At 36.8% G+C, this 67,132-nt stretch overlaps 4 protein-coding genes and 1 long non-coding RNA gene across 6 annotated transcripts; 1 reads left to right on the top strand and 4 right to left on the bottom strand.

Moving 5' to 3' along the window:
* Positions 1–11,518: 11,518 nt before the first annotated feature.
* Positions 11,519–12,766, bottom strand: LOC127120586 (putative RING-H2 finger protein ATL21A). Its single transcript, XM_051051061.1, has 2 exons — positions 11,928–12,766; positions 11,519–11,830 (listed from the first exon to the last, which is right to left on the bottom strand). The coding sequence occupies exons 1-2, from the start codon at positions 12,508–12,510 to the stop codon at positions 11,715–11,717; spliced, it is 699 nt and encodes a 232-aa protein (XP_050907018.1). The 5' UTR covers positions 12,511–12,766; the 3' UTR covers positions 11,519–11,714.
* Positions 12,767–13,183: 417 nt separating this feature from the next.
* On the bottom strand, positions 13,184–16,811 carry LOC127120587 (deSI-like protein At4g17486). Of its 2 annotated transcripts, none has more exons than XM_051051062.1 (5): positions 16,595–16,811; positions 16,285–16,504; positions 14,402–14,689; positions 14,043–14,123; positions 13,184–13,606 (listed from the first exon to the last, which is right to left on the bottom strand). In XM_051051062.1, exons 2-5 carry the CDS (start codon positions 16,436–16,438, stop codon positions 13,458–13,460), a joined length of 672 nt encoding a protein of 223 aa, XP_050907019.1. In that variant the 5' UTR covers positions 16,439–16,504; positions 16,595–16,811; the 3' UTR covers positions 13,184–13,457. The 2 variants fall into 2 exon arrangements, with proteins under 2 accessions (XP_050907019.1, XP_050907020.1); XM_051051063.1 differs by having other exon boundaries at positions 16,650–16,796.
* A 6,784-nt stretch (positions 16,812–23,595) lies between these two features.
* Positions 23,596–25,422, bottom strand: LOC127121561 (uncharacterized). Its single transcript, XR_007803488.1, has 2 exons — positions 25,089–25,422; positions 23,596–24,638 (listed from the first exon to the last, which is right to left on the bottom strand). It is a non-coding gene; the product is annotated as an uncharacterized LOC127121561 (long non-coding RNA).
* Positions 25,423–34,144: 8,722 nt separating this feature from the next.
* LOC127120585 (ethylene-responsive transcription factor 1A) lies at positions 34,145–35,468 on the top strand. The gene has a single exon (XM_051051060.1). It carries the CDS (start codon positions 34,303–34,305, stop codon positions 35,053–35,055), a length of 753 nt encoding a protein of 250 aa, XP_050907017.1. The 5' UTR covers positions 34,145–34,302; the 3' UTR covers positions 35,056–35,468.
* Positions 35,469–45,999: 10,531 nt separating this feature from the next.
* LOC127123834 (uncharacterized) lies at positions 46,000–47,793 on the bottom strand. The gene is made up of 4 exons (XM_051054010.1): positions 47,592–47,793; positions 47,371–47,513; positions 46,777–47,268; positions 46,000–46,284 (listed from the first exon to the last, which is right to left on the bottom strand). The coding sequence occupies exons 1-4, from the start codon at positions 47,791–47,793 to the stop codon at positions 46,000–46,002; spliced, it is 1,122 nt and encodes a 373-aa protein (XP_050909967.1).
* Between the last annotated feature and the right edge of the window lie 19,339 nt (positions 47,794–67,132).

Raw genomic sequence — 67,132 nt, 5'->3', positions numbered from 1 at the left:
GACTTTCTAGACTTATTGTATTCAAGTCCTTGGCTTCTTGCATGGTTGTCACCTTTGGTGTGCATTTGACAGGATGACTCCTAATAATCTTCTTGACATGATCAGAAGTTGTATAGCTCTTGTTCAAAACTTAAATTCCATATACCAGAAAATGAAACCTTGAGAACATAGTTTCAATATCTCCATCTTCCTTCATTCTGAATAATTCATATTGTTGGACCAAAAGGTTAGTCGTTGCCTCTTTTACCCATTGATTGCCTTCATATGTAGCAACCAAGGATTCAAAGATGGTTTTTATAGTAGACTTGATTATTATCTTGAGATACTCAGAATGAGGTAGATCATCTACTAGAATGTCACACACTCTATGATGTTTTCTATAGCTATTCTTTTGAGCAGGAGTGAGACTCTTAATATCACAAACCATTCCTACTCCACCAACAGGAATATCAATACCATCTTCAAGAATATCCTACAACTCATCATCAATGTCTATTATGTGAGTGTATATCTTACTTTTCCACCATTCAAAGTTCGTGCAATCTCCATTGAAGGTTGGGGGTTTAGACATATAGTTGTTTCTTCTAGAATACTATAATCATAGTTTACATCATTATTTCTAGAACCACCAGAGGTTTCAAACACACCAGTCATGTTTTTCTCTCAGGATCTTTTGTGAACCATTGTTAAGTGTTAGAGCATATACCTTGTTTGATTCCAACTGAAGGTGAGAAAAACATGAGAAGGGGATGAATTGTGTTAGTTTTTTCTTTCTTTCTAAGGATCTCTTATTAGAATTTGAACACAAGGCCTAGAATTTGATATAGATTTAATAGTTTGAAGGGGATAAAGACAAGACCAAAGTTAGAGAGTGAAATAAAGAGATACACATATTATTTATTCTAGTTCCTCCAATAAAATGAGAGTAGTCCAGTCCCCTTGTACTTCCAAGGGATTTCACCATAATCACTACTGATTACACTTGCTCAAGCACACAAGCAAGAGACTTCCAATGTTAAAAAACACAAGTAAGAGACTTCAAATGCTCAAGCACACAAGAATGAGACTTTAGTTTCTCAAGCATACAAGCAAGAGACTTCTAACAATCTAACTTTCAAAGAAAATATTGTTTTTTTCTTACACTTGATATACAATCATATGTGTAAACAAAATACAACTCAATAAGACTCTTAAGACTTAATAATTTATAAGATATACAAGTGTCAAGAAATTCTAAGTTAAACTTGTTCTTTTACAGAATAACAACTCTTTTATTGTCAAGGGTCAGTTCTTATTTCTTCAAGTCTTCAGCTCCATATATAGAGAGACAAAAAAGAGTCGTTCAAGAGAATAGCTAGCACAAGTGAGTCTTGGGGAAACTTGATCATAGACCTTGTAATGTTACTTGATATGGTTAATCTCTTTGAAAAGATATTTGAAATCCCTTTGCTTCAAAAGGAATTATCCGTTACATCCCATCTGTCTATGAAATTTTTTGCTTAAATCTTCATGTGATTAGAAGAAGAAAAATTGCTCTCTAAGTCTGAAAGTGACATATCAGAGTCTTCTTTATCCTTGCGTTGACTGACCTCATAGTCTTCTTGATCCTTGTGTTGACCGACCTCAGAGTCTGATAGCTTCAGAGTCTAGTCTTCAGAAGTTGACCTTCTCCAGAGTCTAAGTCTTCAGAGTGTAGATCTCAGGTTCTGATACTTCAGAGTCCGAGTTTCTAAAGGTTGAATTTCTTCGGAGTTTGAGTATTTAGAGTCTAGTTATCATAGCTTCTCTTTAGATGTTCATCTTCAGAACTAGTATTAAGTTTACTCCAGAAATTGTAGTCTATGGTCCTGTGCATTTGAAAATAACTTAGTATACCCAATTGTTCTTTAAATACTTTGTTATCATCAAAACTTTAGAGGTATGGTACAAAACGATTTTATTCTAACACTTATATGATCGAGGTATCCAACAAACAATATTGAAGCCTCAGATAAATTGTGAAAGTTCGCAAGGTTGTGTCTGTCTATCTGAGTGACCCGAGTTTTGTAAAAGTAAAGAAGTAACTTTTAAGTACACACACACACACACACACACACTCATACACAGACACATAACACACACACACACACACACACACACACACACAACACACACACACACATACACACGCGCACACGCGCGTTCATGCGTACACACACATACACATACACATACACACATACACCACACACGCGCGCGCACACACACACACACACACAACACTTTAAAATATCTTTTTAAACGTTTTTATGTTGAAAATTATTCCAACACTTATATGATCGAGGTATCCAACAAACAATATTGAAGCCTCAGATAAAGTGTGAAAGCTCGCAAGGTTGTGTCTGTCTATCTGAGTGACCCGAGTTTTGTAAAAGTAAGGAAGTAACTTTTAAGTACACACACACATGCATGCACACACTCACACATACATACACACACACACACACACACACACACACACGCAGGCAGCACACACACACACACACATGCACTCACACACACGCGCACGCGCACGCCCACATGCACACACACACACACAAACACACACACACACACATACACACACACATACACACACACATACACACACATATTAAAATATTTTTCAAAGGTTTTTATGTTGAAAGTTATTTTCCAAGCCAAGTGATTAAGAAGTTGTCCAAACGATTGGAAAAGGGCTAAATGGTTAACCAAACGATTAAAATAGCACTTAAATGACTTGCAACAGATCTATATCTAATATTTCCTTTTTAGGCATGGTAATCGATTAAAAATGGCTTGGCATACTGATTGAAGCATTATGCCAATCGACTGGCTCATCATTTCTGCCCATGGATTATTTCCTTTTCTAATTTTTCCAACTCCTATATTAAGGAGGCTCCCATCCTCTTCATTTCACGCCACTTTCCAATTATTTACATTTTTTTTGGAATTTCTCTCTTTACGTCTCTCTATAAAATGTTTCTCACACTTAAAATTTCCTTAGCGCTTGTGAATGTGATTCTCTTGAGAAGATTGAGTTTGATTCTTGAGATAAACTAGTCATAAAATCTCTGTTTTTGTTTATTGAGCTTTTTCAGGAAAAAGTTATGCTTTTGGTTATTGAGATCAACATGAAATCTCTAAGAAGGTTCGCTAACTTAGTTTGTGGTAAAAGCTATCTTTGGTAGGGAATAAGCCTGTAAAAATTTCAAGATTATCTTGTATAAAGGTTCGTAGGCCTAACCTTTAAAAGCTCTAAGTTTATAGTCAAACTCTCAAGAAGACCTCTTAGGAAAAAGACTAAGCCAATGTTCAGTTAAACTTGTATAAATTTCTGGTGCAATCTCATTGGCCATATCCTTTTAATTCCTGCTATTTACTTTTACTATTTATTTTTGTTGCAATTTACTCATACGAAATTTTAAATACCACAATTCACCTCCCTTGTGCTTAAAGTTGCTTGTCTAACACATCTTCCACCCACTTCGTCCCCAATAGCACAAACTGTAGTATGAGCTTCTGGATCGATGGAGTGACAAGGCAAAACTTATTAACAAAAGGCAGTAAATCAGGAATAGGCCAAAAGCCGCACACTGCTAGCTCAAATGAAATTAAACGTTGTCCCCTCGTCTAGGCCACAAGACCACAATGACATTTAAAGAGATGAAAGAAAATGTTCACATAAGACTTTCCTTTCAGGTACTTGTGCAAATATTGGTAGAACTTCACACACGTCCAACTTGCGGAATCAACTTGTGAAGGAGCCATTGCCAGAGGCTTCATGACCTCTATCTTAAAGGTTGTAAAAGGTAGGAAAAATCTAGAATTGAAAAGGTACACTCATAAAAGGGAATTGTGCAATCTCCATATTTGTTGTATATCATATCATCTTCAACAGGTCTCAGAATACCCCAATCTGATGATGGACCAACTTCAAGAAAGGATCCATCGAGTCTACCGTTCTTGGAAAAAATAAACAGTGGAAGAGAAAACATAATACACCCAAGAAAATGGAGCATTCTTTTGGGATTTGTGAGCATTCTTCTTGGATTGTTTACTCATTATGCACTAACTTTTCAAATACAAGAAGGCAAAGTGTTAAAGGAAAAAAATAACCGCTACCCTGAGGAAATGACTATAGGAAAAAGAAATAATGACTACTCTTCAAAAAACTTCATCCTAGCGTGCCAGGGGACTAATCTCTACCAAACGTGTCAAATATCTCACACGTGACACTCAAGTGTTTAAGTTCCCAAGAATCACAATGATGACACTTCTAAAGATACATTTAGAGCATGGCGCATTTAATGCACGGATATCTAGGAAACTAAAACGATCGTTGTTGCAGGATTAAAATAGATAAAGAATATGATCGATATCTGAGGCTAGAAGTGTCGCCCTCACCTTGTTACGTATCGACAAGGGATTAGGGGGCAACTGTTATGAGCCGATCACAACAACCTTGGTCGACCACCCCGCACACATTGTGTTCCTTCCATAATCTTCTCAGCACTTGAGGACTTTAATCCTAATAATCATAAAGATTTCAACTTCAAGTACATCCAATGATCATCCACAATTCACTCTAACTAATAGAAAGTTAGTTATTCTTCATCTACCTTATATAGAAAATACGTCAAGTTAATGTAACAAGTTTCAAACACAATTTGAATTCACTTTTCTTCCTCACATACTGACTTGAGCGTGGAGTGAAAACCTTGCAGATCCCCCTCTCCACCGTGTCAGAAGCTCAAAACCACAACCATTTCCGATCATTTCATTTATGATTCCATAACAGAATAATTTCTATCTTTTAATCAAGTATTAAATGCAAAAGAAAAATCACTATTTATTATATTAATGTGTTCTTCAATTTTATTAGTTTTTGTATCACATTTTAAATTCAAGTTTTAAATTCCATTAAAAAATAATAAATTTTAAATTTATACAAATTTATGAAATAAAAATATAATATATTATTAATTAATTAGTTAATTATATAATAAATTTAATATAAACATAAACAAAAACTAATTATCTTATTTAAAGTGGAGAAGATGATTATTTCGAAGGAATACCACAAAAGTAAAACAAAACAAAAACTAACTTATATAAAACTGACACATATTTCTCTCTCTTTTTTAAATATCATTTTTGATGAGATATTAGATATAATCCAAGTTGAGTTATATGGTCCAAGCCCAAAGCTAATTAGGATTTATGGTGTGTTACTTAGTTTGTTATTTTACTTAGTATTCAGGCCGCTTAGGTGTATATAAATAGACACTTTGTAATTCGGTGTTATAATTCAATTCAATAATATAATATTATTTCCTTATTCTCTCTTTCTCTCATAATTAAAAGTGTCTCAAACACTAGCAAATTGGTATCTAGAGCTCCGGTTAGATTCTTGATCGTGTTTTCAAGAATCACACGTTAGAGATCATGTTTTCGGGATCGTGGGTTATTGTTGATCAATCCCTACATAGATGAATAGTAATGGAAATTTACCAAACTCCCTTCCAACTCTTTACGACAAGAATTACTTCGATGGAGAAAACATATGCAATCTCTATTTGGCTTTCATGAAACCCTAGAAGTGTTATTAATGGTGTTCATGTGGTAGGTGTAGATGCAAATGACGCATAGAGAACCGCTCACAAGGATGCCAAGAATCCAACAATCTTGAAGCCCTAAAATTGGAAGATTTAGTTGGTTCGTTGGAGGTGCATGAGATTAGTATTGTCGAAAGGAAAATATTTCAAGACTCGATACAAGCATTACAAACTCAGTCATAGAAGAAGAATGATGGTTGCAACAACTTCAAAGGCAAAACCAACAATACTCAGGGCAAGAACTCTCGGTCGAATCCTTACAAGAATTAGGTCGATGATAGAGATTCTGAATCCTCAAAAAGAGGAGAAGAAAATTTCTATCAGAAAGACAAAGAAAAGAAAAAAGGTGTGTAGTTCTATAACTGTAAAAAATGGGGTCACTTGGCCAAGCATTATTGGTGCAGGAAAGACAAAGGATCTACAAAAGGCAAGGACGAAGGAGCGAACCTTGCACGTCAAGATTCAGACAATTTTGATGATATGGTGGTTATGGCTGCAGTTGCAGATAACCATGTCGAATCAAAGATATGGTTCCTCAACTTAGGCTGCTTAAATCACATGACTGGTCGAAAAGTATGGTTAGTAGATTTCAATGAGTCTAAGAAGAGCAAGGTCAAACTTGATAAAAATAGCTCGTTGAAATTTGAAGGTATTGGCAACATAGTTATTCAAAGGAGTAATGGAGCGGAAGCCTTGATCAAAGATGTACTTTATGTCCCTAGAATGAAGTGCAATCTGCTAAGTGTTGGACAAATGGTCAAAAAGGGGTTCTCATTGGTTATGAAAGATGGAGCCTTAGAACTTTTTGACATCCAGGTTAACTTGGTATTGAAATCTCCTCTATCGAAGAATATAAAATTTAAGACCATGATCAGTTCGACTGAGGTACAATGTCTGAAAATAGTTGTCAACCATAAAAATAGTTGGTTGTGGCATATGAGGTTTGACCATCTGAATTTTAGGCCGCTCAATCAACTGATCACTCAAGATATGGTAATTGGTATACCAAGTCTTGAGATGCCCGACAAACTTTGTGAAGGTTGTCTAGTCGAAAATAAGTCCATGAAGTCTTTCGTTTCAACTATGCCAATGAGATCATCCTACATACTGAAAGTTATACATTCAGACATATGTGGTCCTTTTGACGAGCATACCATTGGTGGAAACATGCATTTTATTTCGTTTACTGATGAGTTTAGTTGAAAGATGTGGATCTATGTGATCAAGAAAAAGTATGGAGGATTTGAAATCTTTAAGAGATTTAAGATGCTTGTCGAAAACCAAAGTGAAAAGAAGATCAAGGTGTTGCGAACAGATGAAGGTGGTGAATACACATCCAAGATATTTGAAGTATTCTGTGCATAACATGATGCTGATCGTGAGGTAATTATTCCTTATACTCCTCAACATAATTGAATAGAAGAAAGAAGAAACATATACTTAATAGGTTCCATACTAAGAAGCTGAAGAACAAGGTTCCTGAAGAAGTTTAGAGTGGAAAACAACCATCAGTGAGTCATCTGAAGGTGTTTGGCTCTATGTGTTACAAGCATGTTACTGATGCAAGAAGAAGGAAGCTTGATGACAAGAGTGAACCTATGATTCTAGAAGAATATCATAAGACGGGAGCATACAGGTTGTTCAATCCAATTAATCAGAAGATTATGATTAGTCGAGATATTACGATTGATGAAAATTGCGTATGGGATTGGAATTCTAGTAATGCAATTGATGAGCTATGATTTCGACGAAGCAAGTAATGATGTCAAAGTAGAATATATTATCAATATTCCAAATGAATTTGAAGTTGATGCTGACATACCTATCATATTCGAAGTCAGAGAGGTTATGGCTAGCACAAGTCAGAGACCTCAAAGAACTAAAGCTCGTTCAGTTAGACTTCAAGACCATGAAGTGGTTTGTGATGATGAAGTCACAACAAATGGAGAACTAATTCATTTTACTTTACTTGAAGGTGTTGAATCAATCAACTATGGAGAGGCTTTAAATAATATGAAGTGGAAGTCTGTTATGGTCGAAGGGTTACAAGCAACCGGAAAAAAAACACATGGGAGTTGGTCGAATTTACAGCCCATACAAAAGCTATCAAAGTGAAGTGAGTGTTCAAGTTGAAACACAATGTTGATGGGTCGATAGCAAGACATAAGACGAGATTGGTAGCTTGAGGATTTCTTCGGTGAGCAAGACTCGACTACTCTGAAGTCTTTGAACCTGTCGTAAGATTAGAAACTGTTAGACTAGTGGTAGCCTTAGCATGTAAGTAAGGTTGGTCGATATTTCAGTTAGATGTGAAATCGACATCTTTGAATGAACCTTTATATGAAGAGGTGTATGTCACACAACCTCCTGGGTTTGTGATTTGGGAGGAAGCAATGAAAGTATACAAGTTGCACAAAGCACTCTATGATCTCAAGCAGACACTTAAGGCATGGAACAAGAAAACCGACTCATGCTTGGTCGAATTGGGATTCGTTAAATGCAAATCTTAGTATGGTGTCTATGTTTAGGTTGTGGCACAAGATATAATAATCATCTTCTTATATGTCGATGGCTTGCTAGTAATTGAAAATAGCTTGAAGAACTTGTCAAAGTTCAAAGAGCCGATGAAGAAGGAATTTGAAATTTCAGATCTGGGAAAGTTGTCTTACTTATTAGGCATGGAATTTTAAATATCGAAGCAAGGTATGGTGCTACATCAAAGAAAGTATTTCAAGGAGATACTCAAGAGATTCATGATGGATTATTTGAATCCTGATCTTCGCCTTTCATACAAAATTTGAAGTTGGAGAAGCATGGAAAAGAAGACAAAGTCGATGCAACTTTGTTTAAACAAATTTTCAGATCTCGGAGATATATGTGCAATAGTCAACCTGATATATGTTTCTCAGTCGGATTAGTGATAAGATATATGAGTGAACCAAGGGTGTCACACATGAAGGCTGCATGAAAAATCCTGAGATACTTAAAAGTATCGACAAACTATGGAATTTTATTTCGACGAGACTCTGAAAGTAAATAAGCTATGGTTACTTGTTATTCATATGGTAATTGGTATGGAGATAAGGAAGATCGAAGAAGCATTACTAGATATTTCTTTCAAGTATTTGGTGCCCCAATCTCATGGTGCTTGAGAAAGCAACCTATGGTGTTATTATCATCGTGTGATGCTGAATATATAGAAGGATCATATGTTGTGTATCAAGCAACTTGGATAAGATTTGTGCTGAAAGAGATCGAGGTCGAAGTGAAGAAACCTTTGGTATTGCAGATCGATAACAAGTCAACCATAAATCTTGCAAATAATCCAATTTTGCATGAAAGAAGTAAGCACATAGAAGCTAGATTTCACTTCTTAAGGGAGAAGGTAAATCGAGGTGAACTTAAAGTAAGACATTGCTCAAGTGAAGTACAATTCACTGACATTTTCACCAAAGGATTGAAGATCGACGGTGTCCTAACGTTGAGAAAGAAATTAGGAATATTTTAGATCGATAATGATTAGTGTGTTTCGACAACTTGGATTATAGGGGGTATGTTGAGATATTAGATATAATCCAAGTTGAGTTGTGTGGCCCAAGCCTAAAGCTAATTAAGGTTTAGGATTTGTTACTTAATTTGTTATTTTATTTAGTATTCAAGCCACCTAGGTGTATATAAATAGACATTTTGTAATTCAGTATTATAATTCAATTCAATAGTACAAATTCTTATTTCCTTATTCTCTCTTTCTCTCCTCACTAAAAGTGACTTAAGCACTAACAATTTTCTATTTTTTATTTCTTAACCATTGCATTAATTCAATAATTCAGAATCACACACGAGAGAGAGAGCCTGAGAGAAAAAGTTGGAGAGGATCCACCCTTTGAACTCAAGGAAATTTTACCATTGTTATTTCTTATGGTAAAATTTACTTTTTTCATAGTTTTAAGATTCATATTTTTCAATTATAATATTCTTAGTACATTTAATTTTCATGAAGTTTTCAACCTACATTGTGTTAAATGTAAAATTAGGAGATTACATTTCTTCTACAAAGTCACCTCATGCAATTGATCTTTCTTTCTTAGGTACGAATCGAAATAAACACATGGAATCATTTCCTTGTGTTAAGAGACATGTTAATGCGAAGATATACAAGTTTGTTGTGACTATGTGAATAATAAATGTGAACTATCAAAAGTAAGAGGTTGTTAGAGTAGCAAAGAAGAGGGGAAAAAAGTACATTCAACTCCTCTTTGCAATCTTTGATTCTCTAACACTGCTAGAAGCGATTGCATAAGTCAGTCACATGCTTGTGCGTTTGTCCTGCTCAAAGGGAATCAGTTGACTGAGCCCTTCAGAGTGTTTCTTGACCGTATTATAGTAGATGATATACACTTCAGGCCATACGAGGATCATCAGCAGACGTATCCCTTGGATGACATAGTATTCTACTATGGATGGTTAGCTTGTGAGACACGTCTGATGTATACACATCTGTCTGAGCAAGTTATGCACTAGTTCGAATTTATGCAAGTTATTCCAAGATAACCTTTCATGTATGTTCCCCCCACTATACCCCACGGAGATGTAGATGTGATGTATGATGATTTCTATAATCATCTAGTACTAGATGAAGCACAGAGTGTGCTAACTCCTCGCGAATGAAGTAATGTATTTGCCTACATCCAATGGTATTTTAGAGTGTCACATCCTTATATGACATCATATGCTCAAAAAGATCCACCTAGGGAAACTCATTAGGAGATATTAGATGAGGAGCATACTTGGGCAAATCATGTCGTTAATGTGTTACTTATATGTCGTCGTATAGAGGTCATTGCGGGAATAGTTATAGAGAGAAGAGACTTTCCGAAAGGCACTTCTGGAAGAGCCACCATAGATGTCATTCTATTTGAGGCACGAACGACATTACAATACATAAGGCAACAAAGGAACATGAGGTCGATATAAATAGTAGTATTTGGTAGTATTTGTATTATGGATTATGGATAGTATTATGATTTTGTAATTTGTCATTTTGATAGTATTATGGATTCTTGATTAATTTTAATATATGATATTTTAATCTTATTACATCAATGGATGGTTTAATTAATAATAATTTTTTATGATAGTATATTTATTATATATGGCCTATTACACAAGTGTATTTCTTTAAAAAATGTCAAACTTTAGTGTTTAAAGATGATTACGGAAGTAGACATCTGAAAATTTTATGAGATTCATCTTCAAACTCATTTTTAGCAAAATAATAGTATGACTCACTTAAGTATGAAATGATGTATTTGGGTGTCTTCAAAAATATACTTTCGAATTAATAAAAAACAAATTTAAATTTACATAGGGCCATTAAGAGTGGAAAAATAATCCTTAAAATAAATTGCAACCCACATATCCATCATTAATTAATTATGCGAAGCTTTTGAAGCTCCAAGCACACTAAATTCTACCCTAAAAAACCTAACATTTGTCACTTTTTTTCTCACAAGAAAATTCATCACAAAATCCACCAATCTCTTTTAACATTTTATTATAATAACCTCTTTAGAGTCAAGAACTATCTTTGTAACCTCAGTTTTACCATTGTTATTTCTTAATGTAAGATTCACTTTTTTCATAATTTTATGTTTCATCTTTTTCAATAATAAATATTCCTAACATTATTTATTTTTCTTGAAGATTCCAACCTATGTTGTGTCAAATATGAAATTAGGACATTCAATTTTTTCTACAAAGTCACCTCATGTAATTGACCTTTCTTTCTTAGGTAAGAATTGAAATACAACATGTGTTAAGAGACATGTTAATGCGAAGATATGCAAGTTTGTTGTGACTATGTGAATAATAACTGTGAGCTATTAAAAGTAAGAGGTTGTTATGGTAGACAAGAAGAGAGAAAAAAGTACATTCAGCTCCTCTTTGCATTCTTTGATTCTTTAACACCGCTCAAAGCGGTTGCATAGGGTTGCTACACATCATATCCTACAACATATTGTACAAAAATTGAAAAACACTAAATTTGATAATGGTGAAACTTGCATCTGAAAAGTAGTTCTAGAAATCTGGCAACAACTGTTCTTCTTTTTTATGTAAACTCCTCATGGACAGATGAACCTTGATGATGCCTACAACTGTTGCCATCACAACAAAACAGATGCTAAGGCCAAAAACTGCACACATGTAGAAATATTGTTAACAACAACACTAGTTCTTACAATTTTCTTAAAGGTAGTAATTAAAGAAAGAAAGAAAGTAAGTTAAATTTACCAGTATTGCGTGCTGTGTAAGAATCTCTAGTCTTGTTTCCTTGTTTGATTTCTTCAGATTCACGCAACTTCCATGTTAATCTAAGACCAAGACTGTTATCTGAAATATAAGGACTATATTTGAAAGGAATAGCAACAGTTTTGACTCTTTTACATGAACTAGGAATAGAGACTTTAGGGTCAACTGTGTAAACATGAGAGTTTGAATCGCTTAAACATGGAACCTCAATGAAATTTGTTGTGTGTAGAAGTGTGGTGGAGCAATTGAGATATGTATAGTTTTGAAGAACGTAGTAGTATTGAAACGGAGTGAGGGTGAGGTTGAGGTTGAGAAAGACTCTGGGGACACAGTTTTTTGGATCAAGAAGATCAATCCTTCTGCTGTCATAGGAGATGGACTTGACTGTTAGATCGCCGTAGGATGGAAAATGGATGGTGGTGATGTTGTCTTTGCGAAAAAGGTCGAAACCAGAAAGGGTGGTGAATGGATAGTGAATGTTAGCACCAGCAATATCATTGCAGGTAACAGAGGTTTGAAAGATGAAAACCAAGAAGATGGTGAGAAAGAAGAGTGAATTCATCATGATGTTATACAAAGAATGAATAACAAGTGAAAGAAATTTCAGATATAAGTACTTAGCATAAAGAAAGACTTTTCAGTTTCTTGCAGTGTTCACTACGGTTATAGGGTCAAGAAGACTTTGGGTGGTTTGGTGGCAAGATAACCAATTCTTTAAAGGAACAGCAAAAAATAAAAACTTGTTACTTAATTACAAGTTATGCCAAGTGTCTAAACTTCAAAGTTGGTGACTTAAATTTTGAGGTAGGGAACTTGCTACCATGTTTTCTTCCTTTCACTGTTCTAATTAATATTTCTGGCTTATATAATATGCTTGACTTTATCTAGTCCTCCTTGGCAACTTCTTCACATTTTCAGAGTTGATATTTGAACAACAAATATTTGTCATATTGTAGACTTAGTATTTTTCGTCGAAATTTGGCTACTGTAGATCCTAATAATAATAGTAAGAAACTAAAAAATATATAAAACTTAAAGAAATGAGAATGAAAGGAAAATTATGGACAAGGATCTTCCATAACTTCTATCAAGAGTTTATCTTTACAAAAGTTGCCAGTACAAAAGCAAACTAGAGCATCAACCTTTGCGTGAGACTTCAACTTGATGCTAAAGACCAATGAGCAAATGGAAGATTTACATGAATTTGTCACTTTATGTGACTTCAACATCGATGGCACTTGGTAGCAATAGTTAATAGATTGATAATTTTGTTTGTGCTTTTACACTTGGAGGAGGGCATGTACATATACATATTATACAACAGATTGTCCTCTTTGTTCTATGAGCTACACAGAGCATGCATTTTGAGGCTTACATAAATAATCTAGTTGTGAAACTTGTTACACCCAAATTTAAGAGCATAGGTGATCACTCAAATAACCTAGTTGTGAAACTTGGTAGAAGCAAAGAGAACAACGAAAGAACAGGAAACAGAAGATAAGCCAGTTAAACTCATAGGTGATCTCGCGCCAGCCTAACTGGTTTTTCCTTTAAAAATGCAACATCGCCATTCGATGTACTTAGCAGGCGGTGATTTGGCTCCTCCTCCTCTTCACTCTCGATGGACAGAGAAAGGTCGTCAGAATCTGATCTATCATCATCTGCAAAGATATAAACTTAGATCCTTCCTCTCATTGTTTTATTGATATCTAAATTGATAGAAATAGAGGCATGTTTTTAACTATTCTACGATCCAACAAAATACTACATCAACCCAATTTACATTTTACAGAACACTTTCAAAAATTATGCAGGAGATCTTTGACACATTGCAACAATTCAAAACAGATAGTTCAACAATTAACCAAGGATCTTTGAAATTGATATGTGCCCACCAGAAAGAAAGTGATTTCGAAGTGCATTTTTCGTCCGTATGCATGGTATTTTTGTTTATAAAAAACATAACAGGTTTATCATATTATATGAGGCCATTCATATTAGATATTGTTTTTCTTGGATAGCCAATGAAAATAATCGAAAATAAAACATGCAATATTGTGAACAAATTGGCAGATATTTTTAGTGTCTGTATCTTACCAGGAAATGAAAGACGTTCGGGGACATGTCCAACTGCAGAAACCTGGATGTTTTCTGGTAGTAGACAATTGCAAAAGGAACCTAGAAAGTCACCACACATGATCAGAAGATAACAAAATTTAGTATGTGCAATCACCGGATTCACAGAATGAAGCTCAACTGTAAGCATGTTTGCATTACTGGTCACATCAAACTCATGTATAATCTATTTCAATAGTAACCAGAAAATATATTTGATGCAAGTAGGACATCTTATGAAACCAAAAACTAGAGAAGAGACATACTAAATGACACACAATCATTAAAAATATCAAATTATGACTTATGCAACAAGAATTAGTGAGCAGAGTGATTCTCACCTACACGAGCAAGTCGATTAACCCATCCAGGAATAGGATTTCCAGTTAGTTGTTGGCAAACTTCATCCGTAAAATGGTTGCAATTTTTGGCAATCAGATGGTAAGTGTCTCCATGATATTTTGCAGAGAGACGCTCCATAAAAGAACGGAATTCTGCAAGAGACATATCAGTGCTTCCCAACAATAGCGATCGTCTGAAGATGAAGCCAGGGCAATTTTTAGGTTCCACCTGAAACACACCACTTGAAGGGTATTCGTGTGCTCCAAAGCCGTATTCCATACCATGCACTGTCGATTAAAAAGTAATAATTAAGCAAAAAGTTACTGCAAGATGTTATTAGTAAAACAGCATAAAAGTACATGCCAGCTCCTTGCCAAGAACTTGTTCAAAGGAAATAGTTATGTCTGTGTATTCATTATATTCAAAATAAAACTTGTAACAAGTAGGGTGTCCAAAAGATTGGTTTTCCTTAATTGACTCAGAACTGAGTTGTACCATTTTTAAAAGCCCGGGCCATATATGAAAAAAACAACTAAATTGGATCCAATTAAGCCCAAAAGCAATAAACCGGGTACCAATTTTGTGAACTGGTTTACAAACCGGTTTCTATCTCCTCCATTGAACCAACAACACAAGTGTTTCCTTTATCATTATTTTGGTGAATGGGCTTAGAAATCAGTTTCTCTCTGATACAGTCATCAAGCCTTTCTCAATCGTTTTGTAATGATTGCAACAATTATCTTCAAATCTCTGTAATTGATTTTTGTGCTTTTCAATTGTTTTTTGTGAATCAATTTCAATAAGTGTTTCTCAATCATTTTTGTGAATCTGTTGCACGAAACGTTGTTTCGGTGCCTCTGTAACTACTCTACTTAAAGAGATCCGAGTGGTTTAGCGTCACAAAACCAGCGAAAATCAATGACGGCACTCAAAGAAAATGTCGTTTAGCAGTGGTGTTCTCAGAACCGACAATATTGAATAGGGCAATGCATGGTAACCGGTCCATAAAAACCAAACCATATTTTTGGTTAAGGTTTAGAAACCAAACCAGTGTTTTAAAAAACCAATTCATATTTGTGAAATGGATTCAAACCAGTTTGGATCCGGTTCAAAACTGTTTTTGTCTTAAACCCAAATTTCAATCAGACTTGAATACCTCAAACAGGTTCTGCGAACACTGAGCCGCCACCGTAGTTTCTGTGAGCATCGTCGATTTCCATCGATTCCGAGAACAACAACACTGAACAACATAGTTCCTTCAATCACTATACTATAACAGCTACACATTTAAGAAACCAGCAACAGCTATATATACACATATGTAAAGCCTGTAGCAGGCAAACATGACGGAAGATGGAACATACATCCATACTCATTAAAATGCATATATTTCATTGTCCGAATATCTATTACTCTATTAGTAACCCTGTGAATCATGAATTTGGCACTGAAGGACATTATGAACATTAATAATCCCATAAATAGACAAAAGACATGACACATTTACTAAACTAACTTTGTTAACTATTGAGGTGTTTTCCACAATCATAAATCGATTTATGTTTAGATACTCTTAGAATTGTGGGTTGACCTAACTCAACCTTACAAAATCGGTTTGTATGTTGAGGATTGCCCCACTTACAAACATATTTTCAAGCCATATATATCGTCAGATGCGGGACTCTTAACAGATAGTTTACCAACAAAAAAAAAACATTGTCATGAGAACCAAACACACACATTTAACCTTCAACCTAGTTAATGTTCTCAATATCATATCAATTCATAACAAGTCCTTCAATAACCAGAGACAAGAAAACACAAAGAATCAAGTTCAAAATAAAATTGAAGCAAAGGAAGTATATAAAAGAAAAAGACAAACCTTCAATACCGGAGTGAAATATTCCAAGGCCAAATAGGTAAAGATAATTATTGATAGGAGTAAGATCATATACATTGAGATACACCATAGCACGAGATTTATTCCCACTGTTCCGGTCCCTTTCCGAGCTACTACTCAGTTGAAACCACCGCATTATGGTGGAAAGTTTCTGTCCAATTATGAATCACAGCCTCATCAACTTCACTCCCAATGCAGAAATCTGCAAATTTTTCAACATGAATAAGGAATTGGGAATCGAAAAGTGAGGTGGATCTGAGAAAGAAGACCTAGAAAAGGAAGATGAACTTACGAGAGAGAGAGAGAGAGAGAGAATTCAACGAGAATTAAATTAGAATTGAAATTACAGTGAGTTTGGATTTGGATTGGGATTTGAGTTGTGTTCTTTCGCCGTCATCAAGATTTACCAGCAAAGGCATATGTAACACTTTTTGTTTGATTCTAAAATGTGACTAAGATTTTATTACAATTACAACGTTCTCTTTGGTTAAGGTTTAAGATAATAAGACGATCGACTTCTCTATTGTTTTTTTACACTATTAGTGTGCCACAATTAAATTCTATTAAGTTTTCCCCAAATTCTAACTCAACCAAAAACCAATATTGATGATAGATTGAATTTTATAGTTGTCAATGTGAATTTCCAGAGATTATGACATTTCATTTTCATCTATAAAAAAACATTAATTTCAAATGAGGGAATGCATTTACATAAACACTTTGACGTTAAAGTCATTTAGAATTTGAGTAGATAGTGAATGAGTAAGTTGGAGATCAAATCTTCGTCATACTTGTGTGGTGAATCGATTAATTATAAATATTTGATGATCGCTTTTATTTGTTCGTGTTAATTGAGTAGCACGGCACCTAAGAGAGAGAGAGGGGGTTGAATTAGGATCTTTGATCTTTTCTTCCAATGAAAATAATTCACAACACACAAAGATATTAGATTGCTCAAGTATTTTCTGTTTTTAATGATATGAAAATATGCAGAAAATATCTTGAATGAAGGTTTAAAACAATAAGTGTGAATTCTGAAAATTCTAAGAGATTGATTGGAAGAGGTGAAGTTTGAATTTGAAAGATCATGAATTTATATGCACATAACACCTTAAATGAAACATGGTAATGTTCTGCAAGAATCATGAACAATTGTCAAAGATGAATTGAAAAGATTCCATGAAATGGTGCATGAGGAGGTGTTTGAAAAGCCACTGATTTTTCAGAAACGCACAGTGGTAAATCAATTTACATAATGGGTAAATTGATTTCCCTGTTGCAACGTTTAAAATTTTTTTAAAACTTTCAGTGGTAAATCGATTTCCCTAAGAGGTAATAAATCGATTTACCTAGTTAAAAAACTTAAAATTTTGCTTCTGGAAAAGTAATGCTTCAGCGGTAAATCGATTTCCCTAAGTGGTAAATCGATTTACCTAAGTGAAAAAATTATTCTTTGCATTTAAAAAGTATGAAAGCTTCAGTGGTAAATCGATTTCCCTTATAGGTAAATCGATTTACCCAGTTTGAAAATGAGAAATATGATTCTAAGACATTTTCCATGCACTATGAAAAGTTATGCAATAACCAGATGAATACTTGAGCATCTAAGACTTTAGTGAAGGTAAGTATTCTCATTATACCTTCTTGAAATGAAAATCTTAACTTCTTGAATCAAGATGCTTTATCATTGAGTAAAATATTTTCCTTCTTGTTGCTTGGAGTTTTGTCTTCATCAAAATGCATTCATCATAGAGAAGTTTGACTTCACATTCTCCCCATTTTTGATGATGACAAATAATTCTCTTTGATGCGCTGCAATTTCCGGAAAAGAAAATTTCTCCCCTTAAGATGTATAACTCCCCCTAAATTTAAGAAGCATATGATCATGTTGACTTGATCATCTTGAAAGAGATTTGTATCATTTGTACCTTAGGTAATTCACAAGCATACAAGCATAATTGATAACACTTTTCTCCCCCTTTGACATTATCAAAAAGAAGGGAAAGATGGGTGAAAGGTAATAACATGACCAATATAAAATAGAATATACAGCATAACTTGTAAAAATAGCCTCAAATGTATTCCAAAATTGAAATCATAAATAATGCAAACAAACAAAGTTGTGGTACCAAGTACCTTACACCAAAATAGGTTAAATATTAGGTATAATTAAAACATAATGAAACCAAATGTACTATTAGAAACCTATAACAAGAATAATACACACAAACAGAAAAAACACTAAGGTCGGTTCATGTCATTGTTGGTGTTGTTGTAGTTGTTGCCTTGGTATGGAAATTGTTGTTGAATGGGCGTAAAAATAGAAGCGGGGGCAGCCGGGTTATTTGGATCATATGGAGGGATATTGAGATGTGAGTAGAGATGTTTGGTTTTCTTCCTTTGAAGAGTTCATAAGGGGTCTTTTTCAAGATAGGTCTAATAATAATTCTATTACTTACATAGCATGTCGTGCTTACCGCATCCGCCCAAAAATACTTTGGATTTGAGTCGTTACGCATTATTCTTGCAAGTTCCACAAGTGACCCATTATTTCTCTCCACCACTCCATTTTGTTGAGGATTCCTTGGTGCCGAGAAATTATGAAATATTCCATGTTCTTCGCAAAACTCTTTGAAGGAGGCATTTTGAAATTCTCCACCATGGTCGCTTCTTATGGAGGCAATAGATAGAGATTTCTCGTTTTGAATTTGCTTTGTATATCTCTTGAACGCCTTGAATGCATCACTTTTCTTCATTAAGAAGAAAGTCCAAGTGTATCTAGAGAAATCATTAACAATAACTAAAGCATATACATTACCTTCGAAGCTTCTTGTTCTTGATGGACCAAATAAGTCCATATGTAACAATTGTAGTGGCCTTGTAGTGAACACCACATTCTTTGACGTGAAAGTTGATTTAGTTTGTTTTCGTTTTTGACATGCATCATAAAGCCTATCTTTGACGAATTTTATCTTGGGAAAACCAATAACAAGATCATGCTTTATAAGCTTATTCAAGTATTCCATATGAATATGTGTGAATCTTTTATGCCACAGCCATGACTCATTATTGCTCACCATAAGACATTTTACCTTCAAAGAAACATCATCAAGGGAAATCATAAATATGTTATTAATTCTTGTACCTTTGAATTTTACCTCATGAGAGACTTCATCTTCAATCAAGCATTCATCCTTGGTGAACTTGATTTTGAAGCCCTTGCCGCAAAGTTGGCTAATACTTAGAAGATTGTGCTTTAGTCCTTCGACATAAAGGACATCTTCAATGGATGTGAAAGGTGGTGCTCTAACTTTGCCCATGCCAAGAATTCTTCCTTTGTTGTTATCACCATATGTGACATAACCCTTGGCCTTCAATGCTAGATTTGAAAATTTGTTAATGTCTTCCGTCATATGCTTGGAACACCCACTATCAAGATACCAAAGATTTGATGTGGTTTTCAAGCATACCTACAAAACAAAATTACGTTTTATTAGGTACCCAAATTGCTTTGGGTCCTTCATAATTAGTGTCTTTCTTTACCCATATGTAATGCCCACTTGCTACGCTATAATTTCTAACATAGCATGCATTAGATGTATGGCCAATTATTCCGTAATAAAAACAAGTAGGTTCAAAATTGCTTTTATATCTAGGAACATAAGATTTTTTTTTAGAAAATCTTTTTCTTTTAGGATAGTGATGAACATTTTTTACCTTGTTCACTTTCTCTTTAGTTGGTTGGTCATTAGCTTTAACTAAGACAGTTTTGCTTGAACTTGGCTTGGAAAACTTTGAATAACCAAGTCCACTTTTGTCATTGGAATATCTTTGTTGGCTAAGGACACCTTCCAACCCAATTTGTCCTTTTTCATACCTTTCAAGAACTCTTTTTAATTGGACAATTTGGAAAGAAAGTGATTCACAATTTTTACATACAAAATTCTGTTTTTCACTAATCATCTTTTGTTTTTCATCGTTGACATCTTTTTCAATTGTCACGATTTTTTCTTCTAAAGATAACATTGTTTTCTTTTGAGATGATATAGTTTTATATAGAATTTTGCATTCTTCAAGAAGTCCATTTATAGCACCTTGTGCATCACTATCGAAAAGAGAAAAATCATTACTAACCTCATATTCTTCATCGTCGGAATGGTGTGAGGCCATTAATGCTAGATTTGCACATTCGTCGCTTTCTGATTCGGATGAAGAACTTATCTCATTATCTTCCCATGCAACATATTCCTTTTTATTCTTGAAATCCTTCTTGCCTTTAAAGCCAACTTTCTTTGAGAGTTTCGGACAATCCGGCTTTATATGACCTTGCTTTTCACATTCATAACATGTGACTTCTTGCGTAGATGTGGAAGCCTTCCTTTTCCTGAAATGTTTATTTCTTTTTGCATTAAAGGGTTTTTCATTTTTACTAAAAAACTTACCAAGCCTTTTAACAAGGAGCATGAAATTTTCATCTTCCTCCGATACGCCATCATTTCTATCTTCCTTTGAATCTACTTTTAAAGCAATTCCTTTGGATTTCTTCTCTTGACTTTCATGCTTTTCGAGTCTTCCAAGTTCAAGTTCATGTTGTTGGAGTTTTTCGAATAATGATGCGGACGTCATAGTGGAAAGACTTTTCTTCTCCGATATGGCCGTTACTTTTGGTTGTCATTCTCTAGTCAAGGATCTTAGCACTTTAAGATTGAGATCATCATTTGTAAATGTTTTTCCGAGAGCAATTAAATGGTTCGTAAAGTGAACAAATCTTTTATGTAATGCAACAATGGATTCTCTGAGCTGCATTCTGAAAATTTCATATTCTTGACTCAATGTGTTTAATCTGGATCTTTTAACTTCAGCGATTCCTTCGTGAGTCTCCACCAAAGTATCCCAAATTTCTTTTGCCAATTTACATTGAGATATGCGGAAGAACTCCTCCATACTTAATTCACTTTGAAGAATATTTATCACTTTCTTTTCATTAAGTATTCTTTTCTTATCGTCTTCATCATATAAACTTTTAACCTTCGGAGTACCAACACCATTGACCACACTCATAGGATTATGCAGACCATTTTCAACGGTTTCCCATATACCATCTCCTTGTGCTTCTAAGTGTGCTTTCATGCGGATTTTCCAAAAGTCAAAATATTCTCCAGAAAATAGAGGTGGTTTGTTGCTACTACCTCCATCTTTAAAAACCGGGTTTACGCTTGCGGAAGCCATCGTCTGGATCTGTGGAGCAAGTTACCAAAACCTGCTCTGATTCCAATTGTTAATTGAGTTGCGCCTAAGAGGGGGGGGGGGGTGAATTAGGATCTTTGAAAACTTTTTCCGGATTATGAAAAACTTTGTTCTTTTTTTTCTGGTTATGTTAAGCGATGAACGGTAAAGTGCGGAAAGGTAAAGAACACGAAGAGATATCCTAGTTCCCCTTACAGATCGAGAGTACTCCAGTCCCCTTTCAACATGAAAGAGATTTCACTATCTGTTATGACTTATACATAAGTTTTCCCATAAGTAGAAATAGGAATTAATACTTGTGATTGAAATTTTTTCCTCTGTTCTTCAGTAAAAGGTTCTGGAACATATTGTTGGTTACCCACGGTGTTCGGGCCCAAAATCCTGTCAGCAAGAGGAAGACCCTGAGATTTTTTAGAATCCTTTGTGTTTTTGGTGGATTCCTTGGTAGCTTTCGTAGATGACGCCATTGTTGCAGGAAGATGAAAGGAAGAAGTGAAATGGGTTTTTTTGGGTTTGAGAAAGATGAAGAGTAAAAGAAATAGTTGTTTGAGGAAGCTCAGAATATGAAAAGTTAGAAAAAGTGTTAAGTATGTCTATTTATAAGTTGCGGAAGTGGAAGCGGTTTTTGTTGAGCATTAATGGGAAAAAAGAAATTGGGACACGTGTCAGTTAAAATGACCATGATAAGCGGTAGCAGATAAAGGCTAAACACGATTTTCTAGGGGTTAGGAAACATGATGATCACCTAAAGATCCTCACGTGGGTTTTGAGGAGGCATTTTGCTAAAGTTGTCATCATGACTGTGATGTCATAGCAGATGAATAGTTTTGTGATGTTGAATTAAATTGTCAAAACAAAAAAAATACCATTTTCCTTTGGTATGTCGAGAAAGGCATTTTTTTGGGGGGCAATTTATTATGTGGGAATTTCGACATCAGACTAAAGTTGATAAACTAAGAAGAGAGAATGCTTTTGAAGATATTTATGATTTCGACACAAAGAAAACATGGTGTGAGGGAGTGTCGAAGTTTGCCTTCTGTAAGAGAGGACTAATGTGAGACTTAAAAATACTCCCAAGTTCAAAATGTTATTTCGACAAAAGAGTTCGTTCGACATCTATTTGAATTTAATGAAAGAGGGATAACCGTATTTCATTCTTATCCAATTTTGAATAAAAGACGTGTGAAGTGTTGTCCTGAATCGAAGACATATTGAGTGCAATGTGTCAGTGCTTAGGAGAGAAACCGTTGGTAACAGTTATTTCGATTTAGTATATATAGGTGTCTTAGTGTTAGGATTAGGGTTTTCAAATTGTTGTACAATCAACCAGATTTACTCAAAGTATCCAGCGTGTTGAGAAACGAGTACAATTGAGAATGTATGTTTGATAACACCACTATCTTTATATCAGTCAGAGTTTATTTATACTTTTTTGTCCAGAGATTATCTTTTAGTACAAGTCATTTATCAAGCATTGTTTTACACTTTCCTTACATTTCTGCAATTTATCCTTTTGAAAATGTTTTAAGCAAACATTCCTTATTCAAGAATACTGTCGAAGTGTTCATCCTTTTTTTTCAATATATAATTTTAAAACAATAGCACATGTCCTAGGATTAATCTGGTCGATCATGTGAGTAACCAAAGTATCCTTAATTTGGAAGACCAACGGTTGTTTACCAATTTTCACGATAAACACAAGGTCACAGATGATGGGACAACAACAAGGGGTCAATGGCCTCTTCCCAATGTATTAGGGTTTCATATGCATAGATGAAAGCTCACGAGGTTAAAGGGTAGTAAAGTCAGGAATTAGGGTTTGAATGCATAAGTCAGTGTCATGATGTGAACTCCATGAATTAAGATCCAAGAGAACATGAAGTTAGGGTTTGCATTCCATGTGATGAGCAATCATCCAATCCTTAGACAAAACCCTAGTTTAATCAACCACCAACTTTGAATCTATGACGCTTGTATTAATATGAATGCATGATGCATATGAACAAAGCACGAATGGGTACAAATGAATAAGTCCAAGGTTGGATGAAAGATGAAAAGTATTAACTAAAATATTAACTAAAATAGTACAAAATAAAAATAAAATGTATAAAATGAGAAATTGAGGATACCGTCCAATATACATTAACGCTAAAGTATCCTAGTTTTAACATCATGCAAAACACATCTAATGGAAAGTTACACTCACATAATTTCCTTTTGAACTGAGTGATAAGTATACTTTGAATTATATGGAGCATTCTCTAGTACAACTTTTGCAAGTTCGTCCTTGTATGATGCTAAGAGTTTTACCATTTCAAAAAAAGTTACCTCTATTTTTCGAACGAAGTGATTCATCATGGCCTCTAAAGGAACAAACTAGAAATACAAGCCAACAAATGGAATCAATAGAGCTCTTGAGACGAAGTCTTTTTTGGATGACTTGATCGACACATGCACATTAAGAAAATTTATGATGTGAGTTGATTGATTGAACAAGTCTTTTGAGAATATTTCAAAGCAATATTGTGAGGTGAACAAGAACTCCCTCCAATATTATTAAGAAAAACACATTTCTTTCTGACATTGACCTCTCTCCATACTTTAAATCCTTTTCAAATAAAGACGTCAGCTTCGGGATGTCCACTTGTTTTTTTATTAAACAAGTAACAAAGTAAACAATAAGCAACATCATTAGTTGGAGAATACTCTAGTCGTGAAAGGAAGATTTTAAACCAATATGCTTGAAAACGTCTTGAATATTTATCTCCATTAAGGGAAAAGTTTTCAACTTAGCATTGATAGGGACCCCAATTAAGATAAGCTCTTCGAACTTCATCTCTTTGATTTACTGGATATTCCCAAATTTGAAGACGTTTACCGGGATCACGTTCTAAACAATTGATATCAAATGCTTCCATTGTGACTTTTTGAATCTTGCGAAGTTGCTCATCTGATTGAACTTGAATGGTTTGATCACCGGAAACTTGCTCCTTAAGTATCGATGATGAAACTATACAATTTCATCTTTATTAAAAACTTTCCTTTTGAAAAATAAATCGATCTTCTTAAGTTTAACCATTATATAGCTCCTAAAAAATACGCAATAAATTATTATTAGAAAAAAATACACAAAATCAATTTACAAGGAAACAACTCTTCATACATATAACTTACAAGTAAACAACTTTGTATACAAATTCAACAGAACTTACTGATATAAAAAATTCAACTTTGTTTAATTTCGTAATTATCTTCTCTAAACTTGACTGATACATTACTGATATGAAAAATTAAACCTTGTGTCTTTGTTTACTTGTAAGTTGTCTTATCTAAACTTTGTTTACTTGTAAGTTGTCTTTGCATTGCATACAAATTCAACTTTGTTTACTTTTGTAATTATGTTCTCTAAACTTGACTGATACTATGTAAACTTACTGATATAAAAAATTAAAAAAAAGAAATAAATGTGTGTTTTCCTAATTCAACAGAAAATTACCAACCTAAAAGATTTCAAAGAACATAGATAATCACTTACACACCATTTTTTATTTATGCTTATGTAACCGTGGGAGAAGGAAACAACACTGTATTCGCCATCAAAACCGTGAACAAAGTTGTCGATGTCGTCGAACCCGTTGTTAAAGTTGTTGTCAAAGACGACGCGTCGTCGAAGCCGTGAACAAGAACAATGTCTTCACCGGCACGGCGTCGCCCCTGTTGATGCAGTGCCTTTGATTTTGATGTTGTGACAACTGACAAAAGAAGAAAAAAGAAGCTTTGATTTGTGTTGTGTAACTTGTGTTAGTGAGAGAAGAAGAAGAATAGGTAAGTTTTAATTAATATTTTATTTTTTTATTTATTTATGCGAAAGTGGTGTCGTTTTGATTATGAAAAAAAAATTAAAATGAGGGGCGCAGCTGCTCTGCCCGCCCCTCACAACATCCGCCACCGACTATAATGGAGTGGACGTGTAGGAAAGCTACCTGCTGAGTAACAAAATATGATTTCATGATTAACAAACAAAATTCACTTGTATTTTTCCATAAACACTAAACACCATGTATCCATGTGTCTTGAATAGGCGTGACAAATAGACATTTCCGCTCAGTAAAAGTTTACAAGAATAAGAGCAAACATAGTTAAGATTGTGTGTCTAAAATCTTATCACACACTACAAAAATATAAGGGTAGGATGGACTCGCAAACACTATACTTTTTTAACTTAAAAATACATAAATTTATTCTAATATTTATTGAAAATCCACCACAATCTATAAAGAATTTCAATCAATCTTGATGAATAAGATTGTTATCATCCACACAATGACAATAAAAGAAAAGAACAATAGAGAAAGAGAAAAAGTAAAGAACGATGAAGGAGAAGAAAAATTAAAATTCTGCAGAGTTTCTCTCTGCCCACAAACTGTGGAAAACTTCTTATTCACTTTGCAATTGCAAAATAATGTGAATACAATGTTATGAATGTTTTATTCACTTCATTACAAAAATAATGGTTACTCTCTCTATTTATAGATTTAGGTTAACTTGGACCTCAAGGCAAAACCCAAAACTATAAAAGCTCAAAATACCTAACACTACTAAAATAGGCATAAGTTGAAATCATGTGTGAAGCAACATGTTTCGACACTTCGACACACTAACATAACTCAACATACCAGATGGTTCGACACTTCCTTATTTTGTCCAGCAACTTGCTTCGACACAAGGAATTACAATTCAACGCACCACCTAATTCATTGTGTCTAAGCTATCTACATTCATCATAGCTATTAGTCTTCTGAACATTTCAACCAGCACTCCCTTCATCATGATGTCTACAATCTGATTCTCAGCTCTGCAGTGTTCCATATTTATCTTCCCATCTGCCACCTGCTCTCGAAGATAATGGAACCTCATCTCGATGTGCTTTCTTCGACCATGTGCTATCGGATTCTTCACCAGATTGACAGCTGACATATTGTCGATCTTCATGGTAATTGCTCCGCGACTCTTTACTGTTATTTCTTCGACCAGATTCACCATCCATGTTGCTTGACATGCACAAAAAGAAGCAGTTACATCGAGTCGATGTGGATTTTCGATCCTTGACATCACTACACCAACTTGAGTCGGTGTATCCTACTAATTTGCATTCTTTTCCTTCATCGACTGCAGGAAACATAATGCCATAGTCGATAGTTCCTTTCAAATACCTTAATATTCTCTTCGCCGCTGCTAGATGTGATACCTTTGGCTTCTGCGTGAATCTACTCACCATACCTACATTGTATGCTAAGTCAGGACTTGTGTGACAAAGGTATCGAAGTGACCCAATATGTTTTCTATATTGGGTTGGATCGACGTCATCTGAATCTGAATCTTTCGACAGTTGTAATCTGGGCTCAGCTGGAGTCGAAGTTGGGTTGCAATCTTGCATCTCAAATCTCTTGAGAATTTCACATGCATACCTTCTTTGATGCATCATCAAACCTTTACCACTATTGTAGAATTCGATGCCAAGGAAATATGAAATGTCACCCAGATCTGACATTTCGAATTTCTTGTTGAGATCACCTTTGAAGTCTTTGATCTCCTTTTTGAAGCTACCTGTTATCAACAAGTCATCGACATAGAGACATAGTATAAGCAATCCACTCTTGCTTCTTCTTACATATATTCCATGTTCAGGTTTGCACCTCACAAATTCTTTCTCCCTTAGAAAGCCATATATCCTCTTGTTCCAAGCTCTTGGAGCTTGTTTAAGTCCGTACAAGGATTTATGCAACCTGTACACCTTTCTTTCTTTGCCTTGTTTCACAAACCCAGTTGGTTGTGCAACATAAGGAATGCACATTTCACATCCATATGACACATCTGCTAGTTGTTCATGTTTGCTAGACCAACAACCAACCTGGTTGTTTCGATCCTAGCAACACGTGCAAAAATTCATCGAAGTCGATTCCTTCTTTCTGAAGAAACCCTTTCGCCACAAGTCTCACCTTATGTCGAGTCACTTCTCCTCTGGGATTCAACTTCACCTTGTATATCCATTTCACATCAATTGCCTTCTTATCTTGGGGAAATTCGACAAGTGACCAAGTGTTGTTTGTAACACCCGAGGTCGGAGAGACCGAAGAGTGGTTACATGTAACATCTAAGGGCGATGGGAGTGGTTGTCGAGGCATGAGGCATGACAATGAGACACTCCTAGCAACTTCTAGGGGGAAAACCGAATTCACATCGAAATGAGAGGGATCCTGAGGCTATGCAGGTATGGGATTGCATGGTTGAATGAAGGCTTTCAGGAACGGGTGTTGGTAGAGCTTTGAAGTCGCGTAAGTTGACGTCGCGTTTCATTGGTCCTTATCAGATTTCCGAGAGGGTAGGTGAAGTGGCATATCGGACTGCATTACCATCGTCACTTTCTAATCTTCATGATGTGTTCCATGTGTCTCAATTGAGGAAGTATATTGCGGATCCATCGCATGCTGTTCCAGTAGATGATGTTCAAGTGAGGGATAATTTGACGGTTGATACATCACCTATGCGAATTGAAGATCGAGAAGTGAAAAAGCTTCGTGGTAAGGAAATTGCTTTGGTGAAAGTGATATGGGGCGGAGCCGCCAATGGCAATATTACTTGGGAACTCGAGGATAAAATGAAGGAATCGTATCCGGAGTTGTTCGTTTGAGGTAAATTTTCGAGGCCGAAAATCTTTTAAGTGGGGGAGAGTTGTAACAACCCAATTTTAGTATTTGTTTCTTATATTATTATTATTTTATTTTATTTTATTTATTTGGAGTGTTAATTAACTAATTGGTTGTTAGGTAGTATAATAATTGATTATATTAATTAACTTGGTGTGTATACTGTGTTGGTTTAATTTATTTGAATTAAATAGAGATATTATAATACTATGTCTTATTGGGACTATTAATTAAATTAGAGGTATCATTCTTTAAGCCCAAACATAATACTAGAATAGTAAGAGGTAGGAGAGTGAGAAGTAGGATTTTTTTGATCATTTGACGGCAACAGAGAAAGAAAAGAGGAAAAGTAAGGAGAAGAGGGGAAGAACAAGAGAGAAGCTAAGGTTTCCAGAAAATTGAAGAGGTAAGGGGGAGAATCCTTATTATTATGGGTTAGTATGATTGGGTCAATGGGTAGAAATATGTTTACATTGAAATCCCTAAATTTCATGGTTTTGGAATTGTTAGGTTTTGATGAGTATTCTTGATTTGTGGTGATTAATTGTGTTTGGAATGGATATATGGATGAAAGTGAGTGATAGATTGAGAAAACCACTTATTTTATTAAACTCCATTAAAGTACAGGTAACGTTAAGAAAAATTCCAGTTTCGAATGCGTTAACCGGTTAACCAAAAGCGTTAACCGGTTACTTGTTAAAAATCTGCTCAGAAATTGCGTTCTGTTTTGTGTTAACCGGTTACCCAAAAGCGTTAACCGGTTACTTACTTAAGAATATGCCAAGAATTGCATTCTGTTTCGTGTTAACCAGTTACCTAAAAGCGTTAACCGGTTAACACTGTTGAAAAATGAAAAATGGAGACTTTAAAAGTTGTATTCATTTTGAAATGAAATTTAAGTGTGCGTATTTGATAATTAGCCTATATTTGTGAATGATATATTGTTATGAATGTGTATATGTACCATTGGTGGATAATTCATAGAGTTGAATTATGGTGATATGTGGAATGTTAAGATGGTAGAGATGATCTTAATTGCATATGTGTTGGTATTTGTACATTCATTCATGGCATGGTCGGCTTCATGGTGGAAGCGGTGAAACTGTGGGTTCACATGGTAATAGACGTTGATCCTTGAACGGAAATAGGCGTAGCAGACGTTGATCCTTAATTGGAAATAGACGTAGTGGCTTTGATCTTGTCTGGATCGGAAGCGTGGCTTGGATTCTAGATATTGAATCGAAAAGCGGTAAAACATTGGGTTCACATTGCGGTACCACATGCATAGAGTCACATGTCTTGCATTGAGTCACATTAGAGTTATGTGATAGTTGAATGTATGCATTGATGTGATTGTGAGGTGTGTATGAGATATGGTAATTGAATTTGGTGATGTTTGGATAAATAACTTGGCAAAATATGTGATTATGTGATAATTGTAGTTATGTGTATATTTGGGAATATGGTATTGGATTTTAATATTGTACTCCTTGAGTTTTGATGGATGTTTGAAACCTATGAAATAAATGTTGGTTAATATTATTGACATGGTTATACAAGGTGTGATGAATTCCGCTAATTATTGATTTAATCATTGTGTTTTATTATACTTCTTCATAATGATTTGAATTCTCACCCTTCTGGTTGAATGTTGCCTTTACATGGGCATCGTGCAGATACTCCAGAGTAGTATTGCTGAAGTAAGTGGACGGTAGCTCACTCGAGATTAGCTGGAGAGTTTCGGTGCTTTGTTTTAGAGACTAGATAGTGAGTCAATGCTCTGGTCATGTAACACGGGGTAGATTAGTAGTATTGAACTCATATCTGATTTGGATACGTATTATGTTATTACTTGTGAACATGTTTATTTGAGATTTGTTGTTTAAGAGGCCATAGTGCCAAATAGTCTGGATATGGTTTTATTTTATCTTGAGGAGATTATTGAGAGATGGTCATGGTATGGGACATGAATCATTTTATGAAATGCATGAATATTCATTATTTTCCGTTGCGAACGCATATACTTGTATATTCATGATATTTGAAATGTGTTATTTTAAATGACCAGGTGTATTGTATATTGATGATGAATGATGTTTGGTTTTTGAAAGTTGTTGGTTTTTGAAAACGTCGATGTAATGCCCTTTTGTTTATATGCGTGCTTATTCACTCTGATTAAATGTTAAGTATTTTGGGGTAGAAAAAGGGGTGTTACATTGTTGACATTGATTGACTTCAGCTCTTCGTCCATTGCTTTCATCCACTTCGAATATTTTAATGCCTCAGCTGCATTGACTGGCTTGACATCTACGTAGAAAGCATAATGTACCAACTCACCTTCTTCATTGACCACATCATCTGGTGTAATCACACATTCTTGCAACCTTGTAGGCATGTGTCTTGTTCATTGAGATCTGCTTGTGCTTGCTTCACCTCTGACTTCTTCCTGTCGAACTTCTCTTTCGACTTCACTAGCTGGTTCATCACAAAAGATTTTCACCGAATCTTTCTTAACATTCTCAGTCCAATCCCACTCTCTAAGCTCATCTATGATCATGTCCCTGCTGATCACCGTTTGCTTATTCACTGGGTCGAACAACTTGTATCCTCCAGTCAAATGACATCCTATCAGGATCATCTTATTCGACTTGTCTGCAAGTTTTCTCCTCAATTGATTTGGCACATGTCTATGTGCTATAGATCCAAACACCTTTAGATGACTCAAGCTAGGCTTGACACCAGACCAACACTCTTCTGGCGTGATTCCTTATAGCTTCTTCGTTGGACATCTGTTCAGGATATATGTCGCAGTCGACACAACTTCTCCCCATAATTCTTTGGATAGATGCTTTCCTTTCAACATACTTATAACCATACTCATGATGGTTCTATTATTCCTTTATGCGACTCCATTATGTTGTGGAGTGTAAGGTGGCACCACCTCATGCACAATCCCTTCTTTCATACATAATGCATCGAAGTCTTTCGACACATATTCTCCACCACCATCAGTCCTTAAAATCTTGATCTTTCGATCGATCTGTCTTTCGACCATAGATTTAAACTTGGCAAATACCTCGACCACTTCACCTTTCTTCTTGATCAGGTAAGACCATAATTTTCGAATGAAATCATCTATGAATGTAACAAAGTATTTGTTACCTCCAATCGAATCCACCTGGAGAGGACCACATACATCAAAGTATATGACTTCAAGAATTGCCTTCGACCTGCTTCCTGCATCCTTACTGAAGTTGTTCTTATGCTGCTTCGCCTGCACACATTCTTCACACACTTCATTTGGAATGTCAATTTTTGGTAATCCTGAAACCATATTTCTTCTCTTCAGATCTCTGATGTCTTTGAAATTGAGATGGCTAAGTCTATAATTACATATTCATTCATCTCTGGTGGCTGCTGTTACAAGGCACTTATGCTCCATCACATTTAGTTCAATCTTGAAGGTTCTATTCTGAGACATTGGAGCCTTCAAGATCAACCTTCCATTTGAGTCGAGAACTCTCATCATCTTGTCTTTGATCGACACTCTGTAGTTCTTTTCAACTAACTACCTTATGCTGAGCAAATTACTTTTCTTGCTTGATATATATAACACATTTGAAATTACTAACCTCTTGTCATCTTTCCTCATAATCAAAATATCATTAACACCTTCAACTGCTAGAGTGTTATCATTTGCAAATTTCACCATGTTCTTCATTAAGGGTTTTATGTTGACAAACCAATCTTTCCTTCCAGACATGTGTGATGAGCATCCTGAGTCCAAGTACCACTAATCCTTGAATCTCTATTCATCTCTTGTTGTAACCATCAACAACGTCTCTTCTTCTTCATGCTTCTCCAGCTTTGCATAAGTTTTTTGATTCTTCTGCTTTTCTGGACAATCACTAGAATAATGACCATACTTCTGACAATTGTAACACTGAATGTGACTCTTGTCTGGCTTTTGACCATCACCTCTTCCTCTACCTGTAACACCATCTCTTTGGTTGCCTTAGTTCGAGGGTTTTCTATGATTCGACCAGTCTCCTTCCTACTAATTTCGATCAGTTGAATTATTGTAGCCTCATATGCCTTTGTTGCCATTCCGACTTCCTTTGTATTTTCTTTCTTTTGCAAATTGAGCCTGCAAAGCCATGTCACTCTTCGACTTTCCTGCAGTTCTTTCAGTCATTCTTTGTTCATGAGATTCAAGCGTCCCTTGAAGCTCTTCCTTTGTCAGTTTTGACAAATCTTTCGACTCTTCTACGGCTACTACCACGGGGTCGAACTTTGGAGTCAACGACCTCAAGATCTTTCGAACAACAGATCTTGATGTCAACACTTCTCCACATACCTTCATTTGATTCACCGGTTCGTAACCTTGGTGAAGAAATCAGTTATGCTTTCACTATCTTCCATCTCAAGCAATTCATACGTTCTTTTGTGAGTTTGTAACCTCACCTTTTTCACCTTCTCCGCGCCTCCAAACAATTTCTCCAGAATTTCCCATACTTCTTTCGTTTATAATCTTTCTTCTTCAATTCTTTATGTGCAGCCTTTTCTTGATCTGTCGCGTCACCTGCAAGCGTTGCTACTCTTTCCTTCACAAAATCCCAAAGATCTTGATAACAGAACACAACATTTATCTGCTTATACCAATTTTCATAATTGTCGTTCTTTAGAATCGGAAGATTTGCTAGAAAATGTCTGTTTGGATGATTCGTTGCCATGGTGATTTTCTTCCCACGAATCGTTTAAACCGGAGCTCTTGATACCAGATGTTGAAAATCCACCACAACCTATGGAGAATTTCAATCAATCTTGATGAATAAGATTGTTATCACTCACACAATGACAATAAAAGAAAAGAACAATGAAGAAAGAAATAAAGTAAAGAACGATGAAGGAGAAGAAGAATTAAAATTATGTAGAGTTTCTCTTAGTCCACAAACTGTGGAAAAATTTCTTATTCACTTTGCAATTGCAAAATACTGTGAATCAATGTTATGAATGCTCTATTCACTTCATTACAAAAATAAGGGTTACTCTCTCTATTTATAGATTTAGGTTAACTTGGACCTCAAAACAAAACCCAAAACTATAAAAGCCAAAAATAGCTAACACTACTAAAATAGACATAAGTCGAAATCCTGTGTGAAGCAACATGCTTCGACACTTCGACACACTAACACAACTCAACATAATAGATGGTTCGACACTTCCTTATTTTATCAAGCAACATGCTTCGACACAAGGAATTACAATTCAACAAGATTCGCGATGCTAAAAATCTAAAAAAACAGAACAAAACGGAACAAACAAATTAAGTATGCCGGATCCAAAATTCTAATCCGTCCTAAAAAAAAGAGAAAAACATATATGCTCGACGGATTGGGTTTGTATTGTCATCCATAATCTTAATCCTAGTATTCCATTGATAATGTATAAATGTACCTTACAAAATATCTAACAATAACAATTAGTTTCGGCCTTAATCTTTGTTTTGGATCCACCACTTTAATGGGCGAACATCAAATTTTAATAAACCAAAATCAAAATTTAGTGGTAGCATGAAAAACTCCTTAGCGAAGGAGGAAGGAACTTTCTTGGCTATTATTAACACTATGACTCTTCTATGAAGCAAAAGTAAAGCAAGACAAGACAAGCAGACGTGCACCATGCGCACGCCCTTATTCTCGTCATACAAATTACATCACAAAAATTAAATATCTTATTAGAATAAATAAACACGTGAATAAATCTAACCATTTAAGTGATTAACCAATTAGCCTCTTGCAATTTGCCCATGAGAACCTTCCAAGAAGCTAAGCACAAGACCAATACCATACAAAGTTAATTAAATTTTCATTAAACTTAATTCCAAAACCGTTTTTTTCGTTAATGGGAATAATTTTCGAAGTCTTGGTGACAATTCTAATTCCTAAATTCATGAATCTGCACCCTATAAATACGTTTTTCATTTCAAATTTGAATATTCAAATCACTACCATTTTCTCTCTCAACACCCAAAAAAGAACACGAAATGTACGGAGAGAATGTTTACGAAACCAATTCGTCCCTCTTAGATTCTATTAGGCTTCACTTGCTCGGAGATTCCGATGTTTTTACATTCGGAGCTTCGTCTGATGTTCCAGTTTTTTGTCGGAACTTCAGTTTCAACAAATTGTACCCATGTATGAGTGAGAATTGGGGGGAACTTCCCCTCAAAGAAGACGATTCAGAGGATATGCTACTTTACGGTGTACTTCGGGACGCTGTTAATGTTGGGTGGGTTCCGTCTCTCGACGGAGCTTCACCGGAGAGTTTTTCCTCGTGTGTTGTGTCGCCGGCGATAGTGAAGTCAGAGCCGGATGTTTTTCCGGTGGTGAAGAGTGTGTCTGAGAATGTTGTTCCTGCTCCAGTGAAGAGTAAGCATTACCGGGGAGTGAGGCGACGGCCGTGGGGGAAGTTTGCGGCGGAGATTCGTGACCCGGCTAAAAATGGGGCGCGGGTTTGGCTTGGAACATTTGAAACGGCTGAGGATGCGGCTTTGGCTTATGATCGGGCTGCGTATAGGATGCGTGGCTCGCGGGCTATGTTGAATTTTCCGCTTCGGGTTAATTCGGATGAGCCCGAGCCGGTTAGAGTGGCTTCGAAACGGTTTTCAGCGTCGGAGTTGTCCTCTTCGTCGTCGGTGAAACGGAGGAAGAAGGTGGTGGAGCCAATGGTGACAGGTCAAGCTGGATTGAAAATGGCGCAAGAGGGAAGCCAAGTGGCACATTGCACGTGGAGATAAAGTATTGGCCAGTTGAGGTGTAATGCTGACGTGGAATGCATTTTGTTACGTTTCTTTTAAAATTAAAAAATCTGCATCTAATGTAAATTATGTGATTCTAATATGCGTATATTGAAGTGGCTGAAGGGCAACAAATTTTGGAAGTGTTACAAAAGTAAAGAGGGTTCAAGTGGGGTGGGACTATAAAAAGCGAAAGAAGATAAAAAGACAAAAAGCGTAATGGACAAAAACTTAAGAGAAATTGAAGTGGTGGTGGTGGGTTTGATTGGTTTTGAATATGATTGGTTCTAAATGCTCCAAAAGTTAATTGCAAAAATATGGTTATTTAATAGCAGTGAAAAATATATATCATCAAAATCACTTGTATTTCATAACAATGTCTCAATAAAATTTCAAATACCCATTTTCTTTTAGCAGTGGATAAAATGTGTCCATTCAAAAGTTAGATGTCTATGTTTCAAGCACATACTCACACAACATACAACTACCAACACAAGGGACTCCATGGGTGATGAGGTTCCAACAAATAGGAATATTCTTTAGAAGAATTCTTCAACACTTTTTTCTTAACTTTAGGAGGTATTTGTATAAAGTAATTGAATGAATGTCACGACAGGTGTATATATAGTGTGATTAGTTACAAACAAATGTTGCAAGTAATACTACAATTAAGGCTAGTAATTTGGACTCCTATACTGTTAAAAATGAATGAAAGGATCCTATGAATGAGGAATAATTGTTGCAGTCCCTATATGTTAGTAACAGATGAATTAAAGTTCCTATATGCGAGTAACAACTAGTATAGATGTGTTGCAGTCCCTCACAAGACTACACGATTTGAATGTTATTAAAATTTGCTTTTTAGTGTATTTTCTCATTTATTTTTCTTATATATAAAACATGTTTCTTTAACTATTTTTTATTGAATATTTTGATCTTTCAATTTAAAGCTCATTTTCTCTCTTCGTCTCTTTAAAAACTCTTAGATAATTGTTGAGGCATATTTTGAAGGATATTTAGATAGAAAATTTTGTATAAGTGATATAATGTTTTTAAGGTGTCAATTGATTAATGTTGTAAAGATATTGATTTTAGTCAAAGTTCTGACAAAAAGTCAAAGAAAATAGTTGGTGGCAAAAAGATTCTCACAAATGTTTCTATTGATCCCTTAGTCACTTTGTCTTTTCATTATGAAAAAAGTGTGTTAAAGTGGAAGTATTTGTATCACAAAAGGATAGCCCTTGAAAGGAAATTGTCAAAAGAAACTTTTGAAGAGGTTGTTCAGCTGTTGGAGGATGTCATTGTGAAAGACACTGAGAATCTTATGATAATTCACATCTATGTTAATGACATGTCAGATAAGATGGTGGAGCATTTTGTTTAACAAATGCAATCTAAAGTTTGAGTTGAGTATGGTAGGAGATGTTACCTACTTTCCTTATTTTCAAGTGAAGCAAATGAATGACTACACCTTTGATTTTCAAAGTATATATGTTGGAACTAGTTGGACTCAATTGTTGTTGAGTAATCTAATGCTCAAAGATGGTAATGAAGATGTCAACCAGGATATGCCAGACAATATGTATCACATGTTGGTGACTAAGTTTTCAACTCAGATGAATGATGAGCAAGTTACCCTTGTTAATTCTAAATTAAATAGAAAGCTTGTTCAAACAAGTGAATCTGAGACAGATGTTAGAGAAGATGTCCAGGACATGGTGTCCATCATAAGGAGAAAGGTTGGTGGAAAGAGGACTTGTGTGAATGTTGTTGTTGCTCTCCTGGATAATGTGATATTCTATTCTAAAATAAGTGTTCAGAAGTGGAAATATGTTTTTCTAAGAAGGGTTTCTTGTGAAAAAAAGATAGGTACAAATGCTTTTGATTATAAAGAGATTATAGATCCCATAAAAGTTGTTGGGCTAATTAAGAATGTTTTTGATATTAGTCCTTGCTATAAAAATTTGGTCAAGGAGTTTATTGTGAACATTATTGTTGAGTGTAATGTTGAAAGCGGTAATAAGTATAAAATGGTGTATAATAGAGGAAAGTGTGTGAAACTTTCACCTTCAATTATTAATTAATTAGACTGGAGTAAGGTTCCCTCTATTGACATGAAGGAAGAGGAAACTACAAGTGAGGATGAAGAAGAATATTATGTTGAAGCACTGAAGTATAATGAAATTATGAAACTTCTTAGTGATGCTCAGTTGTTGAAGATACTGTTGAATGTTGGTGCTTGTTATCTTAAGTTGATGAAGGAATTTATGGTTAAGAATGATGGTATTCCTCATGGATTGGTAAGGTTCATTTATAAGATGTTTGTTGGGAAAGGTGTCTCAGACATTGTGTCCAATATTTGTGCACTTGTTGATGAAACTGATCTGGAGTTTGATGAAGAAATGTTGAAGCTTTTTCACCTCAACATGTTGTTGTTGCTACTGCTATTTTGGTGTTACTTTGTTGAATATGGTTTTGTGTCCTTTATTGAAGATTGTTCCTTTTTTTAGATCTTTTGGTTGAAGATGTGTGTTGGTCTGGTTGGATGTTGTTCCTATCAAGCTTGTATTCAGGATCATAAAGCTTGTTGTTTTGGTTGTGGTTATTTCCATACCTTTGTCAAAATATGGTAAAAATGGGGAGTAATGGTCATGTGGAACAAGATGTTCCAGCATGATGTTCTGTGTATGTGTTGATCTGATATCTTGATGTATAGAAACCACATTACTTATGTATTACTTTTATTGCCATTGTTTGCTCAGTTTGCTATGATGTGTGATATAGTGTGCTAATTGTGCTACTTCTTGAAGACCGCCTCTTGTAGCCTACTTTAGACAAAATTTACCAAAGAGGAAGATTGTTGCTCCTTTTGATTGGTTGCATTAGGTAAAACAACATATGTACAAGATGTATTTTGTCCAGAGATCATATGTGGAACAAAATGTTCCAGCAGCTAGCCTCAGTTTGTAGACCAACACTTGTGTGTGAATCTGTGCGCGTTGATGTTTGATTTCTGGAAGATCTGTTGCTGTAACTTTTAACAAATATTACTCGGTAAGATTTACTAAAAAAATTATTAATCCATAAGTTTGAAGAAGATATAATTAGATATGGATTAATTAAAAATATTTGGAGTTAGAAGATTTGATTGGATTTGCATTGAATAAAAGATTTAATTGGATATGCTTTGAAGATATATTTGGTTCATTTTTATCCAAGATTGTGTTAAAGATTTAATTAAATAAAAATTCCATGAAGAGACTTAATGAGATTTATTTTAATTACAATATATGTATTTGCACTTAATGATAAGATCTTTAATCCAAGATTTGGAAGTGTGGTTCTGTTTTAGCGAGATTTATTCTTAATCATTTACTTGAGAAGTTGGAATTGTGAGTTATATCAAGTAAATATTTTACTTAACTTTTTCAAGATTTAGAATTGTGTCACGAGGACATATGTCGAACCGAATGTTACAGCTTGTGTGCAACATTTGGCTCTTATCAGCAGGCAAATATTGTTGTTGATCTGAGCGCAGATTCTGGATATTTTGAAACGTGATTGGTTGTTATCTTTTAGCAATGAGTTATTTGATTTGTTTGTTAAATATTGGATTAAATAAATTCAAATTTAATTGGAGATTTAAATTTGAATTTGAGTCAAATCAAATCATATTTTTTGGAGATTTTTGTGGAAAAACAAATTAAAACCAAACCCTTTATATTTATGGACAAGATCAAAGATGCTTATGCCCATTGAAAAAATCCTAGAAGAATCATTGTGATTTAAGGAGACTAAAACCTCTCTTAAGAGGGTGTACATGTATTGAAGATTCATGTCTTAGGGTTTATACTTTGAGTCTTTTATTTTGTTATTGTTTGTGCACCACTCTAGCGCTTTCATTCATATCTTAAAGCATAAAGCTTAGTTTGTTTAGTTGAGTTGTAAATTAAATATCAATATTTTGTTTATTGAGTTTATCACTTGGGATTAGTGATTGAGAGAAAAAATTTAGTGAGTTTGTCACTTGGGAGTAGTGATTAAAAGAAAGTGAGAGGGGTTCTCACATTTAGGGGGGGGGGGGGGGGGGGGTCCTAAATAGAAAGTCACTAGGATTGAGAATAGACATTTAACAACATGGAGTTATTGTTCCTATAAGACTAATTATACTAATTCAAGATAGTGAATTTACTTTCTTGGGTAGAGTGCCCTCTAGACGTAGGTGTGGTTTCACCGAATTGGGATACCAATTCTCTTGTGTTATTGATTGATTCAATTGTTATTTGTTATCTATATTGCAAACTGATTTTTCTAGTATACAATGTTCTAGAAATCGTGTCTGACATCTATCCCTAGAATTTGTCATTTGTCATTTGTCATAAACCAGTTATTTAGGGGTGGGGCATATAGTAGGAACCCTCTTTTATGATGTGTTCCCCCAAGATTTGAACTCCATTTATTTAGCATATCTTATTGGGATTTGCTATAATAGGACTCTTCCAGTGTAGTTTTCTCTTTTTGTTTTGGACATAGGGTCTCTTGTATAAAAAAAAGTGTAAAATTCTCATTTACATTAGTGACTAATTATGCTTTTTTTAATTGCAAAAAGTGAAGTATTGAAAAAGGTTTTTGATTCAATTTCCAAAAAAAAAATAGGTGATTAGTGAGCATTTTTTTTTACTAGATCACACCATTGGCAGTGGAAGCGATAATGATCAATGTGTGAAAGCAAGCTTCTCAAGTGATTGTTTTCATGAAGACAAACCACAAGAATATGCTTATGTAAAAATAATGGATCAATATCTAGTGCATTAAACTCAAGTTTTCAAGTGTTAAAGATCAAGCCTTGGATGATATTTTGAATTGATCATGACATTACAAGGTACAAGTTTATATTCTCTCTATGTTGAATATAAGTGCTCAAAAAATTCATACTCAATCATGGCATATTACATTACTAATTTTTATTGCATCGAAATTGGCTAAAATATTTTTTCAAGAATTTTTTCACTGCCAATAGCAGTGGTAATCAGTTACCACTTTTCCTGTAACCAGGTACCACACTGAAGCGCTACCTCATGTGGCCATTTTAAAAGGGTGTAATTGGTTACCCAAAAACCTGTAACCGGTTACATGTGCGCTACATTCAAATTTTTTAAGGCACCAGTTAAGGTGTAACCGGTTACACCAAATATGGTAATCAGTTACCACTGAACCAGTGGCAATGTTTCACTTATTTTATGCTCTAAATGAATTTTTAAAGGAACATATGAACTATAGCAACTATCCATGCATATGTACTTTTTCAGAGAGGTATTAAGGCACTATATAAACCAAACTTTTCAGATTTTGAAAACCACTTCTTTCATCTACAATTCAAATATTATTTTTCTCTCATTTTCAAAAACCAAGTGTTCTTAACAGAATTTTTGCTGAAACTTCTGCATTAAACTTTCATTGCAATTTCACATAGTTTCAACCACATACATCATTAAGCACTTGTGTTACTTATTGAGAATTGTTTTATTGAAGGAGAAGATCAATCCAAGTGATTGATACATTGTGTACAACTTCAAAAACTCTTGTGAAATTCAGAATAGTGTTGAAATCCATGTTGTCCACAATTGTTTGAAGCAATAGAGTGATTAAGGGAGGATTGTTCTCTTAAGTCACTTTGTGTATATCATAAGGGGATTGTCCTTATTGATGTGTTTAGGATATTGTGTATAGAGGCTAGGATTACTTGTACAAAGTCCAAAGAAGATAGTAAAATCTCTTACTGCATAAGGGGACTGAAGTACCCTCGGATTGTGAGGGGAAGCAGGATACATCGTTGTGTTCTTTATTTTTCTTCCTTTACCATATTCATCTCTTAGCATTCAACCGGAAAAATAATCACATCCAAGTCTAAAAGCGGAATAATTTTAAAGTATCTAATTCACCCTCTCCCCCCCCCCCCTAGGTGCATTCCATACTTACACAATAAAGTATAATCTATAAGTTAAAGGTTGTTGAAATAGTTAAAGCTTTTGCTTGGTTGGTTAATTATAATGGCATCAAGAGTAACCATATCAAGCTTTGAGACCATTACTGTTCTAGCTGTTTTGGAATTGTGGGGTCGAGCATCCAAGCTCTGTGAGATTGCATAACTGCTAGACAAATATGGATTTCTTTTTTAAAGGAAGCTCATTGGGATAAATTTTTCAATTTGAATATGCAAGATTGGATTGAGTTGAATATGCGATGTAACTTAAGTAAAGGAGAGAATGGTGATTGGTAATCCATATGGACAACCTCTTGTCACACATTTTAGTATTGGAGGAATTAGACAGAGCATGTGGATGACTAAGTTATGCCGTACAGTTTATCAACTAATATTATTTTGAAAGTTGAGAACTACAGTATGAGTTTAATTTTGGAGAATAAAGTTACCAATAAACAAAGGGATATTCCTCAAATCAAATGTACACCACAAAAGAATGAATAGATTAAACTCAATGCAGACGAAACTGTGTAAATCGAAGATCAAGTAGGGTATGACAGAGTAATTAGAGACAAGTATGAAGTTTGGTTATGAGGAGTTTCAAAGTCCATAAGCAAGTGTTTTATTGTAGTAGCGGAGCTTTTAGGAGTTCATGAAAGCCTGAATCATGTTTTTGATAAATGATATAGGAAATTTGAATTACATATAGATAGCAAATAGGTTATGTAACACTCGACTAAGAATTACATGATGGGAGTGGGTTTGGAGTTGATTTGAAGAATAAAGAATTTGATTAATCAAGATTGATAGATTCGTTGGTCTCATATTTATAGAGAAGCAACTAATTGTACAAATGCGTTGGCGAGTTAGGAGTGAGGCATGGAGTAGGAACCATCTTTTATGTTGTGTGCCCCCTAGATCTAAACTCCATTTATTTAGCAGATCTTATTGGGATTTTCTATAGTAGGATTGTTACAGTGTAGTTTTCTCTTTTTGTTTTGGAATTAGAGCCTCTTGTATAAAAAAAGTGAAAAAATTTCATTTACATTAGTGGCTAACTATACTATTATTAAAATTGTTGTTTGTAAAAAGAGAATTATTGGAAAAAAAATATTTTGATTCAATTGCCAAAAAATTTAAGTGATTAGTGAGCAGGATTTTTTTTACTAGATCACACCATTGGCGTGGAAGTGAAATGATAAGTGGCATTGGCAATGAAGTAAAATTTGGAAGTTAATGGTTGATGAAAGAGTTAGAGCTTTTGCTTTGTTGGTTCATCATTGTTGTAATTGTATCTCTGTGCATCTAATATGATCACACATGTTGTATATTTATATGAAAAAAAGGTTTACACAATAGGTAATAATATAATTTACACTAGTGACTAACTGAATATCAATCAATACTAATTGATTGATAACGGATTCTTAATATTCCCCCTCAAGTGATCGTATATATTGTATGATCTGAGCTTGTTACAAATATAATTCACAATATCCAGAAGTGGACCTCCTATCTGACGGTGATCCTGCCCAGTCTGCATCCGAATAACACGCGATTTTAGCATCACCCTTATCTTCATATAATAGGCCTCTTCCTGGTGCGCTCTTTATATAACTGAGAATCTGAATAACTGCATTACAATGATTATCACAAGGAGCGTTCAAGAACTGACCCACAATGCTCACTATAAAAATAATATTTGGTTTGGTGACGGTAAGATAATTGAGTCTACCCACTAAACATCGATATCTTCCCGGGTCTTTCAACAGCTCCCCCTGACCCGGAAGAAGCTTGACGTTGGGATCCATATGAGTATCAATCGGACAACAGTCAAGCATACTAGTTTCAGTTAGGATGTCTAATACATACTTACGTTGGTTAATTGTAATGCCTGATGAGGACTGAGCAACTTCAATACCTAAGAAGTATCTGAGTGGACCCAAATCTTTTATCTAAAAGTTTTTTAAAATATGAATTTTGAGTCGTTGGATACCCTTTGTATCATCTTCAGTGATAACAATGTCATCAACATAGACCACAAGAAAGATGCGTTGACCGGTGGAGGAATGAAGGAAGAATACAGAGTGATTTGTTTCACATCTACTCATACCAAATTGTATCAAGGAAGAGTTGAATCGACCAAACCAAACACGTGGAGATTGTTTCAGCCCACGAAGAGAATGATGAAGCCGACAAACAAGTTTTGAATTGCCAAGAACCGTAAAACCTGGAGGTTGATCCATATACACTTATTTTTCCTATTCTCCGTGTAAAAAAGGAATTTTTAATGTCCAACTAATAAAGCGACCAATGATTAATAGCAATAATTGCAAGGAAGAGACAGACTGAACTAATCTTGGCCACTGGAGAAAAAATGTCACCATAATCAAGGCCAAATATATGTGTATATCTCTTGGCTACCAAACGAGCTTTGAGACTATCAATTTGACCATATGGTCCAACTTTCATTGTATAAACCCATCGACATCCAACTGTAGTTTTGTCGGAATGTAAAGTAACAATGTCCCAAGTGTTATTTGAATGCAATGCAGCCATTTCTTCCACCGTCACCTGACGCCAATTGTGATCAGTCATAGTTTCACCTGTAGACTTAGGAATAGACATAAAATTCAAAGAAGACACAAAAGAAACTGGTCCAAAAGAATGAGGGGTAGCCAAGCACAACAGTTGTTCACTAACTGCTTCATAGTTAGGAACATTGGATCTTGATAAAATTTGGTTCCGAACGGAATCAAGTTCTGATGGTAGTCTGGAAAGTGTCACGTTCATGAAATACTTACTTTGTTGTTTAGCATAAGTTGTTGCATCTTTTGTAAAAGACATTAGGGTTGCAAAACTTTCCTTTAACGCTTCAAGCTTACTCAGATAGGCTTCCATATCCATATTCTTCAATTTTAAAGAGTTGAGTTTGGTGGTGACACTGTAAAGATTATGGATATCATTAGAGAAGACTTTTTTAGCCTTTTCCCAAACCTCATACCAAGTGGTAAAGTGAAATTCTAGTTAACAGACTTTCGATGTCACACGGGATGTTATGACATCCAATTCTGCGCAAACAAGAATTATGCAGAACTTAAAATGTAAGTGCAGTAAATAACACAAGGAATTATTTACCCAGTTCGGTGTCACACGCACCTACGTCTGGGGGCTACCAAGCCAGGGAGGAAATCCACTATTAGTAGTATTAATTCAGACCTTAAACCAACTGTTTAACTTTATCACTTAATACCTACCCAATGCAATTTCAATCTTACTCTACGATCAGAGTTCCTACTCACTCCCCCTCAATCACCTCAGTGATTACAACCTTTAATTAAGATTAAAGATAATTGTGAAGTCACACTTCAAACAACCCTTGATTATGCTTAACAGCTTTAATCAAGATACACAGCACTCACGCTTAAAAGCTTCAAGTGACACAACACTTACAACTCAATGAACACCCTATACCAATGCAATCATCTAAGTGATAATGGCTTGGCTCACAAGATACACCTAATACAAGACACACACAAAAATACAGCAGTGAAGTATGATGGACAAATAAAATCTTCACGCCTAAAATCCCCGAGTTCTGAATGAAGGATAGCCATCCTTTTATATTGCAGCACTTGGGCCTTGTACTTGTATTTCCTGAAATTAAGGTCAAGCAAGTTAACCTAATTTCCACATATTAGGGTACTAACAAATAGGCTATTTGTTAGGTTCATTAATTGTAGCTTAGTTGTTAGTTTCCTGGATTTTAGCTCCGCTGTTGACTTCCTGAAGAATAGCCTGAGAAAACTGCTGAAACAGAAAAACTAACCAACCTATAATTTAGCATATGCTGTCAGGAATGAATGTCACAACATTCAGTTTGACGTCCACATCATAGACCATATGCTAAGTCTGTTTTTCCTAAAAACAGACAGTACAAAGTGTTGTACTGTACAGGACCACTCAGTCCATACTTCAGTATCAGCTTACATTAATAAATGTCACAATATCCAATTTGACATTTACACAAAGAGCCTTATGCCATGGTCTGTTGTTCTCCTGAAGAACAGACTGAGATACATACTGAAATGTAGCAGAAAACCAATCTGCCTATTGTTCAGTATATGCTGTCAATGATGAATGTCATAACATCCAGTTTGACATTCAGACAGTAGGCCTTATGCCAGGTCTGTTATTTCCTTGATAAACAGACTGAAAATAAATACCGAGTTATAACAGAACACCAATTGTTCTATTCCTCAGTATCTGCTGTCAGGGATGAATGTCATAACATCTAGTTTGACATTCAGTAAGTCCTGTATTAGCTAAACCTGCAGCATACTACTCAAGTATGTCATGACATCAGTCAAGACATCAGAGTACAGCTAGATATTCTAACACACAATGCAGTCAAACAAACATCTCCACAGCATGTCATGACATCAGTCAAGACATTAGAATCCAGCTAGTGTGTTACCATAAAATGCAGCCAATCAAACATCTACAAACTCCCCCTTTGGCAAATTTTTGGCTAAAACAACTTGGCATCACAACAGAGTACACAGCAGCGGAAAACACACATCTAGCAGGAAAAAAACTAGCTAATACACTCAGAGCAGCAGCACACTCACACACATAGAAGTTAAATAAAAACTTCACATATCAGCACACATACAGAAGTTAAATAAAAACTTCTACCAGCATCACACACATAGAAGTTAAATAAAAACTTCTAATAGCAACACACATAAACACACTCACACTCATAGAAGTGGAACATCAGCTGCAGCACAACCTCTGGATTAGAGGATCTTGACTATCTGTTTAGCAAAAGAATCTGTTGTCCTGGGGCACCACAGGTGTTACTCCCCATTTTTGTCAAAAATGTTGCCAAAGCAACACTTTAAATTACAGACCAACATAAACAGAATTACACAAATGACAGAAATACAATAAATGAGTTATTCATCTGACTTAGAGTCAGCCTCATCATCAGTGCCATCATCCGAACTAGCCTCCTCTTCACCCTCTGCACTTTGCCTTGCAGCTCCTTCTGTAGCCTCAGTAGCTTCACCAAGCACACCATCATCAGACATCTCCAATTGGATAATCAACTTTTCCGAAGTGAGCTTCCTTGCCTCTAGCTCTTTGCAGGTCTCTCTGAGTATGGCAATGACAGCAGCTTTATCTGGTTGGTTGCCAACACTTGATGTTTCTCCAATTGTCATGGCAATGTCAGGGACATGCTTACCCAGGAATAGTTTGTAATTGAAGGCCAATGGACTCTCTCTTCTTTTCACAAAGTCATTTTCTGTCAAGATGTTTGGAAATTGATTCAGCACAATGCCACATATGAGGGAAGGAAAGGCTATAGGCCCCTTCACACTGAAGCTCCCAGCATGTTTCATGGTCTGATCAAAAATGTATGTTCCATAGTCAAACTTTGCTTTGGTTCCAACAGCATAGATGAACTTTCCAAGCATCACAGACACAGTGGACTTGTGATTTGTGGGCACCCAGTTGGCAGCTCCAACTTTGTGTAGCATAGCATACTTCACACTGAGTTTGCTGGCCACCAACTTACCTTTAAGAGGCCACTTCCTGACTTGATTTGCAGTGATGACTTGACAGATTCTGTTGTCAGTCACTTCAAGCTCTGGTTGAACTACATCAGGTCTTCCCAAATACAGGTTGATAACTGAGGGAGAGAAGTTCACACACTTGCCTCGCACATATACCTTTTTGAATTCACTTGACTTTCCATCTGCACATTCCTTAGACACATTGACAATAAACTCCTTTACTAAAGTCTCATAGCACTTTGGGAGTTGAGTCACAGTTTTCAGTAAGCCTGCTTCTTGAATCAGGTCTACAATCTCCTTACACTCCAGGGAATTCTGAGCCAGATCCCTCTCCAAGGCCAGCCTCTTGTGATAGACGTACTTCCACCTGTTTACACTAGAGGCAAAATGGAATGACACGTTGTCAATGGGTACCTCAGGGACACTAGCAGCCAGCTTGCTAGTGATTGGCTTCTTCTTCGACAGAGATGTTGTGACATCACAAGGGACATCAGAATCAGACTCCAAAACAACAGTCTTGGTCTTCATTTTCTTGGGCACCTCTTTGCTCCAAGATTTTGCAGGCCCATGCCCTTTCCTTTTGAGGGAACTCTCTGTCACCTTTGGAGTGGGAGAAGTTGCCACATCAACCTTCCTTGTTGGGGACCTCTGCACCACAGTCTTATTTCCTCTCCTAGTCCTAACCCTTTTGGCTATGCTAGGGACAACTGAGGTCAACAGTTCATTATCAGAGAATTCTTCCAGATTAACTGTGTCAGCTTTAGGTTTGTCACTGACATCATGAGTGACACGGACCTCCTCACCTCTCACATTATCTAAGGGTTTGTCAATTTTTGACCCCTCATGAGCATCAGGTTGCTCAGCATCGTCAGCGACATTCTTTCTTACGACGACTGCGTTTTCTTGACATGCAACATTATCAGGTATGATAGTGTTCAAGGGAACGGAGACCCCAGGAACATTCTGATTACCAGATAGTATCTTATTTACAATAGTTGCAATGGCATTATGCACATGCCTCGAGCCTTCCCTGGGTTGTTCATCAAGTGCGATTGCTGAGGAGAACCCGGAGACCGTTTCTTTAGGTCTTCTTGCATGAGACGAAGTTGCAGCGTCAGCCACAGGATCTTCCCGGTTAGGGTTGCAAGACTCAGAGCTGGAGGAATCAGTCATGGTCGTGTAGGAGGTTGAGTCGGATTGGTGCGACATGATGAATATCTCGAAGGAGAGTTTAACAGTTTCTTTGGGAGAAAGTTTGCAAGACTGAGAGTTGAAGCGATGGAATAGGAAACACTTGTTGCACGAGCAATGTCTATTATTTGTTGACCAATAAGAGTGTACTATTAATTGTTTAATAAGTTGACTTACTAAACAGTAAATAACTAACATCATTAGTTGCTATAATTTCTCAAAAGCGCACATTCCCTCTTTGCCCCTAACTTTGTCAAACTGAGTAGCATCCAATGTCATGACATTCTGAGTGACATTGTACTCAGTCTGCACCTGGTTCATCCATACCAGTGGTGAACACCTGCTACCAGAAGCTAGGTACTTAGCTTCTGTAGTGGACAATGATACACACTTCTGTTTCTTCCTTGCTACTACCCCATTTGTATGAGGTCCAATAGGTGAGGATGACTTATGGCTTTCAATCTGACATTTTCCACAGTCTTTTCTTTCATCCATAAGCAGATTTGGGATTCCCCTAATTGCTTCCTTGGATATGATCTTCTTCATTCCTTTTAAATGAAGTTGTCCAAGTCTTCCATGCCACAGCTTCACTTCCTGCTCTTCCTTGGCTAAGGGGCAATTTGAGGAGTAGTGTGAGACTTTAGATTCCCATAGATAATAGTTATCTTTGGATCTGTCTCCTCTCATAACTTCCTGATTGCATCCATTCATCACCACACATCCTTCCTTAGTGAATTGTACATTGAAGCCTTGATCACATAGCTGGCTTATGCTGATGAGATTAGCAATTAGTCCTTTTACTAACAGCACATTACTCAGTTTTGGAACTCCAGGACAATCCAGCTGACCAACACCCTTGATTTCTCCTTTAGCTCCATCACCAAATGCAACATACCTGGTGGCATGGGGTTGTAGATCCACCAATAAGTTTCTCATCCCAGTCATATGTCTTGAGCAGCCACTATCAAAATACCAGTCTTGTCTGGTAGATGCCCTTGGAGATGTGTGAGCTAGTTTAGCAACCCATTGTTGTTTCTTAATGGGGGCATTATACGTAGATGCCTTCAGCTTAGGTCTGACTTGAGCAGTCTGGTTAGGATAACCATGCAGCCTGTAGCAGAAAAGTTTTATGTGACCAAATCTACCACAATAGTGACATCTCCATCTTTGAAATTTCTTCTTCTGATGGTTACTCATCCTGGTTCCCTGATGTTGAGACATCAGTTGTGACTTCTGCTTGAGTTTATGAACTTCAGCCTTTGATCTTTTGAGTTCAGTTGAGGATTTCTTAGCATAGCCTAAACCAGACATGGTTCCTGACTTCTGCCCCACCTTTAGAATCTCTTCCAAGGTGTCAGTTCCTTTATTCAGCATTCTGATGGATTTAGTCATTTGTTCTAGCTTAGATGTCAGCACAGATATCTCACCATTCAGACCATCTATGACTGTCAGCTGCTTCTGTTTCTCAGCTTCCAGCTCTTTGATGAGTTTCTTTTGCTTTTCTCCTTGGATGCAAACTTCTGCACTTTTAATACATAGTTCTTTATATGAAGCAGCAAGTTCATCAAGGGTAAGTTCATCTCCACTTGAGTCATCATCAGAGGCACATACACTGGTCAGAGCAGTGACATGTTTAGCAGATTCACTCTCAGAATCTCCTTCGGGCCAGGTGACAGATAGCCCTTTCTTTTGCATCTTGAGAAAGGTAGGACATTCAGCTTTAATATGACCATAGCCTTCACATCCATGGCACTGGGTTCCCTTGCCTTGAGTGCCATTTTCTTCATATTTTGACCTTCTACTGATGTCATATGAAGAGTTCCTGACATTAGGTCTGCCCTGTTGCTCAACCTTCTTTATGAACTTGTTGAACTGTCTTCCAAGCATGGCTATGGCTTCTGAAATGCTTTCATTTCCTCCAATGTTTCCTTCTTCTGAATTCTCTTCAGTATTTGATACGAAAGCTATGCTTTTGTTCTTCTTTTCAGCATCCTCACACAAGCCCATTTCAAAGGTTTGGAGAGAACTAATAAGCTCATCCACCTTCATATTGCAGATCTCCTGAGCCTCTTCTATAGTAGTGACCTTCATAGCAAATCTCTTAGGTAATGACCTAAGAATCTTTCTTACGAGTTTCTCTTCAGCCATTTTCTCACCTAAGCCACCAGAGGTGTTGGCAATTTCAAGAATATCCATGTGAAAGTCATGAATAGTCTCATCCTCTTTCATCCTCAGATTTTCAAACTTGGTGGTCAGCATCTGAAGTTTAGACATCCTCACCTTGGAGGTACCTTCATGAGTTATCTTGAGGGTATCCCAAACTTCCTTAGCCAGCTCACAGTGGTGCACCAGTCTGAAGATGTTCTTACTTATTCCATTGAACAATGCATTCAAGGCCTTAGAATTTCCAAGGGCTAATGCCTCTTGCTCCTTGTCCCACTCTTCTTCGGGAATTTGCACATTGACTCCATCTTTACCTATCTTCGTTGGATGTTCCCATCCTTTGTTGACAGCTCTCCAGACTTTGCTATCTAAAGACCTTAAGAAGGCTATCATACGAGGCTTCCAGTCATCCTAGTTAGAACCATCCAACATGGGTGGTCTATTTGAGTATCCTACATCCTTGTCCATGGTACTAGAAAGTAACTTCCCTAGATCTCACCCAGAAATTAACAGGCAGGGTGCCTGCTCTGATGCCAATTGAAATTCTAGTTAACAAACTTTCGATGTCACACGGGATGTTATGACATCCAATTCTGCGCAGACAAGAATTATGCAGAACTTAAAATGTAAGTGCAGTAAATAACACAAGGAATTGTTTACCCAGTTCGGCGTCACACACACCTACGTCTGGGGGCTACCAAGCCGGGGAGGAAATCCACTATTAGTAGTATTAATTCAGACCTTAAACCAATTGTTTAACTCTATCACTTAATACCTATCCAATGCAATTTCAATCTTACTCTAAGATCAGAGTTCCTACTCACTCCCCCTCAATCACCTCAGTGATTACAACCTTTAATTAAGATTAAAGATAATTATGAAGTCACACTTCAAACAACTCTTGATTGTGCTTAACAGCTTTAATCAAGATACACAACACTCACGCTTAAAAGCTTCGAGTGACACAACACTTACAACTCAATAAACACCCTATACCAATGCAATCATCTAAGTGATAATGGCTTGGCTCACAAGATACACCTAATACAAGACACACACAAAAATACAGCAGTGAAGTATGATGGACAAATAAAATCTTCACGCCTAAAATCCCCGAGTTCTGAATGAAGGATAGCAATCCTTTTATATTGCAGCACTTGGGCCTTGTACTTGTATTTCCTGAAATTAAGGTCAAGCAAGTTAACCTAATTTCCACATATTAGGGTACTAACAAATAGGCTATTTGTTAGGTTCATTAATTGTAGCTTAGTTGTTAGTTTCCTGGATTTTAGCTCAGCTGTTGACTTCCTGAAGAATAGCCTGAGAAAACTGCTGAAACAGAAAAACTAACCAACCTACAATTTAGCATATGCTGTCAGGAATGAATGTCACAACATTCAGTTTGACGTCCACATCATAGACCATATGCTAAGTCTGTTTTTCCTGAAAACTGACTGTACAAAGTGTTGTACTGTACAGGACCACTCAGTCCATACTTCAGTATCAGCTTACATTAATAAATGTCACAATATCCAATTTGACATTTACACAAAGAGCCTTATGCCATGGTCTGTTGTTCTCCTGAAGAACAGACTGAGATACATACTGAAATGTAGCAGAAAACCAATCTGCCTATTATTCAGTATATGCTGTCAATGATGAATGTCATAACATCCAGTTTGACATTCAGACAGTAGGCATTATGCCAGGTCTGTTATTTCCTTGATAAACAGACTGAAAATAAATACTGAGTTATAATAGAACACCAACTGTTATATTCCTCAGTATCTGTTGTCAGGGATGAATGTCATAACATCTAGTTTGACATTCAGTAAGTTATGTATTAGCTAAACCTGCAGCATACTACTCAAGTATGTCATGACATCAGTCAAGACATCAGAGTACAGCTAGATATTCTAACACACACTGCAGTCAAACAAACATCTCCACAGCATGTCATGACATCAGTCAAGACATTAGAATCCAGCTAGTGTTTTACCATAAAATGCAGCCAATCAAACATCTACATAAAGGCTTTGTATTGTGCTTGGAGATTCGTTGTTATGGAAAACCATAACATAGTGCATAAAGAAGCGTCAGTTTGTTTCCACTTATCGCGTTTGGCGGCGGAAAAAATATCAAATTCTGTAGTTAAGTGATCCTCATCTCCTTGACCGTGAAACCACATTTTGACAGCACCATCTCATATGTTGTAGTTGGTTGTTCCAGTTAGTTTCTCCCACGGGATAAGTGGAACCTTAGTGAACGTGACAGAATCAATATCTCCCATGATATTTGATGGCTTGGAACAAAATACCAAGAGCAGATATGGAGAGAGTGTGGGAAGGAGGTGTTGGTGACTGTGGAAGCGGCAAGACATGCGGCCACGTGTAGTTGGCAGGGAGGCCTGTGGGATTCACGCGCGGGTTGTGAGAGGGCACTTTATAAGGTGTCGTGGATCGCTAAAAATTTGTGGAAAATGGAAGAAGAAAATTTGTGGAAGACAGTAGGTCAACCAACTCTAGATACCTTGTTGTAATTGTATCTCTGTGTGTCTAATATGATTACACATGTTGTATATTTATATGCAAAAGAGATATACACGATAGATAATAATATAATTTACACTTATAACTAATTTAATATCAACCAATACTAATTGATTGATAACGGATTCTCAGCAATCATAATGGCATCAAGACTAACCAGTTGCTTACCGATATCAAGCTTGGTGACCCTTACTACTCTAACTGTATTTGAATTGTAGGGTCTATCATCCATGCTTTGAGAGACTTCATAATTTCTAAATAGATATGGATGGCTTTATTAAAGGAAGTTGGTTGGGATACCTCATTCAGTTTGAATGTCCAGGATTGGATTGATCTGAATATGCGAAGGAACTTAAGTAATGGAGAGAATGGTGATTAACAAGCTATATGGGAAACTTCTTGTCACACAGTCTGGTATTAGAGGAATTCAAGGGGCATGTGGATGACTATGTTATGCTACACAGTCAACTAATACTCTTTTAAAGTTAAGAACTACATTATGAGGTTAAGTTTGCATGATAAAGTTACCAATAAGCAAATGGCTATTAAACAAATCAAATGGACGTCACCAAATGATGAATGGATTAAACTCAATACAGACAAAGCAGTGCAACTAGAAGATCAAGCGAGGTAGGGCGAAGTAATTAGAGACAAGTATGAAGTTTGGTTAGGAGAATTTTCAAAGTTCCTAAGAAAGTGTTCTATTGTATTAGCATGGCTTTGGGGAGTTTATGAATGGTTGAATCATGTTTTTGATAAAGGATATATGAAAGTGGACTGACAAAGAGGTGTATGTAGCGTTCAACTGAGAATTACAAAATGGGAGTTGGTTTGGGGCTGATTCGAAGAATAAAATATTTGATTAATCAAGATTGAGAAGTTCATTTATTTCATATTTATTGAAAAGTTAATAAGTGTACGGATGTGCTGACGAGTTTAGGAGTGGGGCATGGAGTAGGAACCCTCCTCTATGATGTGTGTCTCAAGATCTGAACTTCATTTATTTAGCAGATTTTTTTGGAATTTTCTATAGTAGAATTGTTATCATATAATTTTATTTTTTTGTTTTGGACTTAGAGGACCCTTTAGTATTAAAAAAAATGTGCAAGATTTTCATTTACATCAGTGACTATCTTTGTTGCTAATATTAATATTGTTTGTAAAAAATGAGTTATTGAAAAAACTTTTTGATTCAATTGCCAAAATTTCTAAGTGATAGTGAGCATAATTTTTTTTACTAGATCACACCGTTTAAATTTGTAAATGAATTGAGTTTGTCAAAAAAATATAGTGAGTTTTAAATGTTTAAATAAATTAAATTTGCAAAGGTACAAGTGAACTGAGTTTAGGTTGACCTTTAGGCTAAAAATTCAAACAATCACAATTAAAAAAAAAAAATCTTAAAGAATTGAGTTTAGGTTGACGATTTTTTTATAAAAATAACCCAATTTTTAAAGGAAATTTCCAAAATACCCCTGCTTTAAAAAAATCCCAAATTATCCCACTTTTAGGAGGAGATGCCAATTGAATTGGCGACTCCTCTTAAAGATTGAATGGAGGCGTCAATTGGATTGGCTAGGGAACATGCCCTAGCCAATCCAATTGGCACCCATGTGTATTTTTACAAAGGAGGCGCCAATTGGATTGACACCTTAGTGTAAAATGCAATTTTTTTGTTATAAATAGATGTGTTGTGTGAGTCATTATTCCATATTTCATTTAATCATTTGGCAATCATGTTTGGTGTTTGTCGCCGATACGGAAAGGTGATTTATGCGAGAGACAAACCTCAGATGCTGATGCTCTTCTGGAACATCACTACGTTCGAGCAACTGAAGAGGGAGTTGGTTCGTTGGTTAGATGGGAAAATACCAGAAGGGGAAAAATTAGAAGTATTGAGAGACTCGACTGTATCTTTGGTTGGGTACAAATGAATACTGATAAGGATGCTAGGGAAATGATGTTCGGTCGAGATAACATTAATTTGATTGTTGTAATCAGTTAGAAATATTTATGTTATTAGTTAGCTTATTTTGTACTGGTGTTTGTTGTGAACCTCGTTCTAACAAAAAATTTATGATATATAATGATTGAAGGTTACATAAATACAATGTTACGAAAATCTTATGACCTAGATGATGCTTCTCGATTGGGACAGTTGTTCTTGTTGTGTCTTGGTTGACGACAGATACTACATAATCTTATCATTTTATTTGTCGAATCCATTTCTGTCCTGATACGTGTGTTGTTTGGCCTTCCTTTTTTCTTTCTACGCATCTCGTCATTGTGCCAAACTATATCACCTTCATATGGAGGCCAGTATTCCTCCATTGGTAGTACCGAGAAGCTTTTATTATATACATTCATGACGCTTACGGCCTTATACACATCAGATAAATGATTGTAAGCGTCTTGACGAGTATATGCACATGCTACAATGACATGGGAGCAAGGAATGCGGAAGGCCTGGAATTTTCCACAGTTGCACCAACTTCTATTTAGTCTAACAGCATAGGCTAAATTTGGTCTCCCCTCATTGTGGTCCATTGTTTCCTGGATGCTGAAATTTTGCCTATGACGGTCAAAGACTGTTACAGCGTGTGTGCTAGCTTTGATGCTCTCCTCTTTCATGACTTTCATGCAACACTCACTGAATACTTGCCCAGACATTAACACCACACTCCATCTTTCACCTCTGGTTGCGAACGTAGAAGCCAACCTATAATAGGTCGATCTTACCAAGGCGGTTATTGGCAGATTTCTAATTCCTTTAAATACCCCGTTTATGCATTCCACAAGGTTTGTTGTCATGTTGCCCCATCGACAACCACTGTCAAATGCCCTTGTCCACTGCTCTACTGGTATGTTATTTAGACATCTCCCTGCGTCTTCATTAGACAGTCTAATTTCATCACGATAATATTGAAATGACGGTTGAGTTAGAGCATACCCAGCATTCACTACCTTCTTGCGAAGATTCTTATCTTTTATTGCACGCATGAAGTTTTGTGCAATATGTCTAATGTAATAGACATTGGTAGAAGGAGGATCATGTCATACGCTGTCATGGTTGTTATAGGCACTCTCAATGGCAGCATGTCTATCAGAAATCAAACAGAAATTGGCTTGTGGAGCCACATGCATTCTGAGATGTCGAAGAAAGAAACCTCATCCATCACCCGTTTCACCTTCAACCAGAGCAAAGGCAATGGGAAAGACATTGTTGTTGTCGTCCTGTGTAATCGCCATAAGCAAAGTACCCTTGTATTTGTCATATAACCAAGTGCAATCAATTTGAATAATAGGTTTGCAGAATGAGAAACCTTTGATGCATGGGTCAAATGCTCAAAAGAGACAGTGAAAGATTCTATTACCTGTAACACAGGTTCCGTTTGGCATCATTGCTGGCAATGTCTCTATAATTGCCACAGTTCCGGGGAAATATGTTTTTAGTGCCCATAAAAACCGTGGCAATTCTTTGTATGAATCCTCTCAGTTTCTGAATACCTGTTTAACAACCTCTGTCCTTGCAATCCAGGCTTTCTTGTAAGATGGAGAATAATTATATGTTATTCTGATATGGGATATAATTATACTCACCTTCACTGATGGGTCTTTATTAACCAACGGCAGGATGTCTTGACATATCAATGCAGCGCTTAGTTTACGGTGATCTTGTTCAACGTTAGTTGTAATGCAACTGTGAGGTGGGTCTATTGAAGCGATCTCCCAAGAGTCATTTTTATTTTTGTAAGACGCATCCAACCGAAACTTATAAAGGATGTTATAACATTCGATGACATACCTTCTCGAATCAGTGTGTTTCACTGTAAAATCAACAGAGTTGTTCATGTGGAAATTTTTGATAGCTCGCACACATTCTTCTTTGGTACGAAACATGTCTCCCACCTTTAATTCGCCTTCTGATCGTGGATACGGGTTATAGAAAACACTGTTGGATGTTTCATCGTCATGCAAATCCATCTTTGTCATATGTTGAGGCGGATTGTAGACATTACTAGGAGGTATTACCGGTGGTTGATCATCATCTTCAATGTCGTTGTTCAGCATGTGGTCAACCTGTATCTCGGTCTCCTCTTCTTCTTCATCAACGACATTCACTTTTGCTTCTGCTTTTGGGTTGACGTCATCTGACCATTGTGGATTAAATTCACCAGATTCATCTTGACTGGTTATTTGAGACTGCTGAGATGGTATACATGGTTGAAGAGTAATATACAACTCAATACAGTTGCAGCCTGAATGTTCATGACTAACAAACATGTATTCAACATCTTCATCGTCCCGTACCTTAAGCAGGAAAAACTTGCATTGACTCTTCTAAAAAAATATTGGATTTTGATACGTGATCTTTGACACAATACCCGATCATATACAGGATTGTATTCTTTTTTTCAAATGCAAGAAGGTTGCATTTCTCTTGATCGTAAGTCTAATGGTATCGGTGTTTCGAAAACAAAAACCGTATAACTCAGACTCGTATGTTTCACCGTTGCAGTGAACGTTGACACTATATTTTGGTGAAGATGACATTGTGCAGATGAAAACTATTTTCTTGTTGCAGATGAATGTGGGTTGAGTCTTGGATGTTGATAGTAAGACACTTAAATAGGTGAGTGATGTGTCTCACATGCAAGCTAGTTCGAAGTGATGTGTAGCACATGCAAGCTAGTCCGAAATGATGTGTCAACCATGCAAGCTACTCAGAAGTGACATGTTCAGCATGCAAGAGAGAGGACAGTCACGTGTCAGACATGCAGGCACACACTCCAATTGAATTGGCGCCCCCATTCATTCCTTACACATGGGCGCCAATCCATTTGGCGACACCTTGTCTTGCATGCATGCGGGCCTCGAAACCAACAATCAGACCTAGGTGTGTCATGCATGTCCCTATGGAGGCACCAATTTGAATGGTGACACCATGTACAAAATGCACAAGGGCGCCAATTCAATTAGAGACCACATGCAAACACAACTTTTCATGCTCCAAGCCATTTTCCTATAAATACATCCACACCATCAACACTTCTTCCACACTATCACTCACTACTTCTTCTACAATTTCATCTGCAACAACTTCTTGTAGTTTCATATGCACCAACCGCTTTCTTCCCCGACAAAATGTCTATCCTCACAATGGGCGAAACGCATAGAGGAACGGTTGCAAACATAGCAACTTATGTAAGCGTTTTCTTCTTTTGTTATTTCTTTTAATAGAGTCCCTTTCAAGGTTCCGGACTCGGGTCCACGAATATGTCCATATGGACCCGATGATTCAACCTTATGTTGAACTCGCTGGTTTTGGTCATATAAGCAAGATTTTGTCTTGGTCGGTAGATAACAAATTCATTCTTGCTTTATATGAAAGATGGCGTCCAAAGACACACACATTTTGGTTCCCAACCGGTGAGTGTATCGTGATGTTAGAAGATGCCTACATGCTTTTGGGACTGCCCTTTGAAGGTAAGGTTGTTAATGATAAAACCAACTATGCAAATTCAATTTGCATGGACCTCTTGGAGACTGATTTGTTAGATGATAACTCAAGAGGTCAAGGTATACTCCTTTCACGCCTTAAGTCATACTATAACAATTTATACTTAGATGAGCATTTCTACCGAAGATGCTCGAATAATAAAAACTAGGTGTTACATTATGCTTTTAATTGGTTCTTTTTTATTTCCCGGAGGTAGTGGTTCTAGCATGCATATTATATATTTACCTTTACTTAGACATGTAGATGGAATAGGAAGTTACAGTTGGGGATCTGCTTGTCTAGCCTATCTCTATAGCTCCTTGTGTAAAAACTCACACAAAGACACATCTACATTTCCTGGATGTGTTTTTTTTCTCCAAGCATGAGGTTGGTCAAGACTACTGTCCCTAGCACCCGTCAACAACAATCATTTCACATTCCCGTATGCACAAAAGTAAGTTGTTTAAATTGCTATATATTTACTTACTTCTTTAAAGATTATCATCTCTAACTAATACTTTTACCTTTTTGGTGTAGATGGTCTGTACGTGGTATGAGTTTTAACAGATGTCTTAGACATTGTATTACTTAGTATCGCAATCTGTTGGATCACCTTCGACCGACAGACGTAAGGATAATAACCTCATTATTTCGTTATAATTTGTTAACTTCTTCTACCTAGATTATAATCCTACTTTCTTTCACATTTCAGTTCATTTGGCGTCCATACCTTAATTTGGATCATGACCATGAGGTCAACGCTGAAGACGCGGTCGTATGGGCTGCATGCACACCGATAATACGATTCACAACTGTGGAGATGCACAACAGTGACCGTGTGAAGTTGCAGTTCGGTATGCCCCAAAACATCCCAGATCCCCCAGCAAGCCTAGGAGAATGGCATATGCGTAAAGTTAACGACCAATGGAACTTCAATCCATGGCAAAGCTTCTCAAGATCGGAGTGTCGCAAATGGAAGCACCGCCATGACCATATCTTAGATGACGCAGTCATGCCAAATGAAGAAAAACCAAGTCGTACTTATATGGCTTGGTACAAATCGGTTGGTTTTCAGTTCATCGCCGAGGATATGTACCTGTACGACCCACGCCAACAAACTTACACACCTGATACCTCAACATCAAACCCCCAACAACATTGTCAGACCGGATACACGCAACCCCTTGTCCGTCAAACGTTCCATTCAACCAACACACAAACATACAACCAAAACATGCCATACACTCAACCCCAATACCAAGAGCATACCCCATACCACCACCAACAAATTGACCATCAACCTGAGACCCAACATCGCTTCACACCCACCACATCACCCTACCAAAGTCGCCTTAGCCAGAACACCCAAAGATCATTCAACACCAACCGCCCCTCTTCCTACCATAGCCAAGAAGCCCAAACCTCGCAAAACCAAAACCTCCAACAACCCTATATATATCAAACACCCCAACAACCTTTCCAACCTTTCTTCGATGCATCATTCACACTCATGTCTCCCTTCAACCGTCCTGGTCGTCCACCAATGCCTCAAACACAACCCAACTACTCTGGCATGGGTCATGAACTCAACTACGGCGGTACACCCTCAATGCATACTGAAGACTATGCCGACTTGTCTGACTACCTCAACAGGCCATCTCCTGTAGTTGGTAGTGACGCTCCTGGCCCCTCAGATGCTCAAACACCAGTAGTGAATCATCAACGTGGGTTAGGGCCACGGGTTAGGGTAGCTAGGGGATGTGGGACCGGAGGTCGGTTAGGTGATCCCAGTCATCACCATTAGGTTTTTTTATGTAAACGGAAAATTTTATTAATATCAATTGGTCTTTGTCATACGGTGAACTGGACTTTTTGTGTTTTTTATCGCAATGTCGCGGTTAGCAAGAGTCGCCACCGACTTTTCTTTTATCCAATAAGGAAAGGTGGAAAAGAACAGGAAAGACCTTAATTTAGATTTTGGGTTCGGGAGGTACATTATACAAAGGGAAGGTGTTAGCACCCTTTGTATCCATGGTTATCCATGGGCTCTTAATTGCTCGATCACTTATATTATTTTTGTCTGAAAAAAAGTGTTTGTGAATTGTTTGGAAAATTGTTTTTGGAAAGAGAATTTAACTTTGTAATGATTCTTGTATGAATATATACAAAGTAGTTATCTCGTTTAGTTTTGGAAATTGTTTAGAAAAATATAACTCGGTAATGATTCTAGTATGAATATATACCAAGTGGTGATTTTCTAAGGATATTTTGAAAGGTGTGAGGTGTGAAAATTGTTTTTAGATTGTGAGCCAACAATTAAGAGTTATACCGACCCAAGGTCTTTATGAGCATTTCCTATCCTTATGAGGGTAAAACTGTCCTTATTATTGAGAAATAAGTAGTTTTATCCCTTGGATGTTTAAGGGTCATCGTAGGGTCATCGATAGGTCATTGAAGGCAACAGTTACGAGGATATCTTAGCATTCGAAGGGACTATCATCTTTTAACCGTAGGCAACATCGGAGGGTCATCGAGGGACAAAGTTGTATATTCGAAGGCAACATCCGAGGGACTATAATTTATTTTATGATGATTTAACCGAAGGGTCTTTGCTAAGGGTATCCCCACGTTCGCGGGACATGACCGTAATATCGTAATCGTAAGGCAACAAAGAGAGGTCCAAGATCACTTATTCAAAGGCAAAGTTTTACAATTAATTATATAATTAGGATGAAACTCCACATTAAAATTATTAAAAATAATATATTAAAAAATTAATACATTAGAAATTAATACATTAAAAATTAATTTAGGGTGAAACTCCACAAGGGTATCCCACAAATAAAGTGGAATACCTAGCCAATAACCTTTTCCTGGGATATGTGAACCTTTACAAAACTCAAAAAAAGAAACATGTCAGAACACCAAATCAGGGTGCAATCGAAGATTACACCGGAGAAATATCACAACAATAAATAGGATAGGATGAATAATGCATGGCTATGATAAAACGTAAAAAAAAACAGAATAGAAAAGTCAGCTACTGTCTCGTTCGCCTCTGCCTCGCCTAGCGAAGGCCAGGCGAATACTCGCCCCAGGCTCGCCTAGCGAGGTGCTAGCGAGCGGCCACGGATTTTGAATTTGAAAACAGCCCCACGTTAGGAACTTTGAATTTTATGGCATTTTATCACAGGAATAACATGATCAAACATTCAGGGTATTCAGGCATATTTAAATTCCCATACGAAAGCAAATTATATATCAACATTTAATCATGATGCATTATATATGTAGATATGGCCAATTGAAAGTATAAACAATAGAGATACGCAAACCTGTTTGCCAATTCAAGGTTGAAGGGATTGACCACTTGTAGTATCGGAATAAGTTAGGCAGCGGGAATTGGACGGCGATGGCTTCGGTGCAGATGGGCTGCCTTCAGGGTTTCTTTACTCTGAATTCTCCGGGTAGGCAGGGTTCCTATGCCAAAGTTTCTATCCGTCCTTCTCTGTTCTCTCTCTTTCTTTTTCCTCAAGGTTTTGTTCCAAGGAAACCTCAGAGTGTTTTGCTTCTCTTCCTTCTTTCTCCAGTGAATCTCCCAGTGTAAACTCCAAGTCTAACTCCAAGTATAACTCCCCCTACTGAAACTTCAGTATTTATAGACTAATTTCGTGGGTAATGGGCTTGGACTGAGGGAGACCCAAGTCCAAAATAATTTGTTATATTTTATTTATTTATTTATTTTAATTATTTAATTAATTAATTAATTAATTAATTAATTAAAAAAAAATTCTCTTTTTTTTTTTTTTTTTCGTTTTTTTTTTCGTTTTTTTTTTTTTTTTTTTTTTTTTTTTTTTTTTTTTAGGAAAAATGATGGGTAATTTTTGGGGTATGACAGCTGCCCCTGTTCAATATTCTTGAACCGAGAGAGTTAGGATGGCGTGTATGCCATTCGTGGTCTGGAGGTGGAAGATTATTGAACACTAGAATGCCCCAAAAATTTGCACTTGAGAATCGACAGTTGGTCTTGATGGAGATGGGCTTAAAGATGCCATCCGGGAGGTTTGATGACGAAAGCTTCAGATCGCGCCGTATATTAGGCCAATTTGAAGACATGGGTGCCACACTGGGTCGTACGTTAGACCGTATAATGAGTCATCCATTAGGCTGCCGACTTCGCTGGGGAGTCGGAGTGTGTCATATGCTGTTGGGAATAAAGGATCAGAATGGACCATACGCTAGATCGTATCTGAGTTGCAGAATGAGCCGTACGTTAGGCTGAATCTGATGACGAAAGGGGTAGTCGTACATTAGACTACACTTCAGAAATGTACCGTATGTTAGGTAGGATCTGATGATGAAAGGGGTAGTCGTACGTTAGACTACACTTCAGAAATGTACCGTATGTTAGGTAGCATCTGAGGGGATGGACATCCGAACGGGTCGTACGTTAGACCGTCGCAGAATGAGTCGTCTGTTAGGCCGCATCTGATGATGAAAGCGGTAGTCGTACGCCAGACTACACTTCGGAAATGTACCGTACGTTAGGTAGCATCTGAGGGTTGTAAGATCCAAACGGGTCGTACGTTAGACCGCGTTGGGGTTGTTGAAGTTCAGAATGGATCGTACGTTAGATCGTATCCGAGTTGTAGAATGAGTCGTCCGTTAGGCTGCATCTGAAAAAGAAAGTAGTCGTACGCTAGACTACACCCCTGAATGTACCGTACGCTAGGCAGCATCTGAGGATTTGAAGGTCCAAATGGGTCGTACGTTAGACCGCATTGGAGTTGCTGAAGAAGTCATATGTTGGGCTGAATCAGAATGAACCGTACGTTAGGCTGTATCTGATAACCTGTATATGTTGTACTTGCAATAAATGTCTGGGATGGGCTTAGAGATGCCATCGTTAGGAGGATATCGAAGTGTTGTCAGAATGAATGTTCCCATGAACTGTATTTGAAATATGTATCTGAATCTTGAATGTGATTGATAAAGGTGTCTGTCTGAATGAACCTTCTACTTTGACTATATCAGGAGGATAATTAACCTGCAAAGAAAAGTTAGCTTCATGCTATGTCATGATGTATGAGATGTTTCGTGTTATGCTAAAATAAATGTGAATGTTGTATGCATGCGTATGCTGTGAAAGGATGTAATGAATGAGTTATGCGTATGAGAAGTTCTGCTTGGGGACTCTACTGGGGAAAATAAATCCCCATCTACTGATTTGAGACATTTGTGTCGATGACCCTTTCTCGGCTGGGGATGCTTGATTTCTGTCTGATGGTGGAAATATTCAACAGAGCCTGGCTGGGGATGGATGAGATGATCAATCTGTCTGGTGACGTCGACCTCTGTTGGGGAGTAACTGGCTGTGCCTGGGGATACTGCCATTTTCTGAGGAGAAAAAAAAAGGCTTGCTGGGGAAGAGAATTGGTAGCGGATTCATTGGAAGCATGGTTAGACCTTCTCCTCGATCCTGAAGTCGGGTAGTAATTGCTATTGCTATTCTACGCATATATTTTGGTAAACATTTATCATATTCAAATGCACATATTAATTCAAATTAAATCAATGGACATTTACGCAACCAAAACAGAAAAGTAAAAACAAAAGCATCTTTTTTTTGAAAGAGGGTTGTATTGATTTTGAAAGGAGGCCTATAAACAGGCAATTTGTGTACAAGGAGACAGAAATCCTAGTAAGAGGAAATTGTCGAAAACAAAGAGAAAGCTATGTGGAAGAAGTCCTATTGATTTTAAGCCTACTACTGTCATTATGTCTTCGAGCATCTCATCCCTTGCTGTCGGATAGAAGTGATTGGCTTGGTCAGTCCCTCGAACTTGGATGAAAGTTGACTGAGAACGGGACATAGTCATACGCTTTAATCCCTAATTTTTGCCTGGACCGCCTTTTCAGGTTTTCAGTCCACAAGGATACCCTTTTTTGCCCAAGCCGCCTTTTCAGGTTTTCGACTTGCCGGGTGTACATTTTTTTTTATATATCCCTAATTTTTGCCCGAACCCTTTTGGTTCGTCGGGATGCCCTTACTTTTGCCTAGATACGTCGATCTAGCGGGTCTCTTTTATGCGTAGTATTTTTTAACTATGTCCGCGTTCACGGGATGTGGGAAGTCTTCACCATCCATAGTAGCGAGTATCATGGCTTCACCAGAGAATACCTTCTTAACCACAAATGGCCCTTCGTATGTGGGAGTCCATTTGCCTCTGGGATCACCTTGTGGTAGAATGATACGCTTGATCACCAAGTCGCCAAGTTGGTACACCTGTCTCTTAACTCTTTTGTTAAATGCCTGGGTCATGCATTTCTGATATATCTGCCCATGACAAACAGCCGCAAGTCTCTTCTCATCAATCAGATTTATCTGATCGAGTCGAGTCTGAATCCATTCATCTTCATCTAAGCCCGCCTCTTTCATGATTCTTAGAGAGGGAATCTGAACTTCCACTAGTAAGATGGCTTCCATTCCATAGACTAAAGAGAACGGAGTTGCCCCTGTCGTAGTGCGCACTGAAGTGCGATAACCGTAAAGAGTAAAGGGTAACATCTCATGCCAGTCTTTGTATGTTACTGTCATTTCTTGCATGACCTTCTTGATATTGTTAGCAGTCCCCACGGCGCCGTTCATCTTTGGCCGGTACGGAGAAGAGTTATGGTGTTTTATTTTGAACTGCGTGCAGAGTTCAGTAATCATCTTGTTGTTCAAATTAGTACCATTGTCAATGATAACTCTTTCAGGAGACAGCAGGTTTCTCAAATAGGTATTTGATAGAATCCATCTTAGAAGTCAATAAGGTGGTATGATTCAACATATACTGTCTTAGTCGGCGAGCAGCCCAGGCCAAAGCACAGCAAGCTTTCTCGGGCTGTGAGTATCTTGTTTCACAGTCGGTACCTTTTGCTAAGGCAGTATATGGCATGCTCTTTTCGACCAGACTCGTCATGTTGCCCCAACACACCTCATTGAATTTTCTAACACGGTCAAATACGTAATTAAAGGTCTTCCTTCAACTGGTGGCATCGGAACTGGAGGTTCTTGGCGATATTTCCTGATTTTGTCATAAGCTTCTTGGCATTCATCATTCCATACCATCTCTTGATTTTGTCTCAGTAATTTGAAGATGGGTTTGCAGGTAGCAGTCAAGTGTGGAATGAATCGGGCAATGTAATTCGAGTGCCCCAAGAAACCTCTGACTTCTTTCTTGTTTATTTTAGTACCCAGATTTACAATTTCAATTGATTCCTCATGCGGCTGTATAGTCTTTTCTTCTCGCAGTAGTCGGGCAAGTTCTCCAGGGACTTCACAATCTTCCTCGCTTCCATCCTCGGCTTGGTAGATCGGATTTTCAAAGTCATAATGAACAGTAGCAGAGTCATTACCAACAGGATCCAGAGTGGATATGGATCGGCAAATTGTTACGTGAGTGTGTGCAAGAAACATAGCTTGTTTGAAAAATGACAGGAAAGATAAAGAGCGCAATATTTGAATGCAAAAAGTCCATTGATCTATTGAATATGAATATGCTTATGAAAATGACAAACCCCTAACAAATTAGCCATTGTGCCTCGGGCATAGACACAATGCTTTAAGAAGTTTGATTGTAAAAGAAAATTAAAATTTGCAATTCTAGAATAAACCATAACAATTACTCCTGACTAAAGGAAATCGGGATAATGTCTTCAGTCTTCCAATTGTTGAGTCCGTCACCAATTGTTGGGAAAATCCAGCTATCTAAGTCGCAATCACTATCAACATCTTCCATAGCATTAATCTGATTTTTGACTATCTTTCCAGAGTTAAACCCCAGGCCAGCTTTATCAGACTTGTACGGTACATTGATCAGTTGACCCCAACCAGCACGATCACCATTTTCAATCGCGGCTTGAGCATCTTTCAGAGAGATCATGACAGGGGGAGCACGAACAACCTTGGGCACAAGGGGAGTTGGCTTAAGGACAGGACTGGGTGGAGGAACCACTTCAAATGACTGAGAAGGAGTCTCAAAGAATTCACCATCCATCTCGACGTATTTGAAGGCTTGCACACTACTGACAATATACTCTTCTTCTCCACATACAGTGACAACCATGCCTGCTATTGGATACTTCAGCTTTTGATGAAGCGACGAAGCTACCGCACCTGCCCCATGGATCCAAGGGCGCCCCAACAAGCAGGAGTAGGCGGGACGAATGTCCATCACGTGAAAGGTAGTGTTGAAGACTTGAGGTCCTATCTTGATAGGGAGAACCACTTCACCATAGACAACACTCTTCGCACCATCGTAAGCACGCACCACAACATCACTAGGTTTCAGTTCAATGCCTTTGTAGTCAAATTTATCGAGTACAGCTTTCGGGAGCACATTCAAGGAAGAGCCGTTGTCGATCAACACGTGAGCCAGGGTGATCCCCTCACACTCGATGGAGATATGCAGAGCTTTATTGTGATTCTTTCCTGCTGGCGTCAGGTCAGCATCGGAAAAGCCTAGGCCATTGTCAACAGTCAAATTAGCAACATAATGTTCGAATTGATCGACGGATGTTTCTTGAGGCACATGAGCGGTCTTCAAGAATTTCATCAATGCATTGGCATGGGATTCAGAGGATAATAACAAGGACAACATTGAGATTTTAGACGGAGTATGCCCCAATTGTTCCACTACATCAAAATCGCTCTTTACGGATGATTTTCAGCATCTCTTCCATTTCCTGTTTGGCAACATCTTCAGAAGTAACTTCGACCGATGTCTCTGACTGAGGAGGATTGACTGGTCTTTTTCCTCGAATTTCGGGAGCGGGAGGTGAGATTTCTGGGGAGTAGATCCTTCCACTTCGAGTAACTTTACTAGTCCCCACAATATCATTAGGATTAGCAGAACTACCAACTTGCTTTATGCCATGGATGTAAACGTCGCCTCCATAGTTCCACGGAATAGCTTTGCTGGAGGAATATGGCACGGGGCCAGGTGCGGTAATAATCAGGGGAGCCACTTTGGGCTCAGCGGTAATCTTCACAGGCACTCTAGTAGCGGTAATCTTCACTGGAGCTTTGGACCTAGCAATCACAGATACCTCTTCAATAGAGTTG

The sequence above is a fragment of the Lathyrus oleraceus genome, chromosome 2 (genome assembly GCF_024323335.1).
Source record: "Lathyrus oleraceus cultivar Zhongwan6 chromosome 2, CAAS_Psat_ZW6_1.0, whole genome shotgun sequence".
Classification (NCBI taxonomy): domain Eukaryota; kingdom Viridiplantae; phylum Streptophyta; class Magnoliopsida; order Fabales; family Fabaceae; genus Lathyrus; species Lathyrus oleraceus.
This window is presented reverse-complemented; position numbering and strand designations above follow the sequence as displayed.

Excerpts from the sequence above, each read along its gene's own strand:
- LOC127120586 (XM_051051061.1), bottom strand. The coding sequence starts at position 12,510 with ATGATGAATTCACTCTTCTTTCTCACCATCTTCTTGGTTTTCATCTTT. Across the intron at positions 11,831-11,927 it reads TTACACAGCACGCAATACTG|TTTTTGGCCTTAGCATCTGT; the intron begins GTAAATTTAACT and ends ACATGTGTGCAG.
- LOC127123834 (XM_051054010.1), bottom strand. The coding sequence starts at position 47,793 with ATGACTGATTCCTCCAGCTCTGAGTCTTGCAACCCTAACCGGGAAGAT. Across the intron at positions 47,514-47,591 it reads TGTAAATAAGATACTATCTG|TCGTCGTAAGAAAGAATGTC; the intron begins GTAATCAGAATG and ends AAGAAAACGCAG. Across the intron at positions 46,285-46,776 it reads AGTCAAGTGAATTCAAAAAG|CATGTCCCTGACATTGCCAT; the intron begins GTATATGTGCGA and ends TTCCTGGGTAAG.
- LOC127120585 (XM_051051060.1), top strand. The coding sequence starts at position 34,303 with ATGTACGGAGAGAATGTTTACGAAACCAATTCGTCCCTCTTAGATTCT.
- LOC127120587 (XM_051051062.1), bottom strand. The coding sequence starts at position 16,438 with ATGCGGTGGTTTCAACTGAGTAGTAGCTCGGAAAGGGACCGGAACAGT. Across the intron at positions 14,690-16,284 it reads ATTTCACTCCGGTATTGAAG|TGCATGGTATGGAATACGGC; the intron begins GTTTGTCTTTTT and ends TTTAATCGACAG. Across the intron at positions 13,607-14,042 it reads CGAACGTCTTTCATTTCCTG|ATGATGATAGATCAGATTCT; the intron begins GTAAGATACAGA and ends ATATCTTTGCAG.